Below are 72,089 nucleotides of genomic sequence, written 5' to 3' on the forward strand. Positions count from 1 at the left end.
ACTTTGCATACACACATTCGTGGTAGCTGTTGTAGGAGATATAATTCCTCATGTGTAATTTTTTATCCGTTTACAATTAACATTTAATTTCGTACAATTAACTTGGGACGAAACTCGAGTTTCTTTGAAATTAGCTATTTTTTTCTGCTTTTGATTTGTCTGTATTCCCCCATTTTGTGGTCAAATATAATGATGGAGATGTGTTTCTGGAGAAGGCACTTTTTTAGGAGCTGCAGTAATAAGTACACGGTCATGGAATTGCTTTTAGTTATTAGTCTATATGACCGGTAATTCCTAAAAAATTAACTAAACGACTTTTGAAAAGCTAACAGGTTGTTGTGTTATAAACTTGTTTTTCCCTGCATAACCAGGGGTTGCAACGGTGTTGCTAGTTTTATTCATTTTCTAACCAAATGTCATATTTGACATTACCAGTTACCTGAGTTACTGGGGGGTAGTCATATTTGCGATACACTTCTGGAATGCAAGTGTCTAGTCGTGTTGTTGGTTCTACTATATCAGCCATTCAGGGCTGATAGCGTTCCACAAATTTGCTCTGACGAAACCAGTCATTTTGTATAATAACTTGTAGCCCGTGGTTTCTGGGACGACGCTATAATTAAGATCCTCATATAAATGGACGACGAGAAAATCGATGCTCAGCTTAAAGAACTGATACCACTTAACTGGCACCGGTACTATTAAAAGATTCATATCCGATTTGGAAGAAATGAAATCCACTATAAATCTAGGAAGTTTTTTTGTGGTGAAAATCTAGGTTGACCGGCGCACAGAGGAGTATTTGACCGAAAAAGCTGGCCGAAAGAAAAAATTTCAAAAACCGTTATTAAGGTTGAACAGAGAAAGTGCAAAAATTGAAAACGAAGAAAGCAGTTTTTCTCTGCACCGTGTGTTAGATCTTCATAAAAATCAATCAGCTTATGTAGAATATTGTTACAGTACTGCTGATTGATTTTTATGAAGATCTAACACATGGTGTGAAGAAAAACTGCTTTTACTATATCATAATATTCCCTAGTAATTTCTATATTAAGTGTCAACCATGTTGCGTGTATTTATTAAAGTTTGGCAATACTGTTAACTGTCAATAGTAGGGGTTTTTAATACTGTTTGGCTTGTTTGAAGTAGCGCGTGGAAACAAAATATTCCAAACATTAATGCTTGCTTTTAATAAACCAAGGTCAGGGTAATATTTTGGTATTGTTCGAACCATATACCCTAAAAAATAGTTTTATAGAACTTCAATAAATAGAAGAAAAAATCCGCGATTTTCTTACTTTTCAAAATTGAAAAAGTTCATGTTCCCAATCCGTCCCAGTGAAAACTCCTATACCTTGATTGAGTTTAATCCAAATACTACCAGATCGGTGAAAAAAATTTGCGCATGATTGCGCCATTTGGAATTTGAATAATTAGATATTTTTTCTCGTTTTACTACAATGTCCGTGTGAAGTCTAAACTTTTACAAGGATATAGTCCCTAGATATAGCCTCAAAATCGGCCGCTGATAAAATTGGATGCTGATAAAATCGGTTCTTCACTGTACTCCTATGTGCGACGTATACCTCCTACCTGTCCCTTCACGTACAAAACATAATGCGATAGTATCACTACACACATTCCATCTTTGCCTGTCCATAGACTCCAATACCATTACCTGACCCACAAACAATCGCCAAATTTGTGGCTGCTATTCAGTTATATTGACGGCAAAAGTATCTCAAAATTAACAGCCAGCACCATCATTGAGGAAATCCACACTCGTGACCCGCATAGGTATGAAGCAAGGATGGAATCAGATGTTCGCGAACATGAACATAGCAGTAACTACGATGATCACACGGAAGTGTACTAGATGGAAAAGAACGACCACCAAGACGCTGCTGGTTAGGAAAAATATTTCCCAAACCTAGTAAAAACTGTATCGATTTTATTGGCTATTTTTGGTAAATTTAAGACTGAGAGAAACGAAAGCAATGAAACTGGAAGACAGATAGGTATTCCAGAGCGACTCAGTTACAAACTTAGAATGGAAAACTAGAACTAGGCAGACTCATATGGACATGGTCGAAAGGAAATGTGAAGAGTCCTTTGCCTTCTGCTTAGTAGGAGTTGGGCGTTGCACCTAGAATCAGGAATCAGAATATATTGGCTTAAATGGCACGTTCCCCGTATGTAGTCGGGGATTTCTGCTAGCACCAAGCCATGACGTATGCATTCAATCGACACCAAGCTATCGGTGCTGTGCCGATACTATTGTGATTGAACTACTTTTTGATTTTTTCATTTTACACACACGGATGACTGGTAGCAATTAATGACAGCTCAGCTAGCAGAAATTGATTTTTTTTAGTTATTTTTTGACCAACTAATTCATCGGTGTGTGCAGAATGAAAAAATCAAAAAGTAGTTCAATCACAATAGGATCGGCACGGCATCGATAGCTTGGTGTCGATTGAATGCATACGTCACGTCTTGGTGCTATCAGAAGGAGAAAAGAATGATCACATGGTCGTTCTAGGCGAGGATTTGTGAAGTTTCTTTTGTCGGCTATCAAAGACCATGCGGTAGACTTGGTCGCTCGCATGGCATCGGTTGGACAACTATTAACGTTTTACCATTTTTAAGTGTGTGTAAGTAAATGTAAGTAGGGGTTTGCCCACTACTCGGGTTCTTGTTTGCCCAGCGTACCCTTCTTTCAGGGCGGCCTAGGTGCCTCTACCGGAATTTCGGATTTTCGTATGTAAACAAAACAAAAAAGGGAAAACAAACTAAATTTTACCGTGTTTGTTCACTCCGATCTCCTCTGTTCTGCACACTTCGATGATGCTGCTGGTGGCGGATATGACGAGCAGTTTCTTCCAACCGGCCGGGACAACAACGGTCGAGTTTTCGCAATTTACGTTGGCTGCTCCGGCAGTGGTCTTTGGCTCTCAGCTAAGGAGGTGAGCTTGGCTTCTTTGTTGGAACCTCCCTAGCGACGGTGGTGATAAATCACCGGATCGTCTACTCGCCGTAAGCGATCCCGGAAGTCACCGCAGTGATCTTCCCAGGGGGAACCTTTGTCCGCCCTGCTTCGTTCTCCTTGGCGATTAACTGTGGAGGAGAGCTTGGCTCGTTCGACAGATCCTCCACAATGAGAACGGTCGGTGTTCGGTTCCTTGTTAATTAGCCGGGGTAGCGAAAGAACTCCTTTGCAAATAGCTCACCCCTTTCGGCGAACCGACACTACACTATACACTGTGTCCGAACCACGAGCCAGCACTTTTCGACAGGGATTTAATCTGTCCCACGCGCGCACTTCAGTTTCAGGCCAAACGTGGCGGGAAACTGTCTCGAAAAACAGCACTGTTTACGGACGTCTGCAATACGCCGTGGTTCGTCACTTTCTGATTAAGACTCGATTGCCGCCTTCCTCACTCGACCATAACAAACCGCCTTGTCGTATAGCTGTCAACGATGAGCAGCATAACCAGTGCACCCGTATTTTCGCAAGAGGAGAGCGGTAACCTACCTAAGCCCTATGTTATTAATACACAAACATAAAACAAAACTTTCTGCACCTATCTATACGCACAAAACCGTTCACAAACGCGAAGCTATACAAAAATTTACAAACTGAATATGAACGGTATCGAACAGCGGTGAACAAAACATTAAGTAAACAAATACACTCTACGGAGTGTATACGCAAAAAAGGGTATATTTCCATCCAGTGCTAAATTTTCACCCTGACGGGTTACAACTGATCCCTAAAACTTAATTGGCTGCAATGGAATGGACGTCGAGTACAATAAAAAACTTTAAGTACCTTTGTAATTATAAAGTACGTGACAGGTTGATTGTCATTTGAGTATTGTGAAATTCGTATTTTTAATACGCAAAATATTTTAAGAATCCGTTTCATTTATTTTTTTGAAACTCTAATGATGCCATCATTTTGACGAGAAGAGCAAGTAAAATTTTGCAATTGTTTTATCATAAGAATTTTTCAAAAATTGTGATGTGTGACCTTTTTAACCCAGTGCCAATCACATTTCTGTCAAAGTAAATATTCCGTCTTGTTTTTGACGTATAAAAATGAATTGAATATTAAAAATCTAAAATCGCACGTTTGTTTATATTTTAGCATTTATTGACAAACATTTTTATTAATACTGATATACGGCTTTGAACTACGTCATGGCTCAATATAAATCGTCATGGCTCAATATAAATCGAAATTGTTTCAAACTTCAATAAGTGTCATATTACTATATCAACAGTCGTAAGTTTTTGTTTTTTATATTTAAAATGAAAAAATGCGAACGTTTTTCAATCCCTCTGTAAAAACTTTAAATATGTTAGGTACAAGCACGACGAAAATAAATACATTATGAATTCGATTAAGTACAGCAGCAATATTAATAAATAATTTCAATAACTTCTTTAATTACATTGAAAATGCTTAGGTATTCTCAATACTCAGCTAGTCTTGACATCTCTGACGACGTTGTCTTTTCTCCTTCTCGATTTTGTTGTCATTTGCAAAGAACAATCCTCTTACACAATAATTTCAAGAAAAGGTCCATGATAGTGCGATGCCGATGAGGTTCAGATATTTGTTGAAAGTCGTAAAGCTCTTACATAATTTTAATTATGTTATCATTTGTTTGAGCTGTGTAAAAAAATTGTTAATAACTGTCGAACGGAATAATAAAATGCACACTTTGCTTTGACATATTCGTTTTTGTGTACATCTCAATAATAATTTTTAAATAACGATACTACCCATTTCAAGAAAAAAGAAAATCGAAAGGTTTGGTGCACGATACGAGACAATTACCGATTTAAGGTGACTAATTTCTTTTCAATTTGCGCGTCCTGTTTCAGGGTTTGACTATCACGGCATATCTGCCGCTTTATCCAATTCTCATTTCAGTAAAGCTCTAATCGACGTTCCGCAAAAGTCGACGGAGATCTATGATATTTCAAGTAAGCACACTAAGATATATCTCACCCTCCCCTTACGCCAAAAAATTATTTTAAACGTAAAAATGGTTCAATACAACCACATTTGGATATGCTATGAGACAATTTTGCTACAGTTTCAAAAACTGTATTTCAATTTTTTTTATTTACTTCAGACATAAAGCAACCATTTTGATACATGACACAAACTACCATTCAATACACAAACTACAATTACAGCCTTAAATTATGAAATAAACGAAACTAAGCAGATGAATAAAGTTAAGTCGTTGCAGAAAATTGTGAAATAAATTGTGTACTGTATTTCTGCCGGAATGCGAACCATTGATTCGCTGTAGTCACTGACAAAACCACCACCGCTACTTTCCGGTTGATCATGATCCACTACAGAGGAAAAAGGAGTTAGATAACGCCATTTCACTCGAACATGGGTAGCAAATGTCAGAAAACAGGATAATTCATGAATTTTGAAATGACGTTGCATATATGTGGGTAAGCGTTTCACCAGATTGAGAAAGCACTAACTTAACTGCGCATTTTAGAAATATCAGAAACGTAGTTCGATAAGGAAAGCAATGACTTCATACAATGGGTTTTACCAGGGAAGATTCGACGATTGTAAGGTAACAAGAGAACGAAATAGGTGATCTCAGTGCGGGACCGAGTTATATTATCTTACATATATATTTCGCCAACGAAAATCAATTTTTACTGTATTATATTGGTTCGCAAGAATAGTGACGCATGAATAAAAAAATAGATGGACAAAGCTTAATATTTGAGCTAGTACAAAGATGATAACTTCAAATCACTGAACGGTTTTTTTTTCAATCCGTCGGATTTGTTTAAATTTTAATTGATTGAGGCGGCTTAAAAAATGTACATAAACTACACAGAAAAAAATATTTTGTAATAATAAATTGACATGCACATATTTGTGGAGCATGAATATAAATGTAAAATTAAGTTCCAGCACAAATACACACAACTTGCTTTTTTCAGCGATACTTATTATAATTTTTCACGTTGATTGGAAATTACAGTTTCATTAAACGGCAAACCAATGCGCTTGGATGTATTTTTAATCCAATATTGCTGTAAAATAAAGGACATGTAATGTCTCACGAACGAAAGTGTAAAATCGTATGCTTTCTGATGCTCCCATTGGGTGCATCGACTTAATTTTCAATCAAATTTTTGATTCAAGCTTTGTATGTTTACATTCGTATTGATTTACATGTCGTTTAATTTTCATTATTTTTTGGTGTGTAGTCTAAAAACAATGAGGTCACATGAAAGCTAGAAATAAATTTCTAATCTAACGGCACTGAACGCAAAGGGGCTTTAAATTTACAAGTGTCTATTAAAACCAATTACGCATCACGAAAACGCATTTCCAATTCCCGTTCTATTTTACTGCGCATTAGCTTGTTTGATAAGCCAAACTGAAGTGATGAGTCCGCTGAAGTTTTGAGGCAACGATGATTACGATGTTTAATCTACCTATACTTATTAATATTTATATTCGGATACATCTATAATATTTTTTCATCCTCAGTGCTATTTGATCGAAGATTGTACTTAATTGTACAATCGGTTTGAGTGCGTCGTATTGCAAATACCTACCTTGGATGTAAATGAAGTAAATAATGTAAGGACCTTAAAACACATCTGTTATTCATAATTTTAGTCACCACTATACTTAATTCATTTATTGGCGTATTTTATGTACTGAAGTGCACTTAAAGTACATATTTGTAGTACTTCCAGTACTTTGCTCATTATAAATATGAAAAAACTTTACTGAAAATCTCTTCTGAAATTAAAATGCTGTAGTTGTGAAGTATATTTTAGATAATGATTATTGTGCTTATTGGTACTTAGTGGTGTTTACAGTGATAAGTAACTTAAAGTCATTCATACGAGCGGCGTATTTGTAAAATGCTTCATGAACTGCGCTATGTTGCTTCAGAAACTGATTTGATTAAAACGAGGTATCTCCGAATATGATTATTTTTGGAATGCATATGAATACACGTGCCGAACGCTCATGCGTGTATAGCGAACCATACACGAGCAGAAATATTGTATATAAACCAATTATTGATCAATATATTGATCGTGCAAAGCCATTTCGAAAATATTGAACCTGTAGAATTCAAATGGGATTAGCGGATTTATGCTTCCTGGTCAATATTTTTATTGACAATATTCTGGGTTCGTGTAGGGTCCACTTATGACCACTAACGACAAAAATAGATTAAGAAAGCTGTGTTACAGATATAACTCAAATTTTGCTCTCTTATCTTACGTACACGCAGACAAATTAAGCATATTTAAACCAAAAATATGTGTTATTGAATCCAATCATTTATTGTGTATTACTTCAACCAACAAACTTAGTGTACTAAAATCATTTTTTCTACTAGAATAACAATAATTTTTTTCTTTCTATAAAATCAGTTTTAATTTCAATAATCTTATTCTAATTTCAATAAAATAATTATTAGGGGAAGGGAACAATAAATCTTTTCATAGAAACAATAGATAAATTTTATTGAATTAAATAAATAAATTTAATGTCTCCCGACCAATAATTTTATTTATTGAATTTAATCGATATTTTTATTGAACCTACAAATGTTTTTTTCTGCGTGTATCACTGTAGTGACGAGTCCAGTAAGCGTGGGCGTCCGTCCAAAGATTAGATTACAATTAAGATAATTTTCACGAAACGCCTTTCACATTGTTTTTACTACAAATTGAAGATAGCAAAGACTAAAATGAATCATACTTTACGGTTGTGTGTTTTGAAGACTTTCAAAGAAAACCAATGTACTACAATCCGCAGCGGAACTTGACCTTCTAATATTATAACCCTACTTACATTAAAATGCTTTCCTGATAAAGACTTGAATATATGCCTAATGGCTTATGAAACCAGAGCCACCGGAACTTCGCAAACTTGAAAATAAAAAGAAAATTAAGTGTCATGATGAAACTACGAAGAACCACCATTACTGAAATATTATTGTTATCTTTGTTTCAAACTACCAAAAACCCAGCTCATTACACAAAATTTTCAACTCCAACAGATGGCAGCACCTGATTGCAAAAATGAAAATTATATCACAATACTTCCCCCAGTGACGAGCTAATCAGCAAACATGTATTGGTAGCCGGACGAACATTCCCGTAGTTGCACAAATTCTTCCGCACACAGAGGCCCACACACTGGCAAAGAATGCAGTTGGAACCCGACGCAATTACCGCTGCAGCTACGGCAAAACATACGAAAATCGATTATGTTCTCGTTAGCACTCACACGCACACTAGCCTCGAGCGGCCAGAGCAACGATAGACGGCAAATAAAAATGCAAAACATCTGATCGGTTGAGTATGTGTTGGTGCGAGGGGATGGTGGTGTTTATATTTCGATTTTTTGTTTTTTCCTCTATATTTTGTCGCTATGCTGTGTATATCTCAGCTAGCATCGGGTTATTTTTTATTGCTGGCATTCGTTTTGTTTTCGGTGTATTTTTATTTTGGCAGGTTTTTTGTTAGATCTTCGCCAGCAGTTTTTTTTTTCTCCTTGATGAATGAATTTAATTCTTTTCGCCGGATCTGTGTAGCCAACTTGTACGTTCTCTTTTGCGCTGGCTTTCGGTAGGATTAGTGATTTGGTACCGACATGTCTCAACAGGCGCGGTGATTTATCGCTCACGTAGCTCGTTTGTGACAATTTGTTTATGATTTACGGTCGAAGATTCCGAGTAGTGTTGTTTGTATTGGAAGTTTTGGATTTGAATTTTGAAAAAGAAACTGCGATTTGCAGATCATAGTTTGTATCTCGGCAAAATTGCGTAGTTCGGTAAAGTTATTTACTTGGTGTAACCATTGTTGCTGCCTTGAAATATCTTTTTTCATTTGTTGAGTGGGAGTGTACATGCGGGGGTGTGATAAACGAGATATTTTTTCTACTTCCACGAATTTATAGTTTTTTAACTGATCTACTAACGAAAGCCCAGATAGGGGAGAATAGGTACAGACGGACGCCATAAGGTTCAATTACAAATTCTAATCGTCGATTATTGGAAAAAACATGTGATTAGAGTGTATAAGCCAACTGTAAAACTTCATTTTGAGTGTAAATCCGAATAAACCGTTACTTGTTAATGACCGTTGATGGTAGTAAACAGAGGACGCAGATTTTCTTTCGTTAACTGCTGTGAACTGTTTTCGGTCAGTCGCGGTTTGTCCGGAATTTTTCTTCAAAGTTAATTTTGAAAAGTGGCTTATACACCCTAATCGTATGTTCGTCGAAATTAATTATCAGTGACCATATCAGGCGAGTGAAAATCCAAGGCAGTCGGAAGAGACTTGCGATCAACTGACAGCTATTCAGTAGAGATGGTCGGGTTTAAATTTTTTAAAACCCAAACCCGACCCGAACCCGAGAAAATTGAAAAACCCGAACCCGACCCGAGCCCGGAATATTAAAATTTTAAAAACCCGAGCCTGAACATATAAAAATTGCAAAACCCGAACCCGAAAATAAAAATTTTGTAAAAACCGAGACCGACCCGAACCCGATATTTTTAAAATTTAAAAACCCGAACCCGACCCGAACCAGAAAATTTATAATTCGAGAAACCCGATCTGAACCGGACTTGTTAATACGAAGAATCAATCGTCGATATCTTCATCGGAAAGTACACTCAAAAAAAAGTAAACGTTATGCCTATTGATTTTACACATAGATTTTTGCAATTTACGGAGGCATATAGACACTATTTGCTGGCACATAAACCTAATGTGTGTATTTACAAGAAATATTAATCTTACATTCACATTTCATAACTATTAGGCACATAAAACCCCATTCTATAACAATATGCACATATAACTTATGTGTGTGCATACATAGTTTATACAGTTGACACATAGAAGATATGTGTGCGCGTGATAACAATAGTATTTCTTCTTCATATGAATTTTAAGCGGTTTGAAGCAAATAGAATTAACGTTTGTATTTTTTTCAGTGTAGGATAAATCGGCTAACGACTAAGGGTGCTTACAGAGTGGCAGCGAGAAGCTGAGCAGGCGCTTGTACTGACAGTATGATGCGAGATGCGAGAAACCTGCTCGCAGCATATCAAATGGAGCATGTCAGAGTAAAAGCAGGCAGTCGGCGCCGATCCGCTCCGCTTTCACTCTGACATCCTTCCTTTGGTTTGCAGTAAGCAGGTTTCTCGCATCTCGCACTCTAATGTCAGTTCCAGCCCCAGCTCAGCTTCTCGCCGCCACTCTGTAAGCACCCTAAGGCCGCTTACAGAGTGGCAGCGAGAAGCTGAGCTGGGGCTGGAACTGACATTAGAGTGCGAGATGCGAGAAACCTGCTTACTGCAAACCAAAGGAAGGATGTCAGAGTGAAAGCGGAGCGGATCGGCGCCGACTGCCTGCTTTTACTCTGACAGGCTCCATTTGATATGCTGCGAGCAGGTATCTCGCATCATACTGTCAGTACAAGCACCTGCTCAGCTTCTCGCGGCCACTCTGTAAGCACCCTAACGCATGGGGAAACAAGATGCATGATGATCACAGATTCAAATAACCTTGCCCGTTGCACTTAACCAAAATTTCTAGTTTTTTTTTATCGAAAACCATTCCCACAGGAGTAGTTTTGTATAATTTATTACATGTATTAAATTAAGCACTGTCAAAGTCGTAATCGACAGTTAACATGACGTCACCCGCGTTACTGGTTTGTACGGTCAAGCTTAAACTTGTGTCGAAGGGTGTTAATCAAGATTCTCTGTCGCGTTCTTGATGTCACATCATTAGCTAGTACAGTATGCGTGCCAATAGAGATGCCTCGACATCTCCAATGGAGTTCTCGAAACGACTCCAAACGACAAATCCGCTTATGGCTTGAACAGAGCACACAATATTTTTAAGATAAATTCTTTAAAATAGTGGAAATTCTTGTATTTTCATGAAGGAATTCGAATCATGCAACGGCCTAGCCCGAGGACAATCTGACAGAAAGTGCTTGTTTCATCTATGAACCACTGATTTGATAGTGGCGCTAGCATACCATTACCATATGAGTACCATCGTTGATAGATTGTCTCTACTTCCCCTAGATTCTTCTTGCTTGAACCAATATATTTTCCGAAAAAAATTCTTTGACTTGGTTTATTGATGATTATCATGAAACGTAAATCGCATAAAGATTTTAGACGCGAAACACTTATTGTTGAATGCTCTCAACTGAGTACTCGTTTAAAAAAGAAAATTATAAAATTATTCGGACAGTTTGCTAATCTGAAGAGAAGAAATTTTATACATGAATAAAAAATACAATAGTTGAGAATCAAGAAATATAACGAATTCTAGCGATTTAGTTTAATACGGTTATATGTGTCATCCATTCGTATCACGTGCTTAATTCGTATCACGAAGTAATAAAGTTAATACTACAAAAAGAGACTGTGTGTTGTGTGTAGGCCCAAACAGCGTCAAAAAATGGTTGGGTGTGATCTGTTCAAAAGCCCGAACCCGACCCCAATTCGAAAATTCCAAATTCGAAAAACCCGAACCCGAAAGTTTAAAATTTCAAAAACCCGGACCCGACCCGAACTCGAAAAATTGAAATTTGAAAACCCGGAACCCGACCCGAACCCGAGAAGTTTAAATTTACAAAACCCGAACCCAACCCGAAAACCGTCGGGTTCGGGTGGGGTCCGGGTTTCGGGTCCAAAAACCCGAACCCGACCATCTCTACTATTCAGCACGAAGTGCTTACCGTAAGTTTCAGTTTACATTAAGAAACACCACCTGAAACACGATATCGTATTATGACCCGAATTGAGCGTGAAACTGTTGCTGAAGGAGTTAAATCATTTGAAGATCCTAGCCCGAATAGAATTTTACAATAGCATTTACTCTACAAACCATAAAACAATAAATATTATAGTTATTACTGTTTCAACATTGTTCGTCGCTGTGTTCTCGCAGTAGATTTACAATAAAATTCCATGTAACAATCAATTTTACTGTTCAGCAAAAAACTGACACAGTAAATTCACATTAAATTTTACTGTTTTCGAGAAAAAAATGCATGGAGAAAAATCGATTTTTTTTAATGTTAAGATACATAACCACCTCCCTTTTTCACTGTAAAAGTCGTTTTTACATTGCAATTTACCGCGTAAACACGTTAAAGTTTATTGTTTTTTCATTGTCACATAACATAAGAACTTACTGTAAATTATTGTAAAATTACTGTACTGCCACAGTGAAAATCATGGTTTTGTTACAGTACATTTCTATTCGGGAGTCGCCTCCAAGAACGCTCGAATGAAAATTTCTCGGTGAAGCTGAAGCGAAGAATTATTCGAACAATGTTATGAAAATAAGCTGATCTATTAAGCGACCAGAAAATTGAAGAACGTTTGTCTTTTTCAAGGCTATCTCGAGAAAATGACAAGCCCATAATCCCCTTGTTCTCATAGTGTTTGACATTGGTATATGAAATGGGTTCAAACAATGAAAATACCACCTCCACGAGCATATGAACGCCTCGTTGTATCTTTTTTCCACTTCCATGTAAGAAAAGCAAGTTGATAAGAAAAATAACGAGATACTATTAAAAGATTGAAAATAGTTATCGGATGGATCAATTGGGAAATTCGAGTGTACTAGGTTGAGGGTATTTCACCACCTGCGAGCTAAATGGCTCAATGAAAAAGGAGGAGCTCAGTTTAGGGAGAAATTCCGCTTCCGGGGAACTCTCAGTCGGATTAAAGTGAGTTTACCGCTGGGGACTATCCGAGTAGCTCGTGACAAAGCTGGGAACCAAATGGCTCACGGAAATCGGAGCTAAATAGCTTGTGGTATCAGGAGCTAAATGGATCACATGTGAAAGCTATATAGCTCACGAAAACGGGAGCTAAATGGTTCACAGAAGCCAGAACTAAATGGCTTGCGGTAGCTTTCCACTGGGTAACATCCGAGTGGAGTTCGGGACTAAATGGCTCAAGTACGCAGAGGATCTATATAGCATAAAAGATGGAGAGAATGACGGAAAGGAATATCGGGAACTAAACGGATGAAAGCTTGAGCCATATCGTGGATCAAGCGAGACTCCGAGTTAACTGCAGAAAATTCGTGAGCAACATGCTTCGTGATCGCCAAAATCAACCGCGTTTTAATCTGCACTGTGCAGTTGTTACGCACCTTAAAGGTGGATAGAGAATCAGTTTAGCCTGATGCTGGGACAGTTAACCGACCAGTTGATCGGCCGAAAGCCAGTGGTTATTGGTAGTGATTTCAATGCCTGGGCTGTGGAATGGAATAGTAGAGTAACCAACATAAGAAGATGTATCCTGCAGGAAGCTCTAGCGAAATTAGACGTACTATTGAGCAATAAAGGTTCGGTTAGCACCAATGTCACATTCTAGAGTCTTTCACTGACGGCGAACATGGACTGGAGCGAGTGCGAGAAGTATACCCATAGCGACTGCTAGCCGATTTTCTACCACAACGGGCAACGAAACCCTGCTGTAGCACGAGAAATGTCGACAAGCGAGCGAAAGTGGAAGACGAAAACCCTCAACAAAAATCTCTTCGTTGAGGCACTTTGGCCCAGACAGCGAGACCGAAAACTTTGATGCGGGTGATCTAACAAGAAGGATGATGACGATTTGTGACACCACAATGCCGTCAGAACTGGAGTTATGCAGTAGATGGCGTCCAGCTTACTGGTGGAACGAGACGTTCAGTATGCTACGCGTTACTTGTCTCAGAACCAGAAGGGCTCAGAGAGCAGGACCGGAGCATAAGAGAGGAGCGCATAGCTGCGTTTCGTGAAGCTCCAATCCCTGAAGGGACGTGTTTAGAGTTGTGATGGCGAAGATGAAGGGCCCGTCGCGGCCAGTTGAAATGTGCCCTGGTAAGTTAAAGATATTCGTTGAGGGTCTCTTCCCGAAGCACGATGAAACTACCTGTCTAGCGCACTGTACGGCGAAGAAGAAGGAGCAAACACGGACGATTGAAAAGTAACTAACGACGAGCTAATAGAAGCGACGATGCGTCAAAAATCAAAGAAAGCCCCCGGTTCGGATGGAATACAAAACGTACCGCTGAAAGCTGCGCCTGGTGTATCCGAAAATGTTTAGGATGGTGCTGTAGAAGTGTATAGATTATGGCAACATCTTCGAAATGCGGAAGGTACAGATGCTGATATTGTTGCCGCAAGGTACACCCTCTTGTGTTAGTTACTCTACTACCCCAGTCTGCAGCTCAGGTGCTGAAGTCAACACAAATGACTATCGGCTTCCGACCGATCAACTGATCGGTTAAATGCTCGAGCATTAGGCTGAACTTCTCTACTATCCACCTTGGATGTACGTAACAGCTGCACACGAAGATGCCGTTAATTTTGGCGATCACGAAGCCCTTGTTTGAGCGTTCTACCATTTCAAGAATGGGGAATCTGCCCATAACTTGTAAGACAGCCGTTCTTGATCTATGCGCCACCCAGTTATCGTTATCAGGGGTGGCTTGATACGATTCTGCAATCAAAGCGACATCACACATTGTTTCTGTCGTAGACTGCCACAACAGTTGCTGTGCGGTGTCACAGTGATTCAGATTTATCTGGGTTATCTCCAATACCGTTGGCCTGTAGTCGCCTTCTTGTAGGCAGGGCATTTAAAGCCACCCGTCTGATGATCGTTTCAGTTCGCTGGGGTGCAAAATAGCACTTCGGCACTTCTCCTTGTATTTCCATCTATCCGGGCCTTTGCAAGCCCCAAATGTCCAAACCCCAAACACTTGAAGCATTTCTTCGCTTGTTTATTCACTCGTGGGGCCACTCTCAATGGGCATCTCGACCATCCAAACGTAACTTTGCCTACCTCCAGCGCCTTATCGGCAGGGGTGGCCGGTGAACGAATCATCGTTGCCTGAGTTCCTCCGTATCCCTTCTTTAACCGGATCGTCATGTGCACCTCGCCCAGATTACACTGCTGCTTCAGGGCACCTCTCAGCTCGTCTTCCGTCGTGATTTCATCAAGCTCCTTGCACACAATCACCATAGCCGGGTTTAAGGCTTTAACTTCAGCTTTTTCATTGATTTGGTAATAGTCTCCTGTAAGGTCGAGATACTAGCTGTGGAATCCTTCTTCAACTCGAAGAGTTTGAAGAAGTTTCGCCTTTTTGGGTACGCCTGATTCTTACCACGTTTCCCTCAAATTCCCTGGGTCCTCTGACCTTCTTGAGCAGTGCTGCATACGTCGCCGCGTCATTGGCTTTGGCGAGCCCGGCTTCTCCCTTTGGCGGCTTCCGACGAGCCAGAGCTTTTCTTTTACTCTTCTGCTTCACTATTCGCTCTTCCTTCTGCTTTTGCTGTTTTCCGTGTTTCTCCTTCCGAGCTACAACGGTACTCCAGGTTTCTCCCTATTGGGTGAAACAACAGTGTCCTCGATCGTCTACCTCTTGGGTCCGTCTTGGTCTTCCGTCTCCAGTCTTGTGGAATTCTTCCTGTCACTACTTTTGGCTTCTGTGGGGTGTAACTCATTCCGCTCTGCTCTGGCTGCTGTGGCTGCTGCTTTGTTCCTCCTATTTCTCTTGCTGAATAACTTCAGCTGCTGCTGCCTCTGGCGAACATATTCGCCGCGCCTGTTCCGTATGTACGTCTCTATGTTTTTCTTCGTTTTATTGGGTCCTCAACTGCATGTATGTGTGTATGTATGGGAGTGTGTATTATTTAAACTCACACAAGTTTCTCATAGATGGCTGAACCGATTTACACAAATTTAGCTTCAAATGAAAGGTATAACACTCCCATAAACTGCAATTAAATTTTAGTTGATCCGACTTCCGGTTCCGAAGTTGCGGTTGAAGAGTTCGATCACACTGTAAATTTCCATATAAACTGGTAACACCATGACGGCGGAATGATGTAATACATATTAAAATGGGTGCACACACTCAATTCAGTTCGGTAATTTCCGCACAGCTGAACAGCCGGTAAAAATTTTCAAATGATAGCTCAGCAAAATGGCGTTAATTTACTGAATTTCAGCAATATATTTACCGAGTTTATTCAAAACAAACGTCACTTCTACTGAGATCTCGGTAAAAGCTTTGTTAGCTGAGTGCTCGGCTGTGCAAAACTCGGTAAAAGTAGCGAAAAAAGCTGGGATTCGGTAGGACAAGATTGAGTGTGCAACATTACTGGGATTTGCGGGTATAGATCACTAATGACCAATCCAAGCAGCTTTGACCACATTGGCCACCTAGGACAATTCTTGATGCCCCGGGGAACTCGCCATGTTCCTAAATTAATGTGCCAGCGAATTCTTGACCGATTTTGACAAACTTGATTTCAAATGAAAGATATGATACTTCCATTTACCTCCAATGCTTTTTCATTCGGTTCGGACTTTTGGTTCCGGAGTTACAGATTGGTTAGAACGGTCACACTGGAATTTTCCATATAAACCGTAACAGAGGATAAAAGTGTATTTCAATGGTCGCTAAATTACTTCGATTCGCAGATATAGATTTCTCTTTAATCAATTAGATGGCAAATCAGAATTGAATTTTTTTTATAGTGTATGGCATATTATTCTTATAGTGCTACAATTCTATCTCAATTTTATTTGCAATCCAATTTAAAATATTATTTAAACTCCCTAACACAAGTTTACTGTGATCTAAAACCAGTGCTTCATTGAGCAACCACCGTTCGCTTCCAAGCCTGATACCACACACAGTTAAGTACCATTCGGCTAAACGAATACCTACCGAAACATCAAGTATTTAAACTATGAACAAAAACCATGAACGAGCTCGAGAATTTGTGAGAAATTTCCAGATCATCCATCCATTCCTATATTCGAACATTGTGTACACAAATGCAAAACATCAGAATAATTAAACGAACATCATCAGTAGCGGAACGGCATACACATACAGTATCGTAGGAGGAACGGGTCCCTGTCTGAGGATCAAACTGCCAGCCCAGATTTCGTGGAACGGTATGTGCACGGGTGTGTGCAATAAAGTCCTATTTTTAGGCTTGATCCAATCCAACCGATGCATCGGAAGGTAAGGTCCCCCCACCCCTCGATGTTCCGATGAACTAACAAGCCGATATCGTGTTTTGATGGAGAGCCCTCTCGGCTTATCTCGAAGGTGTATGTCTGTCTTTTTTCGGTGCACCTAAATCACCCCATCCGTAACGTTGATTGCATCCGAGCGGAGAAATTCGAGGCAGGCTCAAAATCGATTATTGTGTACACATACAGGCCTAATCTAGTTTCTGCAGCATATCGTGTTGGACCCGAGCTAATGTGCTGCCTATCGAATCTGTGCGGAACGGGGGTTGTAGGCTGAGAGGTAGGTAGGTAGGCTTTCCTGATCCAATCCCACTTCCAGTGTAAAGTGCATTCCTGATGCACCTCTCGAGAATGAATGGATGCAACGTGATCCGAAACTTGCTGGGCTATTGTGTGGTTGCTACCGACAGCAGCGGCAATATTTTCAGTTTCGATCCACAGAGGGTAGTTGCGATGTACGGATTATTTCGCCGTGGATCAAATCCCTGCTGTTTTAAACCTGGTTTTTGAAACAAATAGTGCATTTTTTCTACGACAAAATGTTTGGTATATTAGAGAGGTAGAACATAATCCTCTAATTTAGCTGCATACCAACATTATTTGTCTCTTCCGTACGAATCGCACCATGGCAGCTCACTTTGAACACTCAGCATAAAAGCAATCGCTACTGTTAGTGCAATATTCATGGATTCTCCGGATGTTGGTTGGAACGTTCGAATTCCTTGTCTGTAGGGATGTACGTATGTATGTATGTATGTGTGTTCAGGACCTGTATCAAACAACATTCCAACCTACGTTGATTTCCGTTTGACAGGTTCTAATATTAGGAAAGAGACTAGGTGTACGGTGAAATCACATCGAATTAGGTAAACTGATTCTCCATAACTGCGCTTAGGAGAAAATGAAATATAAACTGAACTTTAAAAACTACGGAATAGTAGTAATTTGCATCTAAATTTGTAACGAAGCACTTCTGGAGCAGCTCGCGGTTTGCGTTGAATTTTCATCACACAATTCTTTTTCCATGTCTTTTTTCGCAAAACACAATAAATTCTTGTTAAAAGATTTATCATTTTTTCATTATTTATAAATGAGTTTCGGAATTTGCATATCGAGTTCGTCTCATCAGAATTCGACGCTAACTTAGTGACAGGACTAAGCTAGCGGCGGACTAATGTAAGCTTCACGAAGCTATGTGATGAGAGTTCGCATGGGAAGATGCTACGCTGCTCTTATCAGTTCCAGCTTCACCGTTCGTTTGCGGCTCGCGCATCTAAGCACCGACTGTGAACCAACGATTAGCAACTGTAGCGCGAGTTACAACGCGAAGTAGTATTCATCATTTGCGAAGGTCTAGAAAGTAATCAAAACATTCTAAGACAAGCTCAGACCAAGAAGTATAGAAAATCTTAATGATTAAATGCCGAAACAAATAAAATTTGTATTTGTATGTATGTATTTGTAAAATGATGGGAATCAGATTGAATATTAAATGTAGTGCTAATTATTACCGAATAATAACTTGAATAAAGCATTTTTGGGGGAAACTATTTTTTTCTTGATGATCGTATAAGTGCAGGAACAACTTCTTTCACTTAAACTGCCATAACGAACTAGTAAACAGCACCATGGTTCCAAATTTCGAAAAACATCGCTGATCAAGCTTCAAAATAAACACCGAAAATTTGGAAACTTGAGTTGTAGGAAGAATTGGGATAAAACGATAAACATATATCAAATTTTATTTGGATCAGTGTTTTGGTTCCGGAGCTATGGTTTGAAATCGCAATCACTCCTAAAATTCCCTGGCTGAAAACTGGATTGTTGGTTTAAAACTTCGATGTTGCTTTTTATTTAATGGAATTTCACGTGGAGTTTTACGTTGAATTTCATGTGAAATTTTATTTTGAACATCACGTACAAATTGACGTGGAATTTTGCGCGCAATTTTATCCGGCATTAGGCGAGGATTTTCACATGCAATCTCACGTGAAATTTCACGAGAAATTGTACGCGGAATTTCAGGTGTAATTTCATGCGGAATTACATGTGGAATTTCACGTTAATCTTAGGTGCAATTTCACATGGATTTCTATTGGAATTTTGTGTGAACTTTCACGCGGAATTTCACGAGGAATTTCGCATGGGATTTCGCGCGGAATTTCAAGTGGAATTTCGTGCGGTGTTTCACTTGAAATTCAACGCTGAAATTCAGGTGTAATTTCACGCGGAATTGCACTTGGAATTTCACTTGAAATTTCACGTGAATTCTACGAGGCAATTCAAATGAACTTGTCGTGGTATTTCACGTGAAATTTTTTGTGGTGTGTCACAAGAAATTTCACGTGGAATTTTGCTTTGAATTTCATGGGGATTTTCACCTGTAGTTTTACTTAGAATTTCTCGTAAAATTTCATGGTAAATTCTACTTGGAAGTTCACGTGGTATTTCAGACAAAATTTCACATGGAATTTCATGTAGAATTTCATGTGTAATTTCAGGCCGAATATAAAGTCGATTTTCACGTGGAACTTCACGTGAAATCCAGCGGAATGCCGCTTGGAATTTCACGTGAAATTCCAAGCAACATTCCGTGAAATTTCACGCTGAAATTCCACGCAAAATTCCATGGGAAATTTCATTTAAAGTTCCATGTGAACTTTCACGTGAAATTCCGCGTGAATTTCAACGTAAAATTTCACGCAAAACTTCGCTAAAAATTCCCTTGAGATTCCGCTGTAATTCCACGTGAAATTCGAGGTGATATTCCACGTGAATTTCCGCGTGAATTGCTATTTGAAATTCCAAGTTAAATTTCACGTGAAATGCGCATGGAATATTTAACGTGAAATTTCACGTGAACTCCACGTGAAATTTTGCGAGATGTTTTGCGTAAAATTTCGTGCAATGTTCCGCGGGAAATACTACGTAAAATTCCACGTGCAATTTTGTTTGAAATTGAGCTCAAAAATTAAAGTGAGACTTAACGTGAAACATTACGTGAAATTACATTGAAATTCCACGTGAATGAACATGTGAAATTCCACGTGAAAATCTAAGTAAAATTTCACGTAAAATTTCATGTGAAATAGCGCGCAGAATTTTGCAGAAATTTCTCGTGAAAATACACGTGAAATTTAACTGAACTTCCGCGGGAAATTCCATGTGAAATTGCAACGTGAAGCTCCGCGTGAAAGTCCACATTCTACATAAAGTTTTGCATGAATTTCCACTGGATTTCCACTTGAAATTTCTTATGAAATTCCTAGTGAAATTGCAACTGAAATTTCGCGTTAAACTCCGATCGAAATTCCACGCGAAATTTCCAGTGATATTTCACGCGAATTTCCCCGTGATTTGTGTGAACTTTCACGCGGAATTTCACGAGGAATTTCGCATGGGATTTCGCGCGGAATTTCAAGTGGAATTTCGTGCGGTGTTTCACTTGAAATTCAACGCTGAAATTCAGGTGTAATTTCACGCGGAATTGCACTTGGAATTTCACTTGAAATTTCACGTGAATTCTACGAGGCAATTCAAATGAACTTGTCGTGGTATTTCACGTGAAATTTTTTGTGGTGTGTCACAAGAAATTTCACGTGGAATTTTGCTTTGAATTTCATGGGGATTTTCACCTGTAGTTTTACTTAGAATTTCTCGTAAAATTTCATGGTAAATTCTACTTGGAAGTTCACGTGGTATTTCAGACAAAATTTCACATGGAATTTCATGTAGAATTTCATGCGTAATTTCAGGCCGAATATAAAGTCGATTTTCACGTGGAACTTCACGTGAAATCCAGCGGAATGCCGCTTGGAATTTCACGTGAAATTCCAAGCAACATTCCGTGAAATTTCACGCTGAAATTCCACGCAAAATTCCATGGGAAATTTCATTTAAAGTTCCATGTGAACTTTCACGTGAAATTCCGCGTGAATTTCAACGTAAAATTTCACGCAAAACTTCGCTAAAAATTCCCTTGAGATTCCGCTGTAATTCCACGTGAAATTCGAGGTGATATTCCACGTGAATTTCCGCGTGAATTGCTATTTGAAATTCCAAGTTAAATTTCACGTGAAATGCGCATGGAATATTTAACGTGAAATTTCACGTGAACTCCACGTGAAATTTTGCGAGATGTTTTGCGTAAAATTTCGTGCAATGTTCCGCGGGAAATACTACGTAAAATTCCACGTGCAATTTTGTTTGAAATTGAGCTCAAAAATTAAAGTGAGACTTAACGTGAAACATTACGTGAAATTACATTGAAATTCCACGTGAATGAACATGTGAAATTCCACGTGAAAATCTAAGTAAAATTTCATGTGAAATAGCGCGCAGAATTTTGCTGAAATTTCTCGTGAAAATACACGTGAAATTTAACTGAAATTCCGCGGGAAATTCCATGTGAAATTGCAACGTGAAGCTCCGCGTGAAAGTCCACATTCTACATAAAGTTTTGCATGAATTTCCACTGGATTTCCACTTGAAATTTCTTATGAAATTCCTAGTGAAATTGCAACTGAAATTTCGCGTTAAATTCCGATCGAAATTCCACGCGAAATTTCCAGTGATATTTCACGCGAATTTCCCCGTGACATTCCACGCGAAATGCTGCGTGAAATCTCACGTGAAATTTCGCGTGAAATTTCATGTGAAATTCCACATCAAATTCCATTAAAAAATTTTGTGTGAAATAACACGTGAAGTTTCAAGTGAAGTTTACCGTTAAATTTCCCGAGAAATGCCACGCCAAATTCCAAGTAAAACTACAGCTTAAATACCCCATGAAATTCAAAGCTAAATTCCAAAAGAAATTCCACGTGAAATTGCAGGTGGAATTCCAAGTGGAATTCCGCGTGAAATTACATGTGAACTTAAGTGTTGAATTCCACGTGAAATACCGCATTAAATCCTACGTGAAACTCCGCGCGAAATTCTTCGTGGAATTCCACGAGAAGCAAGAAATTCCACGCGCAATTTCTCGTGAATCTACACGTGAAATTCCACTAGCGATTCCGCGTGGAATTCCTGGAGGAAGATCCACGTATAATCCCGAATGAAATTCCACGTGAAATTCCACGTAAAATTCTACGTCACTTTTAACGGTCAATTCCATCCGCATTTAGCGTGAAATTCCACATAAAACTTTAACCCTTAAAGGCGCAAAGCAATTTTTTTCAAATTTTCTGAAAATTGTCTAACAGTTTTAATACGTTACTATGATAATTTTGAGATGGTTTTCGCAATGTTGTTTTGAAACAACATTGCGCATTTAAGGGTTAAGTAAAGTTCCGCACAAAATTCTACGTTAAACTCCACGAGAAATCTCTCGCGTAATTTCAAGTGAAATTCTGCGTGAAATAACACGTGCATTTCCGCCTTAAGTTCCACGTGAAATTTTATGTGAATTTCCACGTGATATCCCATGCGAAATAACACGTGAAATTCTAAGTGAAATCCCACTGGAAATTCTAGGAAAGCATCCATTTTATATTCCACGTGACATTCCACGTGAAATTCCGCATGAAATCTCAAATTATATTCCATATGAAATTTCACACCAAATCCAAGTGAAAATACGCGTGAATTTCCGTTGAATTTCATGCGTAATTTCACGTGAAATTTCACTTGGAATTTCAAGTAGAAATTCACGTGGAATTTCATGTGGAATATGACGTCGATTTTACGCGGAATTTCACGTGGAATTTCAGCGCAATTTTAAGCGAAGCTTTAAACGAAATTTCACCTTAAAATTCATGCGCAAGTTAACGTCGAGCTTTAAATGGAATTTCACATGGAATATTGCGTGGAATTTCATGAGAAATTTCACGACATGTCGCTCGGGATTTCACGAGAAATTCTGCTCGTAATTTCACGTGAGATTCGATTAAAAATTTCACGTATACATCTCAATGGGATTTCACGCAGAATCTCATACAGAATTTTACGTGTTATTTACGTGAATACGATATTTTACTTAGAGTTTCAAGTAAAATTTCACGCGTGATTTCACTTGGAATGTGACATGGAATTTCACGTGAAATTTCGGTTGGCATTTCACGCGGAATCGCATCTGAAATTCTGCGTGAAATTTCATGTGTAATTTCGCTCCAAATTTCCCGTGGAACTCGACGCGGGATTTCATGCGGATATTCAGCGGAATATCAATGGTATATCGCAGGAAGTTTTGCGATAAATTTCACGTTGAATTCCACCCACTCTTTCACGTAGAATTTAACGCGGAATTTCGCTCGGAGTTTCCTGTAAAGTTTCACGTCGAAATTCCAGTAGAATTTCAAGCAGAATTTCACACGGAATTTTACATGTTATTTACGTGAATACTTTTATTTGCAATTTCACATGAAATTTCACGAAGAATTTCACACGGGCTTTCGCGTGGAATTCCAAGCGAAATTTCACGAGGAATTGTACATGGAATTTCACGCGGGATTTTACGTGGAACAGCGCGCGGAATTTTACGTGGATTTTCTTAAGAAATACTGCGAGAAATATTTGTAGAATTCCACGCGGAATTTTACCTGGAATTCGAATTTCATGTGCAGTTATGCATCGAATTTCACGTGGAAGGCCACGTGAAAATTCGTTTGAAATACCTCGTGAAATTCCGCTTAAAAATCCGCATGAAATTCCCGGTGAAATTCCACGTGAAATTCCATGCGAAAAACCTACGCGAAATCCCACGTGAATTCCGCATGAAATTCCATGTGAAATTCTACGGGAAATTCAAGTTTACAAAATTGGCTCCCTTTAAAACTACCAACCACAATTGCGGTGTCTTACTTTCTACAGCTGTTCAAATAAAAAATTGGACAAAAATATTACAAGAAGTAGCGATGACCGGTAAAACATATCTACAAATGCTTTTACTGCCTACAATTTCAAGCCACTCCCATGTAGACAGGAAATCTCACACACCTGGCAAAAATCGTGTAAATTTACGTCCCCTGACTCTGAAATATACGAGTTTTATGTTTAATAAATATTACGTGATGTTGGATTTTGTAAATCGTGTGATTTGACTCCACGAGTGGCGTTTCTTTTAAATGTTGAGAAGTGCAATTTTATGGCACTGTGCGTGGAAAGTACATCTTTTATGTACAATTCTCGACAAGCATATGATTACGGCTTAAAAACCAACTGTCAAAATTCTCTTTGAAAGAAAATTCCGGACAAACCGTTACTCGCCAATCACAGATGTTGGTAGTAAACAAAAGAGAAAAGTTTTCTCTTTCATTAATTGCTATGAACTGTGTTTAGCCAGTAACGGTTTGTCGTGAATTAAATGGAACGCGGTTATGCCTCTTTTTTCGTGAATTACGTTTTGTTAAATAGTGTGAAATTTTGAATTACGTCAACGATGAAATTCGTATTTGTTGGAGTGCATAGAACATGGAACTAACTTGCGATTATGAGATGCATAATACTCTTACACAATTCTCGACAAACATGTCAAATGGTCCTAAGTGCTAATGAGAGCCTCTCATTGTTTATTTTCTCTTTCGATTATTACGGCGTCATCTTAGAACTTTTTAATATTGTTTCAGGATATATCGAAAAACTCTGATTTCGACTAGCTTATTCTGTTAAGAGTTGAGTAACAAACGTATAAAGAAAAAAAGAGAAAGTAAACAAAGAGAAACCGTCATTTGCACTTTGGACCATATGACATGTTTGGCTAGAATTTGTGTCTAGCAAGATGCACATGAAAGAAGCATCACAAATGTGTGTCGTCCACAATTTTTCAACCAGTTCAGCCGAGTTTTACATTACGATATTTGATTGCATTTGTCAAAACATGTCAAATTACATTATCAGATTAAAAGTTCGTCGCCAAGTTGTTTACGTCAAATTTGATTTTCATTGTTTCTAAGTGTAAGATTAGTAGGATCATTTTTTTCCTCTTATGCATTATTTTGCGTGTGTTTCATCTCCACTCGAGCTCGAACTCTAACGTGCCCGAATATTTCCTCTGTTTCAGTTTCAGATGCTATTGATGATGATGATCGCCACGACAATGATGTTGCATCTTTCCCAAGCCGTCTGGTCTGAAGTAGCTCTCGAGAATTTGTTTCGTGACAGTTTTGTCACTTTCCTGTGGGAATTCGAATACCTTACATGTTTGAGAGCATATCGTGACGGTTGGAATGGGTGATACTCTTCCTTCAGGAGCAGTATACCTATATAGGGTGATGAGCCCATTATCGCTATGTTTCTATTATCACGCTACCCATTTGAAGCCGGTTGTTAGAGCAGTGTCTGCCATCTTTGTTTAACGCATTGAGTCAAATGGTAGCGCAACAATAGGGGCACTCGATTCGTGTTTTCGTTGTGCTCAAACACGAGAATTTCACTGTTTTCAGCGCATGTATGTTATTATCTTGGTACTTAATAACGAAGCAAAGTTGTTGATGCCAATTTGTACGCATTCCATTGTTTGTAGGCCGAGTAATTAATAAATCAGTGAGGCGCCCTCCTTAGTATGTTGCAAATAGGCACTTCACCCTATACTGGACAATAAGGATAAGGAATCCGTCTCAATTTTGTGTTTGTTTGTGCGAGACCATAGTACCTAGCCTACATACAACAAGGTGTAAATATTTGTTTCGAAAAGACGACGAGAATGATCCGGGTGGGATGACTAGCGGGTTGTGAAATACACTGGACTGAAATTAGTTGGTAAACACAGAGCAGCAAACAACAGTAATCGATGGAGACGATTCGATGAACTATGTGATACTTGAGATTATAGCTAGTGTAAGTGTGCAGAGTGGATGCAGCTCTGGCGAGCCATGACGCAAATATAAGCTGAGGGTCTGGTGGTGGGTTCAGACTCAGATTGAGAACAATAAATTCAAACTGGAACGTGACGCTTGCCATCAACTCCACAATGATTTGTAGAGTAATTAGTTCGCCAGATTCGGGCGTGATTGTGTTGATCTTCGGTATACGCGAACAGCATGCAACGTGCATCAGACTGCCAAAATGTGGAACGGTGAACAATTTTCTGTTCGAGAGTATGCTATGCGGCTTCAAACGTCTCAAACTGCCTATGTTTATTGCGGTAAACTGCTGACTTGTATTCTTATCAACCGATCAGGGGTGGATCCAGGGGAGGGGTTCTGGGGGTCCAGACCACCTCCAAATTCTTCAAGTTATTGAGGAATTTCAAATGGATATCGTTCTATAAAACTGTAACTAATAAATCAATACATTCTTTTTATTTTTCAAACTGGGTTTTTTACTAATTTTCATCAAATTCATAAACTCACCCGAAACTTTTTTCCGGATCCGCCCCTGCAAATGGCGATTTTAAAGACATGACGTATAGTTAAATAATCTTCCGCCCTCAATATACGTTATTATACATACCCCATGATAACATATATTATTGAGAACTCAATCGTATTCAGCGCAAAACTACTTTCATTACGATTCCTTCAAGCAATAAAATTGCGCAATTAATTACAAATATGATGCAATTGGGCCACATGAACTACATCGTAGATTATCCGATTACGATGGGGCCCTTCCTTGCAGCTAGTAACATGAATGTATGAATGAGTATGGACACGTAACATATCAAATGATAGATAGTTTTATTTTTCAACTTCTCAGGAAAATTCACGTCGCATTATCTGCTCCTCCGTTACGTCTCCCTATCGCCCGAGTAGCTAACTTTTTCGTAGTAGTCACCGGTGTCCAATGTGCGATCTGCGGTGATGGGTGGAGGACGTGTCGCCAAGAACGGTGGCGAGGCGAGGACGATAAAGACGACACCACCCGAACCCGATAGAGGAGCCGCTAGCTGAGTGAGTAAGCGAAGCGTCGTATTTTTTTTCCGCAAACTTCAGCGTTTTATTATCGTATTGGAAATTTATTATTAAGGTCAAGCTGTGTGAATTTTTTTTTGCGTTGAAACACGTTGTCGTGCACTTCATCAATATAGTATTGCGAAATAATTGCAATACCAATTGTCCTGTCCTGTCAGGGACTGTCTCAATCTCGGGTAGTATAATTAATATGCAACCGAAATATATAAAATATGTACGTCGCTTCAAAGTGAATAGATTTCTTGTGCAGCTGGCATGATCCTGCAGGTTTACACGCTGAGGTCGGATTTCTAGTAAACAAAATATAGCTGATAGTAAAAACGACGAGGCACGATGTGTTTGTGTTTTTGTAACAACACAGAGCCGATCGAATTTACAATCTTCGAGCAGCGTTGCCATGTATTTTAAATTAAAATCTGGAACCATCAAAAAAATTGCCTGAAAAACTTACTTGGGCTCGATTACTTAGGGGCCATTCATACACCACGTGGACATTTTTGGGGAAAGTAGAGGGTACGAAAATATCCATGCTTGTCCATAGAGAGGGGGTGGGGGCATAGAAATTGTCAACGTTGACTCCTACTTAATTTTTTCCTTTTTAAATTTATTAAGATAGTGAAATAGATTGGTATCATCTTGGCATAGGCGTTTGATTTTTGTTTCAAATGTTTCCAAGAATGTGACACTTCAAGAGCTCATTACAGCATAATTTTTGCATGCATGTAAAATGGTATCATCAGCAACTGTCATCACAAAATTAGTAGAAGTTAACACCGAGCAAATTTTTACTCCCCGAAACACATTCAATTTTATGTATCATTGTCAAAAAAATCCAAATTTTTGGTTTTGAAATCATGTTGACATTATATGGGACAATTGAAGACTTCATAGTTTACTTGATTTTTTTGTTATTATGAGTGCAAAAAAGATAATTTTTAAAAGATTGAAACTTTGTTAAAAAATAAAAAACTTCACAAAAATATAAGAAAACTTCTAGAGATTCGTGCACGATTTTCAAGTTTCATTAAGATGTTTGTTGAATCCGAGAAACAGTTGTCTCACCTGTGACATCAAAATAACAAGAACCAGTTAAATCCTCATTTGCGAAAGCGAAACTCAACTTTTAATTTTATGCCTCTGAAATTACGAGATACAACTTTTCCGGTATCTGGTGATTTCAAAGTGCTTTTTAGGAATTTAAGAACTCATCAGATTGCGATTCCAAAGGTGTGTATGAAATATCAAGGGCTTAGTGTCCTTTAGGAGGTTAATAAAACTTTTTTTTGCTCCAGACAAATCCAACCTAGAGGCCGCGTGGCGTTCGGCGGTAGAAACCAAGAATTGCCGCATACTACTATATTGTTCAGAGAGACGAGTTGATTCAATGGAAACACTCTTTGTTAGCTGGTTGTATGACAGATGGGTCTGCGAAAATGGTTTTGTTGATTACTGGTACATACTACAAACGTTCCACAGCTAAATATCAATTACTCCATTCTTTAATGACTTCATTGCATTAAATTTCCGTTTTGACGATACAGCCTTCTTTTCGCGGGTAATGAAGCCCGCATGATAGTATCGGCTAATGGGAAGGTATCTCCGATAAGCGACATCCCATCAGGCTCAATGGAGGTCGATCTGAAAATTTCTCCGATGGTAAAAGCAATGCCGATGAATCTCCTTTACGATACAAATTATAGCCATCTAATACAACCGGCCTTTGGATAGTCTACTTTTGGATCAAAGATAAACCATTTAACATCATCGAGATATTTAACTAAACAACACTCAGCCTTGTACGAAGAAGTATCTTGTATACGTACCCGCCCGGGAAGTATAGATTGATGGTGTAATCTCCAACAGGGGCTTAATTGCGAAGTATGGGGTTGGCTTCAGTCAGTGAAAATTCTGGAACCCTTTGCTGTAGTCATTGAAAATTCTGTTTTGCAAGCAATCGAGGAGTATAGGACTTATTGAACGTCGGATCGCCCGATTTTTCCGTATATATATATATATAGGGGAACCCGGGGCTATTCGGACCTACTTAAGCAAATCGTCTTTTTAGGTGGGTAGAATTTACCGGTCAAAGGTCCTAGTTGTTAGTTTGAAACCTCAGCTAAATTTTGATGCCATAAAAGGTTCATTTTCACCACTCAATGGCAGCTCTAGGCGACGATTTGCAAACCTCTACGTTTTTCCATCCTTTTACAATGTAGGGGAAATTCGGACCTGCCTACGAGGAAATTCAAACCGTGATTTTTCTTTAATTTTTTTGCAATGGAATTATGTTTACCTATAAAATATTTATATGAGAGTCTCCTTAAGAAGCGAAAAAAAAAATCCTTTACGAAAACTTAATCTGGTATGTCACAACTGTCGATTGGTGACCCATGTATTTTCTTTGCTGTGGCGTGTACAATGGTGTGCGCAGCCGCAAGCCGCTGAACGGTGGTTGACGGAAAAGGGGGTCCGAATAGCCCCGTACGCTCATTTCGCACAAATGTAGTGAGCCTCTCGAAAATATTTGTGTTTTCACCCAAACAAAAATCATTCCATAAAACAGGAGCCTCAAGCTTTCCAAAACACTTATCTTTTTCCTTTTTTATTAACGACTTATAGTGAGTCAATCTTTTTCCTTTTTTATATTGTAACGACATATAATTAGCAAGGGACTGGAAGGTGAAGTATTTTTCAAATATTAAGAGCCATAGTACTCAAGGGAGAGCAAGGATTTGAAGTAAGAAAGTTTAGAAAAGCGTGGAGTAGGGTCAATGAACAAGCTTAGAGTTTCCCGGTTACTTAGCTTTTTGTCTTCTGCAGCGCAGTAGTCAGGATCTTTTGGCATTAAATGCGAATCACCTGAGTCTGCGGCATGTCCGGACAAGCGTAAAGTCAATTTAATGACCTATGCTGTCGGAGCCGACAGCACAGCATTAATTTCATTACAATATTGTTAGCAAATTCCCACCCCGCTTGAAAAGCTTCAAACATGGAAGTAGAATTTAACATAGCAATCATTATAGGTAACATAGAGTCGTGCAAGTATTTTAATTTTTCTTCTGTTACGCTACCTAGATCCATTGGACTAAAGGAAGCGTTGGGTGCAAACGAGTTTGTAGGCGTGGTAACGGTAGCCGTTATTTTGGCCTTGTTACCTGTCACTGAAGCATAAGATGACACACCAATGTAGGATGGTGTGACAGAGCTAGAAGAAGTTGTTATTCTATTTTGAATCGGAATAACACGTTTGGACGTGTTTTCTAGAAGCAAACCTGAAGAAGTAGGTACATTTTTTATTTGTTGTTTTTGTTGTCTAGAACGAGAATTTATAATTTTTTTCTCGAACAGGACAACCCCATAAATTCGATTTATGATTTTCGCTACAATTAGCGCATTTGAAACTTTTTATGTTTTTTTTTCACCGGACAAGTATCTTTCGTGTGCGATTTGTCCAAAGCCTTGGCATCTACGACACTGGGCCAGATTTTGAATTCTGCCCCCACACAGATAAAAAGATTTATGTAAAATTATGCTAACTATACTGAACATAAAGGGAACGCGACCAATAGCGTAAAATTATGCGAGTGGTTAATTTTACATTGCCCACAAATCGTACTATAAATAACTTACGTATGTATTGGTGACGATACCGACACCAAAAAAAAATCCGTTAAATAATACCAAGACTTGAACCGACAATCATTGGCTCACCAGAGACACCCCCTTATGGACTAGGCTAAAGCGACACATAACAACGTGACTGCAAAGTGGCGTACATAAGCTTCGCTTGAGCGTGGACGATCCAAGCGCATTGAGTTGCGGATCGTGCATGTATGTGTATGACGCAGTTGGTTTTTCTCTTTGCTCAACACCGTTTCGTATAAAATCGTGTAAAAATAAGATATTTTACCTGAAAGTTGAATGAATAGCGGGCAGGTCTCGAGCAGAATAATATAAATTTCCATAGGAACATACAGATTTGCATGGGTCAGGGGTCATTTTATGTGCATGATATATAGCGTAAATTTATACGTGAAACATAATTACACGAATAGTTTTTTTGCGATATCAGGAAATACGCTGAAGTTAATTTTCATATGTTTTGCTGTGCATGTCGTCTATAATGTTCCCACTTTCCCACTCCTGGATAATTCCAGAGCGTACTGGAATGTCATCGCCGGTAGCCTTTCTCTTCATAAGAATAACTTGTGAAGGAGAAAAGCCTAGTAAATTTTTCAATTCGTTGGATATTTCATCCAAACTTTGACCTTGAGGTAGCCCTTTCAAGACAGCCTTGAATGGTCTATCTGTCATGAAATCATATGAATAAAATTTATATAACTTCTCCGTAAGATACTGGAGTAGTCGTTTGTGGCCAATCAATTCCTCCGCTGTAATTCGACATTATCCTCTTCGGCCAATCTGAAAAGAGACTTTTACATCCGGAAGGAACGTCGAAAGCTCAGTTCGAAAGGCTTTGAAGTCGGAGATCGTCACTGTTATAGGTGGAGGTGATTGCGTTTTCTTGTCATTGGCATTATGCGCAATGCGAGGAAATTTAGAAATTTCATCAGCTTCACATTCGGATAAAACATCGAATGAGTTGTTGCAGTCAATTGAAATTTCGGGTGGAGAAGATACCCTTTTCCGTTTAGCTTTAATTTTTGGCACACGGCCTTTCTGGGAGGACCCAGTCATGTTGGAAGAATTAAATATTTCTTTAGGCTGAATTGTTCTTGAAAAATGTTTTAGTCTTGAAAAAGACTGATTGAGTAGAAAAAGTAGGTAGTCTTGAGAAAGACTGTTGCTGTTGAAAAACTCTAGGTAAACCAGGAGCTATCAAGATTTGTGACCGGTTCGAATGAAGGCTCAAGCCGCGGTTACGCTAATTACAGCACCCACACCGCAAAATCTGCGGTGCGGTGAGACTCTGTTTCCCGAACATGCGGTGCGGGAAATGCGCTCTTACCGCGCGGTATTACCACAACCGCGCTTCAAAAAATAATCGATAAAATCTGCATTAAAAAGTTGATCAAAACAAGGACTTGTACCATTTGAGAAGCACGCATATAATATTTCCTTAGCGAATGCTGGCTACGGTATTGTTAACCCATTCATGCCCATGTTGTTTGTGGACAACAACGTTTTTAAACAGCTATAACTTTTGATTGAGGTGAGATTTACTCACAAAAACAAGTAAGGTTCATTAATGTGATTATTGCCTTTAATTTGAGTATTAACAGTTACAAGGATCAGCTCTAGAACTGAAGTTATTGCAGTTAGTCTGATTGGATTCCGATGGAGCAGTGCTGCCAGGGACATTTTACGTTGACGACGGAAAATGATTTTTTCATATATCTTCGTTATGGTACAATATTATTGAAAACTGATAAAACTTATCAATTTAGACTGTTTTTGGAACGTTTTCCTTGTAATTGGACTATTGTAATTATTCTAGGAGAATTGTAGTGAGCAATAGAAGGTAAAAATTGACCAGCTTCTAGCACTGTCATGGGAGCACCTATCTTCATGAAAATAGGCTTTTCGTGTTTCTTGACCCAACCGTTTTCAAGGAAAAATAGTTCTGCAACCCTACATGCACTAGAAAAAAGTTGGGCATGAAAGGGTTAAGAACGTTCGAGTTTTACTTTTCACCCTACAATAGAGCACCCCAAATCATTGTATTGCTATAATTTCCATTGACTTACTAATGATTTCAGAAGAAATCCGAATACAATTTGCGTTCGACCTGTCGCCACTTTTTACATTTTGGTTGTTCTCACTTGATAAACAGATTTATATTGAGAAAAAAAATCCAGTTGCGTCCAAACTAATTTGACACTATTATTTTTACGACATACTTGGACACTGTTTATTTTATACTTCTAAGTGAAACAAACGAACTATATTACGAACACATAACATGCATAATCCTAATAGAGACAAAATCATTAGACCATTTAAAATCAATTAAATGGTAGGACTACTCCTACCATGGGGTCGAATAGGTATGGGGGTCAATTGGTATAGGGCAATATCTTTGCTATGTTATTGCAGAGGGCGCTCGTGTTGCGTTATTTAGATACATGGCTCATGGTAATAGATCATGTGGACTCTACCCACTATAGTCACACTATTCATCATTGCCTATGCAGTAGTCATCGTTATGATTCTTTGCGCAATTGTCATACCGTGCCTTATTCCTACAATTCACTATGAACTCATACAAACAGGTGGCCAAAAATGTTTCGTCTTTTATTCTTTCGCAAAAGGCTTGTTTATATATTTAGTGATGTATGACACTCATGAAGGGCGTAGACGGGTTTATAAACTTAACATAACTAATAAAAACCTGTGTTTAAGACTGTTAAACAGAGCTGAAATGTTCAGGTACAGAGTTTTTTTGACATTAAAAATGTCTTACTCCACTATCTGGGCCTAGGTGTCATTCTGAAATCTGAAATAATTCCTGTGTAACGAAATTATGTAAGGTTTGCATGCTTATAAATCCGCTATCACATGATGGATTTAAATCATTTATTCACTAGCCGATTGAGAAACGCCTAACTTGGATATTGGTAATAATCAAATTTATGTGCTATAAAAAGTCTATTGAAAATCGGTAGAATCGAAAATTGAAAAATTCCATCAACGTGGCAGCTATTTCAGGCAGAGCCGTCAATAGGAAGCACCTAAGTGGCTCAATCAAACACAAAAAGTTATAAAAAAATTTGTCGCGCGCCTGTTTGAATTAGTTTTCGCTCTTATGTCAAACGAGTAAAATCATGGCTATAGCTTCTGGACGCTACAATAAGCGGTAGACGCTAGGGATTTTCGGCAGCAGTGGCATCGCACACTGTTAAACCGTGCACGGTGTCACAATAGTTTGTAGGTACGCACGGTAATGAGTCTATTATCACTAAAGCATCTGACTATATGATTCTGTAGGTATTTCTAAAGAACGGGTGGACTCAACTGGATTTGCACCCACAGAAAGGCGGAGGTTTGTTGGAGATTTGGCTGATAGAGGAGACTGAGTTATGTTAGAGCAGTTTAAGTTTTTATTTGTTTCTTTTCAAAAGTTGCGAGATAATCCATAGCGATTGTTGGTAGTTAACCAAAAATTAATCCCATCTGACCAAAAAGAAAGCACTGATTAGTTTTATCACAGGTTTGCCTTATTATTTTATATCGATCGTATTTCTTAGAACATGTTCAGCAACGTTGTATTTTATATTGAAGTTTCAAAGTGGATTTGGAATGGAAACAACCACATTCCCAACAGAGTTCTTGATTTCATTATTTTGAACACTTTTGCCTCGAACTTAATAACGCTGCCGTTCTCTTGGTTGCTTTTTTTTTTAAATAAGTTTGGTGCTGTTTCAAATATATAAAGAGTATTCAGCACATACACTCAGATTCGATAGATTGGGGAAAATAATTTCGAGTCACCTAAAGGCTCGTCTGGGAGTAATTTAGTTCTAGATTCTTAATTTTGATTGACGTACTATAATGTGAAACTGAAAATTTTAAAACTAGAACTTCTCTCCCACCAACAGTTCTTCTTTGTTGTTTAAAATCTATGCTTAAAATCATTCCATGTCTCGAACGTTACTGGACTGAAAATTATATTTCCCCAGTTTATCCAGTCTGAATATCTGCCCTGCTCCATGTATTTAAAACACAGTGCGTTTTCAATTAAACAATAAAAAGAGCGGTGGTGTATACTAGTTTAAATTAATAAACAAAACTGTTTTAATTTATCAAACAAGCCGCTATGCTAGAAATGTAATTGTTTTTATTCTAGTTCATCATTAAAATGCCTATATACAATAAAACGCTACAGAACATCTACTAAGTTCATTGTTTCAGTTTCAAAATGGAACCGGTTCAATGACACTATAATTTATTAAATAATTTTATTTGGTTAGCCATTACTCGTTTGAGAGATACTTAACCTGAAGATTGTTTACCTATGTGCATTAGTCCATTATTGAAAATTTAATTGGAAAATAAAATTTCGAATTTCACGAAAGAGCTAAATATTTCCTTTGGCGAGCGTAGCCTTCCTCATCACAGTCCTCAATATGGAGCTACTTGTTTTTAATATATATTTTGGACAGACCAGCCTATTTTTGATAATTTGATAAGCTAAACAATGCCAATCAGCTGGTGAGATAATTGAGTAATTGAAATAATAGATTAGTTTAAAAGTATAGCAGAGTGCATGGTGTTGTACTTGGTTTTGGAATTTTGTTACTGTATAGCAAATTGTAACATATGGGAGCAAGAGATTAAGCTAGAACGTGAGTAGATAGTTGTGATAGATTAAACTTCATTCGCAAATTATAGTGCACGCTCTTGGAAACTTTACATTTTTATACTATGTTCACACTACAGAGTTAAAACATGTTATAATAATTAGCAATAAGAAAAATGTCATCAAGATAGCGTTAAAACACGTTTTAACTCGTAGTGTGAACGTAGTATTAATGTCACCGTGGTTGTGTCCTGTAATTTTTTGTAGTTGATAAATGCCATCTGCATCCCATTTTATTTTATTAATAAAACCTTTCAGAAGATAGTAATAATTGATGCATCCGAAATAACAACTTCGGAAATATGGTCGATATTTTCCACACATCTTTTTATATTTTTCGTTATTGCAAATGAGGATTAATTTTCATTTAGTTTTATTTGTAAATGTGTTTTTTATCGTATGTTATTTAAATGTTCGTTGATTGTATGGCATTGTAAAAGAACACATTTCCGTCGTGTGACGCTAATCGAGCCGACGCTTCTCTCAACTAAGCAAACTAATTGTTTTGTTTGTATTGGCTAACTAGCGAACTAATCCATAAGGCATTTAATGTGCGTGGTGAATACGCATGGTCTTGTTTGAGTGGGATGATGACTGTTGAGTCAACTGAGAATTGAAAATTGAGTGTGTAGAGACAAACCTATCTAAAGGTCGATTCCTTGTTCCACTAGGAGTATCTGCTCCAAATTTAAGCTAAATTAGACAAGTTCTGCTACCGGTCCAACGTGCTTGAAGTTTGTGTGGATTTTTTCGTAAATTTACATGTACTTCCCAATTATTAGTATTATACTTTTGGAAATGCGCCTATATTTTCGTGCTTTACAGTGGTTTAACCCTTGACTGAAAATCTAGATAACTTTTAGATTTTTTGTTGAAATCGACCAATTGACAAAATAGTCATCATTTTATTATTTTTTCGTGGAACCACTTTCTGTGCAAAGTTTAAACTAACGTGTTCTGCTCATATTTTTTGCAAACGCGGTCGATTACCTTTATTTGAACAGATTCATGATATTATGACTAGATAAATTAGCCACCCAAATTCTGTAAGCTGCAGCCCACACAAATATGAAATGATTTATCGATCTTTATTCTCAGCGTATATGTAATTGAAATCTGAGGGTCCCATTAAAATTAAATGTAAAAAAATCCAATCCGGTCAATAATTCAACAAAGCGCTTTCTGTGCTAAGTATACATTAGTACCCACTTCAAACAGCGCGGAAAAAGTATAAGGAATAGTTCTCGACAGTCTTTGGTCAGCTGGAACTGACATGCCTCTCTCTGTAATTCAAACAGACCTACCTCGAAGTAGACAGAGAAAAATTACAACACCGAGCCACAAAGCATTGTCACGAAGTGTCGCGGCACTTTTGAAACACATTCCCATTTTTAAAATAATTATTGTAATTTATTTCACTTACGTAACCAACAAGCTTGTGATCTGGTGTATAAGAATTTATCCACCTGCTGTTCTGCAAGCGGGCTCTATCATTTATTGCTTTCCGATTCGGTGCCCGCAAATCCGACTGGTCAAAGGTACCGCGTATGTATGTCTTCGTAGACATTTTAGTGCCAAAAGTGATAAGCAACCCCGCCGCGCAGCTACTTCGCTCGAGGGCCCGTCGTTCTAGTGGGGATTCTGCTGTAAACTTTATTACTCATCTGCTTTCCTCCTTCATATACTACCCCTTAATCGCATATTTGTCCCATTTTCTAAGCGATTTCCTATCTTTATGGGACTGATTTGCGATCATATGCAGTATACCACTCGGCTAACTGATTAACGAGACGAGGGACGAGGTGTGACGAGGCGTAAACCAGCGGAACCGCATTTTGTTCTGGGAAATCGCGGCCGCGGTTTCGATTGGCGAAACGAACTCGTGAACTTGGTAGACAATCAGGTTCCACTCCGTTTCTCGCCTGAGGCCTACGTTACGCAGCGATGCTTCGTTTTCGAGAATTAAATGAATATACAAAGCTCTGGCTGGAAGTGCCGTTTTTGGTACTAAAATCTAAAAAAAACATGTATAGTAAATGAACTTCCAATTCAAAGGGGTAATGTCTTATGTAAACTGACCAACTATGACCAAAAAAGTCCGAACACCATTTAGCAACGAAGCGCAATTATTTACCGCAGATACACACTCCGCTATGTGTACGGACCCATCAACATTATTCGTTTCTAGATTAATCATTCCGAATGTCTTAGAATCATTAGTATGGTATGTCACGCTCTTTCTTTTAATTCGTCGAACTTCATTCATTTTTTTCGCCGAACAGCATTGACTATTTATTTTACGCTAACAGTTAGTATGAGCTTTCGTGTCATCGAATAAATCAAAAGTATCGAGTAATATACCCATCACGCACGTCGTTTTCGGTTGATCAGTTTACTACACCGCTGACTCTGGCCTGTGCCGTTGACATTTCTGCGGTTAAATTATATTCAAATGAGCATCTACCAAGCGGTATGATGTTTTATAAGATCGGGTCGGGTTTCAAACTACCCCTCGCAATACCTAACCCATGTACCCACATAAATAGGCATCCGTAAGTACACGTAAAAAGTGCATCTGCCCATTTACTGCAAGATTCAGCGGTGATCAGCCGGCCGGTATTTAGTAAGTCATCAAATCACGTCAAATGCGCTCTCGTTGGATCTTATTTGTTCGGTCAAAGCGATAAGGCAGTAGCGGCGAATTCCTTCTTAATTGCGTTATTTTCCTGGTTTGCCAAACCTACCGATGAGCTTGATCGGTCCCCATGTTAATCAGAATAAATTTTTTTTTGTTGAAATTGAAGCCCAACACTGTTCGGTTCAAGTGGGAATCGAACCCGTCACTTAAACGACCTAAAACACTATGTAGTACTCTGCGCACCCCAAATGAATGACGTGGTATTACGGTAAACTGTTAGATTATTTTCTCGGAACATTTTCGCGTGATAAGATGCAAATGATAATTGGTCGATCTGCTACTCTGTTGCTCCGGTTCGGAAATTCACCCGGAATGATGATTGATGAGATTTGATGGGTCACCGAGTTCACAAGTGCAAGTGAAGGTACATGCATTATAAGCTAGATCGGTGTTTCGTTTACCTCACAGCTAATAACAGCTGATCACACCGGTTAGATCATGCCTGTGGAATGTGTAGGTTTTAGCACGATCTTGACGGGGAAGCGTAGAACAGTCTTACGTCGATTGGATTTGAATAAATTGAAATGTTAGCACTGTTTCCGCCCCTCCAGTATCTTTGAAGCGCTGTTGGGTGTTTGCATTCAGTTGTTATAAATGAATGAATTTTAACGTATAGCGGTTATTTATTTATGGAAATTTTTACTTGAGCCTCGATTTCAGGCTCTTATCTTTTTGTAGTTAACTGAGGGGAGAAGACCAAAAACATCACACTATTTAGAAGATCTACTATTTTCTTCGAAAGTATTATGTGCTCGATTTAGTTGTATTTTTTTTATTTCAATTATAGAGGTTTTAACCTTATGGTCATTCGCCTCTTCGAGTTAGAAAAATCTCTTATGAAAAATTTCTAACTCTATGTGCGGGGTCGGGACTTGAACCCAGGTGCGCTGCGTACAAGGCAATCGATTTTCCAACTACGCTACTCCCACCTCCGTATTTAGTTGTACATACCCATGAACCTTTTGGATTTGAATCAAACTGGGCTAATGGCTTGTGGAAGATGACCTAAAGATCCTTCTGAGCATGAGCGTGAGCATGATGACCGTACAATTCGTAGTTGCTACTCTGTGATTGATCAGAACAAGCGAAATTGCACAGAGAATCAACGAATGGGGCCTGGAAGTAGCTATGCATTCTCAATGTGCACGTTTCGAGAGTTCTATGCTTTCAAATGCCAATAACGGCGACGGCCACGTCCTTACAGTCATCGGGGAAGGAAAGGAATGTTAGTGTAACAAATGTCGTTATGGAGACCGTGTATACCTCTGCATCTCCACATTTGCCACGGGATTGAGTTTTTGTTAGTAGAATGGGGTAAAGAGCTACACAAATCTGGATTCACCTTGATGAGTGATACGATGTATGCAACTCTCAGTAGTGTTATCATGTGTTTACTGTTCTGGGCAGCCGGCTTCCGAGAATTTATGATAGATTTGGCGTTTACTGCATTTATTTTGAAATGCTCGGTGTGTAAAAAAAGCAACTTCAGCTCCGGACAGCCGACAGTCGGGAGTGTTGCTTATGTTTAATTGAATCAAACGGCAGGTGAACGATTTTATTATTCCTTGCGAAACAAAAACAATAGAATATAATGAAAAGCGATTACTTTTAGTGTCTCGAAGATTTGTCGATATATCTATGCAATTAAAGGTTTCGTAATGCACGCATTATTTATCGTGTATAAATTGTGGTATTATTATTAATGATATTGGCTTCATTCTTCGCGTGCCATTAATTCTTATGTTCTATCTAACTCTCATTTTAAGCGGTAAAAAAATAAATTTCACCGAAAGACCTGAAATGACTAACTTTGTATATCTGATATGCAACCGATAACATGTGCGCAGTGTTTTTACGCTAATTACTAGACCAAGATTGAAAACAATAAGAACAAAAGTAAAACTAATATTGTAATATTGTGCATTTACTGCTCCGAAACATATGCAAGTACTCAATACAATAAGACTAATTAATATAATTTATTGATGATTTAATGTAGTAAAAGTAATCCAATGAATATGGTAATAAAACATACTTCGTGCTGATATCATTGCCGAAAATTGTAAGTGCTTTTGAAATTTTCTTGCTAATTGTCATTTCTCATCCCTCATATATAATTTAAAAGTCAAAATTCACTCAGACACGACCATGCGTATTCCCCACGCGCATTGAATACCCAGTGAATTAGTTTCCTAGTTGGTTAAATAAATACTAAACAAGCAAAGAAATTAGGCTGCTGCTTAGTCTAAGGAAATGTCAGCTCGATTGGCATCAACCGGTGGATAGGTAAGAGAACTACGATGTCATCAAAACAACATTTAAAATTACATGCGACAAAATAGCTACAATTCAGATTATAACGAAATGAGACAGCAATAAAATTAGCTCGAAAAAGATTAGTTGCATAACCGAGGTGGTTCATGATGAATCACTTATACAATAAATGATAAGGGACGCGGGCGAAAACCCCCACCTTTACGCCTGCAAGTGATCCCCAATATATTTAATGATAAATTCCGAGTGACAAAATATTCTACATTGGCGGATCAAATTTCGCACAGTGGTGCAAAATGGAAATTTAGCAGGAATTTTGAAATTTTACTAAAACTAAACAACTCAGCTTCATGAAGTCTGTGAAGAAATTTTCGTAGTTTGTGAGCCCCATCTTTTTGTTAAAACAACAGTCAGGGTGGTTCTAGTTTTACCAAGATCAAAACTTTTTAATTATTCCAGCCTACCAAACGACCTCCAGCGAAGTTGTAGAACGACACATTTTGGAAAAGATTGCTGTAAGCTTTAGCTGTCATACTTTTCATTTTACAACAAATTTAAAATCGAAGGTTAGGGTGTTTCTTAGAAAAAAATCCAAATAACTTTTGCTATGTTGATTTAAAACAGAAGTAGTCTTCAGACAACTTTAAGATTGTTTTAAGGTGAATCATTTGTTTCATGACACAACATATGTTAATACTTTTCCTGGAATGGCCACTAAAGTGAAAGGAAAAAAATGACCCCTATCGGCCCACCCCTGAGTCGATTTCTAGTCCCACCAGGAGTACTTGCTCCAAATCTGAAGCAAATCGGACAAGTCTAGCTACCGGACCAACGTGCCTGAAGTTTGTATGAGATTTTTCGACAATTTATATGGAGAAAAGTCACTAGCTCACATTTTCACCGCTAGGTGGCACTGTTCGCATCGTATTATCACTGTAAGTGAAAATAAGAAAGATAATTTATTTGTCTACAACTTTGTTAAAGACTGCTAGTGAATCCGGCTTTGTTAAAAAAAGTTATTAAACTTTTAGCGAAGTGATGTCTGTTTTCCATAGGGCCTAGCAGTGCATAGTTATGCATCAGTACTCGATTCGCACGAACTAAACATTTTTGTGAAATAACCTTAGATTTAGCTCAATAGTACGTTCAGAAGAATTGTAGTAAATAATAGGAGTCATGTTTTGGTTAGAAAATTTTATTTCCACGTTGTACCGCATAGAGGGCGCCAACATTAACTTTTCAACGGAGAGAGATAGAAATTAGGTGTCTTCCAAAAAGTTGTAGAACAGGCATTTTGCAATAATTCTCCTGAACATTTTGATATTCTATCTCTCTTCTATGAAAAGTTAGTGTTGGCGCCCTCTATACAGTCACAGTTGGAACTAAAATGTTCCAACCAAAACATAACTCGTATTATGTGGTATAGTTATTCTGAACATACTATTGAGCTAAACCTAATGGTTATTTCACAAAAATGTATAGTTCGTGGGAATCGAGTACTGATACACAACCATGCACTGCTGGGCCCCATGCAAAACTGACTCAGACAGCACTTCGTTAAAATTTTAATAACTTATTTTAAGAAAGCCGGATGGACTAGCAGTCTTCGACAAAGTTGTTGACAATCAAATTATCTTTCTTAGTTTCACCTACAGTGATAAAACGATGCATACAGTGCCACCTGGCGGCAAAAATGCGAGTTAGTGGGTGTTCTCCATGTAAATTGTCGAAAAATCTCATACAAACTTGGTGACCTAAACCAGTGATTCTCAACCAGGGGTCTGCGGACAACTAGGGGGCCGCGTAGTCTTTGGGGTCCGCGAAAAAAAAAATATTTTCCGAGCGCAGATTGAAATTTCGAATTTTGTTTCCGAACAAACTGAAAATAACATATTGATAGCATACAAAATCGATGTTTATCCGTGGGGATCCGCAGCAACCCAGGGCGATTTCTAAGAAGTCCGTGGTACGACAAAGATTGAGAATCGCTGATCTAAACTACAAAGCATGCTATTTCTTATGGCAGCAGCGGTATTTAATGTTAAGTGCCCTAATCGAAGATAATTCTATTTGAAATAGTTAGAAAGAGTTTAGTAGTTGGTGGTTTAAAGCATGTGCGTTATGCGCCCTGAAATTATTTTCAAGTTGTCCAAAGGGTACTTTAGTGTAGAATAAAAACTACAAATGTTATAGAAATAAAACCGTTCACCCTAAAACTTACATTACATTACATTTCTCGTGCAATGGGAAATATAAAAGCTAGAGCTTGCATGTCTTCAGCAAATTTGTCTAAAGTATGTTGCTCTACAACTTCATCGAAGACAGTAAAGCTCTATCTCGAACCGTTAGAAGGTTCAATTTAAAATATTGCTAAAATTAGAACCACCCTAGCATCTGTTTAAACAAAAAAGGGCACGAAGATCCGTTCGAAAATATTTAAAATAGTGACCGACCATCTTAGATTCCTATGAAACTTTACACGTTTAACCGGCATGTAAGACTAAAAATTTTCGACGATCAGTAAGATTATTGTGACTAAGGAGTAATTTTTTAAAGGGCGTAAACATTTCTACATGCATCATTTTACAAATTTTTTTGTTCTATTATTGTATTTTATACAGCAAAACTTTCTGAGAACGAGTTTCAGGGAATAAAGATTTATGTGCGAAAAAAATATACACTGAAAAACAACTTAAATTGCAACAGAATCCATTTTTTCTAATTTTTTATACTTTGTCAATAAAAACCTAAAATAGAAACATTTTGAATGTGATTGTATGATGGAGAACTTATCAGTAAAAAAGTTTTTCTAACAATAACTTTATACATGTTCTTAAATTTCATACTAATCGACATACAAAACTGTAATTTTATTATTTGAATAATATAATTCTAAGTATCATTTTAAATCGAAATGCATTTAATAAAAATCTTCCAAAATGCGATAGTTTCCGAGATATTTAGAATTTTGCTCTAACAAAAACAGTTAATTCGTGTGATTATGCCCTTTTTTAATTTATTCGTAAAAGAAACTTTTTCAGCATATTTGGATCATGGAGAAGCTTTCAATAAAAAAGTTTTCCTAACAACAACTTTTGACATATTTTTATACTTCATACTATTTGCAGTCAAAAATACAATTTTCTTTTTGAGTATGATATGACGCTATTTTATATCAAGATGCTCATAACAAAAATTTTCTGAAATGTAGTAGTTCTCCAGATATTTTAAATTTTGTTTTAACAACACAATTCTTTTGTTTATTACGATTTTTTCAGAAGTTATTCGCGTTTCTCTATCAACAACAATAAGTTTATTAGAAGGCCCATAACATTGTCCTGTTTTTGTTATGAGCATTTTGATTTAAAATAGCGTTTAGAATCATATTCAAAAATAAAATGGTATTTTTGACTGTAAATAGTACGAATTATAAAAATATGTTAAAAATTGTTGTTATGAAAACATTTTTATTGAAAATCTCTCCATGACCCAAATATACTGAAAAAGTTTCTTTTACATCATAAACATTTCATTTTTGACATTTTATGATGGGGTAACGCGAATAACTTTTAAAAAGGGCATAATCACACGAATTAACTGTTTTTGTTGGAACAAAATTCCAAATATCTCAAAGACTATCGCATTTTGGAACATTTTCGTTAAATGCATTTTGATTTAAAATGATACATATTCTGTAAAAAAAATTACAGTTTTGCATGTCAATTAGTATGAAATTTAAAAACATGTATTAAGTTTTTGTTAGAAAAACTTTTTTATCGATAAGTTCTCCATCATACAATCACATTCAAAATGTTTCTTTTCTATTTGTTTTTGTTGACAAAAAAATATAAAAAAATAGAAAAAATGGAATTATTTTGCAAATTAAATTTTTAACACAAATTTTTGTAATTGTGAAAAATGGCACAAAATTTTTTTTCGTACATTTTTTCGCACATAAATATTTATTCCCTGAAAGTCGTTCTCAGAAAGTAGCAATCGAGCAAAAAAATTTTGAAATTAAGGCACGTAGAAATGTTTACGCCCTTTTGAAAAATTGCTCTTGCATCAAAACATTGCAATTGTCAGCGAAAATCATGGAGATTCATAAACCGAACACAACTTTAAAGTTTCGTTCGAATCGACGATGGTCATATTTTGTGGTCGACCGGTTTCTCATGAAATCCCTCTAAAGTTAAAATGCACCATGTCACCGCTTCACTTAAGCTCAATGATCTTGCTTCAGTATACGTCGCAGAATTAGCTGCTATTCAGTATACCCTTGGGTTCATCCACACACTTTGCTAATAGTTCACTACTTTATCCTTTCGAACAGTCTTAGCTCTATCGAGGCTCTTTGTGCGGTGAAGTTCAAATAGCAATTCCCGCATTGTTTGGTGAAGATACTGGAGACCCCGCGTAAATTTTCTGAAAAATCTCATCAGATAACCTTTTTTTTGGGTCCCTTCCTATTGCTCCACGCCGGGCAATGAAAAGGTCGACTCTTTAGAAAAGGTGAACGCATTAGAATGTGACATTTAAGAAAGGCAAATTTTCTTAAATGCGTTTTTAGAATCTATCGTCAGGAGAGACTCAACAGCTGGCAAACCTCATGGAGCAATGGGGAACTTGGACGACAGCTACATTCTATTATACCTTAGTCCCGAAGCTTCGACGAAACCTTGCTTTAGCGGGATGGCTGTGGGTCCAATTGTGTAATTGTGTAATTTCCCGACTTTTGCAACGTATTGGGCTTGCAGAGAGCAATCTATGCGCTTGTGACGAGGGTTATCACGACATCGAGCACGTTGTCTGGGTATGTTTCAGGTATTCTGACACCAGGCCACAGTTAAAGGACACCCTCCGGGCCCGAGGTAGACCACCCAATGTTCCAGTTCGGGATATCCTGACAAGTCGCGATCTTCCCTATATGTCCCTCATCTACCTTTCCATTAAAACGATAAATATTCTAATCTAGCCCCTCTCTTCTTTTTATCGTTCTCAGAAGTACCCTACGCTGCCTTTATGGAGCCGATCTGATGGCGTGACCGCTTTTGCCCTAACCACTACGCCTTCACTATTTGAATTCAAAATGAGCGCGACCTAATGTTCTGACGACGTTTGGATGATTCTCTGCGGGTCCGAAGAGTAGCGTCCGTCGACCCGCTTCATGATGTCAAGGTAACCCGAGGCTGGAATTAGTCACTAGTCACCCTCTGTCGTTACTGTCCGCCTTATCTCCCCTGTCCCTGATACGATTGCTACCATCGGTACGTGAGTTAATATCTTGCCAAACATAAGCCTCCGTTACAAACCTCAAACTTGATTGTTTTTACCTAGTTGGTATCTATATCAAGAGCCGTAGCGTGCGGTTGGGTAGGTTGGCCCTCGCCAAGGGCGCCAACCTCAGGGGGCGCTCAAATCTTGATCTGCTTTTTAAAATAGGTGAGATTAAGTAATGAAATTAGGAGTATCATTTAGGTACTCACAAAATTATTGTTCGAAAGTCGAGCTGAAAAAGAAAGCCAAAGCAGATAGCAAAAAGTCGCATAACTGAGACTCTATCAAAGGCGTTAGAAAACTACGCTACGATGCTGTTAGTCCAGAATAAACAACAAACAAGACAAAGACTTCAAGTTTCTAGAGAAATAGCGAAAAATATTGCAAACATTTTTGCTTGTTTTCTCAGTTTCGTAGGAACAAGGGGAACGGAAATGTGGTCATGGCCAATAAAGCAGGCGTTTTTTAAAGCTGTAGTAAAGATCGTAGAGTAGACTAGATCAATTACCATCGAGAAGATAACCCTATGCCGTACCATGAAAATTGATGTATCTTCGATGCCGGAAGGAGTTCCGTTATATCATAAAGTTTGCGGTTCTCAACCTAGGTCTACCCAATCCTGCACTAAGTTGAATCTCTGGAAACTCTTTGTTTCTTCTGAATTGACTAGATGCTGTTTGCTTCGGATTTGTGGCAGAGCTTTTTCTTGCTGGTATAATTAACGGCCTTTCAAAAGAGAAAAAAAGATATTGTTATGAAGACTCATTTGCTTGTAATTAGTGCAATACTGCATTCATGACGTGCGGCACAAACAACCGATCATACAGACGATCCTTGTCGAAGAGTACGCAAAGCAGTCTCGCCAAAAGGTCACCCGACACTAGTTTGAAGTTCCGGTGCGATTGTCATTCAAAATCTTCGCTCACAGGAGTAAGAGGTTATTGAAACAGACAATCCCGTCCTTCAGTAGATCCAAGCATGCCAAGTTCGAATCGATAACTACACCATCGATCTCAACTTTGTGAGCGGGCATGTAAACGCGATAGTCTTCATGAAAGTCTTGTCGCCAGTAACGTCATTTGTTTGCTTTAGACAAAATATCATAATCCTGAGGTTATCTAGGGGAACTTTCAGATATCTTGGCCCAGCTGAATAATTAATGCGAAAGCAGATCAAATACGGTTGAATCCAGTTCAATATGTGTGATTTTAAATGGAAGCTCGGATCTTTGGTGACGAATCTTGTTCGACATTCAATTTAGAATCATTTGGGTCAGTACACTTACTGTACGATAGAGTGCCAATATTTGTGGTTTTCCTGAAATTTCAACTCGAACACACCTCAAAAGTATTGGTACCTCAAAAAAAATCCCCATGCAAAATTTGAGCACAATCAAAAAACAATGCCACGAAGCGTCCTGATCTGGTGTAATGTTGAAAAAATGTCTTTTTGTGGTACAAGGACTATTTTTGAATTGAGAAGGGACTTGAGTTTGGAAATGCAGTTTTTTTGTCCAAATATTTTAGAAATCAATGAAATCTCGAAATCTGGTGTCATTTCGAAAAGAAACAAGTTTTTTGATTTTTATTTGAAAATCTCAGTTTAAAAATTAAAAGTACCATATAGGCATCTTTTGCAAAACAATTGTTACGAGAAGATACAAGATCCGTTGTTTCATGCAGTTCTAAGACATTTGGCATAGAAACTAAATTAAAAGCAGCCTTTTCAAACCCCAGTATTAACTCAAATCCAGAATTTCGCAAGTTTCATAAAGGCTATCTTAAAACAAAATTGAGGGTGGCAGTAGACCTCGTCGCTTCATTACAGTCATATACAGTCATATACAGTCGTCTGAATAGATGCTCCCTCCGTCGTCTTCAAACACCTAGCGTCAACTGATTTCCTACATATACAGTAAAAAAATGTGGCTGGAATTTGCATGACATGAAAAACAGTCAAACATGAATTAAGTAGGGAGTAGATGGGCCGTTTCCATGTACACAAACTATGATTTGATTGTCGAACTGAAAAAGAAAGCCAAAGTGAACATCAAAGGGACGCAAAACTGAGACTTCGCCAAGGGCGTCCGCAAGAAAACCACGCTACGGCTCTGTCTATATCTTGGTAAAAACCTGAACTAGTAGTCTTTAAAGGTATATCTTTTGTTGACTTCTCCTTCCACTTTCTATTAAAAGAAATCAATTGTTCCACTTCTTGTAAATAGAACAATATTGCCGGTTTTAACATAGCTGTAAAAAAATTCCTGTTATATCTAGCATGAAAAATTATTTTAAAAATTATAATTTGCTAGTTCTAAGATATTTAAAATGTAACAAAAGAAATTGCGCAGCCAAGCTAACGCAAATGTTCCTATCAAATAAACAAACAGATAAAAAAACAAAAAGGCTTAAAAAATAGAAAATTGCATTTGTATAAGTGCAACAAAAACTCAAATCAAGTTCCCCAATTTTCACCACACCATTTAAACCAATGCGATGATCAAAGATGGCACACGGCTTCAAATGCATTCAAGGCTAAGTCGTGTAGTAAGAAGAAAAAACTATCCCAAACAAATTTTTGCCTTAAGATATATTTGATTCAGGGGCAGATCCAGAATAAAAATTTCGGGAGGAGTCTGAAATTTCGATTTTTAAATTAGCATTCCTCAATAGACCTTTCTCGTCAAAAAATTTATATGATAGGATGCTTCCTTTTTTATCTCCAATTCGTTACTGCCTATTGCCGCGATGATTTGGTACCTCTAACTATTGAAAAAATCAAAAATAGTGCAAGTTGCTCATTTAACCCCATATTCTGAATACCTATCTTGCCTTGTTTCCTCGTATTTTTACATCATTTGGATGAATTTTCTGTGGGGAATACTAAAAGGATGCCAGATCTGCATATATATTAGTAAATCTGCAGATTTTGCATTTTCACTGCAGATCTTTTGCAAATTACAAATATTTAGCAGAACAAAACCTATGGCAGCCAATTTATACACCAGCCTTCAACATTTTTGATCATTTAAAATATATTCATACTACATTTCTATGTCAAATTTATTGAAGATTTTTGTAGCAATCAGCAGACTTTTATATTTTTACTGCAGGCTATTGTTTAAAAAGACCTGGCATCACTAATGCTGAATGATTCATTCATATACCTGTCAAAAATATAGAGCATTGTATGAAAATGTATAACCTCACTTTTTTGACAGTTCAGTGTGCTTGTTAATCTAAGACTTGTTTACATGGACTTTTAAAATTTACATTAGGGGCCGTTCATAAACCACGTAGACTCATAGGGGGGACGGGGGGGTCTGGCAAAAGTCTACGTTTGTCTACGAGGGGGGAGGGGGGGTCTTTGAAAAAGTCTACGTAGACTTTTATTTTTTGTTATTCTCGTATTACTAATTATGAATGGGATTTAAAGAGAGTTGTATTCAAAATATCGGTCTATTCAGTATATATGCAGAAACTTCAAAGCTAGTACGCTATTGACCTAACTACTCATTAAGCGACCACTCAACCCAGAACCCACGATTTTTTTGAACAACCTCACACGTTGTTGTTTCTTGCATATATTTTGATATAGTTTTGATATAGGAATAATGCAAAATGACAGTTCCAAAGACGATCGCCCAAAATTCCTCCCGACGGAAGATTTTGACTGTGAAATCATCTGAGACACCCCTAGTTAGCAGACATGCATGGACCATTAACCTTCCGGCAGTCGCGCTAGTGCACTGAGTGCACGCTGCTCTGAAAGTTCAGTGGGCCATAAGCGCGACTTCCGGAGGGTTAAATGCATGAACCATAAAAAGTTAAAAAATGGTCAAAGTTAAGCATTGTAGCATCAAAACACCCGATTTTTAACAATAAGTGGATTATTTTTTTTATTTTTTATTTATTAATTTCGGTGGTTAAAGTAGTAGTGTAGTTAAACTTCTACAACAAAGTGTTTACTCGAGTTAATCAGTTTCTCTTGCAATCATTTACACTGATTTCAAAATCTTTAAACACCCGTTGAATTTTACGTCTTGACCCTATGCAACTCCGTGCAAACCGGCTCTACTATATTTATCTTCGAAAATATTCGGAGTTAATCTTTGATACTTTGCGATAATACTCTAAGGTGATACGGCTATGAATTACATAAGAAATATAAATATTTTTGGGAAGATTTCAATAGCTTCGTTTCCTTAATCAAATAAGGCAATTTAGATTATCTTGTCTTAGAAATATTGAAATTTGTTCACGAAAAGTGAAATTTGTGTGCATGTTTGGTTTATTATTTTAGTCTAGATAATAGTACACATTGACAGTATTAATTTGTAATTGTTTCTTATAATTTAACAATTTTGAATGCACCAGTAAGGCTCAAAAAGTGTTTAGCAATTTTGCATTGTTGGTGTAGGTCGCACTTCGGCCAAAATTTAAGCTAGTTATATCTTTTTACATGTATTTGAGTGACTAACCTTGAAAAGAAGTATTCCGCTACACAAACGTTGGAAAGCACCTTGAATCGGTATTAATTGATTTGATCAATTATAGACAAAAACCAATGTGAAAAACCTTTCTTTAATATTCAAAAAGCTTGAAATAAATCTGAACGCTAATTTGTAATTGAACATTATATTGTGCTTCTTGCTAAATTCACATTTCCTGCGAATAAAAAAAATTAAAAGTCTACGTAGAATTTTGACGGGGGGGGGGGGGGGTTGGTAAAAGTCTACTAAGGCCTACTAGGGGGGAGGGGGGTGGGTTAAAAATTCTCAGATTTCGGTCTACGTGGTTTATGAACGGTCCATTACTTGAATACTTTTGATGCTCTTTGAAAGAATATCAAATCAAGAGGGATGAGGATTGGAACAATGGGAACCTGGTTCATACATTGACCAATCGGAGCTAGATGTAAAACCCGGTGGCATATGATGAATCGCAAGATCAAGCATTGGGCTATAAAACGATTGGTCATAGATGCGACGTTTTTTCTCATCTGATAGCACTTGACATGCTTCGGAAATCTGTCTTAATGCTCTCTACTTAGCGCAGGATACGCGAAACCGCTCCTAGCTTTTGAAAGAAAATTCCTAACTGCTGCTACTCTATCAGTCTCTCTCTCTCTCTCTCTTTCTCTCTCTCTCTCTCGACTGAAGATTACAATGTCGGTCGATTAAATTATGCTATGAAAATTGTACTTCCTGGAATTTCATCTAACGAGATCAATTCATTGTGAGGAATTTCGCTGCGTTCCAGTATGGCTTGCCTCTGGATCACTTACACTCTGATTTAATAGGCCCTACATGCCCACATATCATCAAATGTTGTTCCTTAGACATATCTTAATAGGTTTTAACAGGTGAACATAGCTCTAATCGCAAAAGAAAAATTGTTATCTGAATTTTTATATTGAAAAGAATTTCAGAACCAAGAAAAAATACTACTAATTTTTCTTAATTTTGATATACTTTTCTATATAAAAATCCAGTTGACAAATTTTCTGTTGCGATTAGAGCTATGTTCACCTGTTAAAACATGTTAAGATATGTCTAAGGAACAACATGTGATGATATGTGGGCATGTAGGGCCTATTAAATCAGAGTGTAAGTGATCTTACTATGGAAACATAGCAAAAACACGATTTTTGATTGGAGACACCTCTAAATCATGTCCAAATTGAGTCATTTTTGGCGAAACTTCTTAAATTCTCACGTAGAACCAAAATCAGGACTGACCCATATATATTTCAAAACTTTTTCGAAATGTGGAGAGGTCTAATGTACATGGCCAGATAGATAGTTTTTAACTGGGACGGGACGTGTGGATACGAAAAAACCCAATGTCAATTGCAGCCAGGGGGAGCTGTCAAAAGCAGCCAAAGGGAACCGTCAAATGCAGTCAGGGGGAACTGTCAAATGTAGCCAGTCCATTTAAAATATGTGAGGAAGAAAGAGTGGCTATGCAAGACAAGAGATAAAATGAACAGAAAAAAAAGAAAAAGAAAACATCTATCCACATGTTCTGTCCCAGGATTTTAATAGAGAACATGAAAATTCGATTTGTTTGCATTGGGCAGTAGGCCTTTTTCAAATATTTGGCTAGAAATTCCTTACTTCTTCAATGAATCATGTACAAGAAAAGTAAAAATGTTAAATTTAACGGAACAATGTATGATGCCGACATCAAATAAAACATTACAGCTGAGCGACCTTGTTTGGAAATTGTAATTGTAAACAATCTCTCTGAACTGTCAAAAAAGTGAGGTTAAACATCATCATGCAATGTTCTCCACCGTGAGGTTCACTTTAGTTTGTTTACATAACCAATGAACTTTGTACCGCGACTCACCACTTTGTTTGCCGCGTTGCCAGGAACTCAAGCAAAAATATACAAAACAGTGTTGCCCAAACACACATTTTGAGTCCCACCATTCTTGCAAAAGTGAAAAACATACTCAACATTCTTGCATTTTTCAAATTTAAAAAAAATATTAAAAAATCACGATAGCTCTAAAAAGTCTCATTTCAACGAAAATATTCTTAAAAATGTCGGACGATAAAGGTTAGGTCGGACGATAAAGGTCTATTCGTTACGCGCAATAACCTTGTCTAATGAATATAAGTTTTGTTGGTCAAATTTGGTTTGAATTGACTTTGAGTTTGAAATTAATATAAACTTGAAACTTAAAAACAATTTTCGGAGGGGGACCGGACCCCCAGGATCCTCCGCCTGCATCCGCCACTGACTTGAGAGAATCTTTCATTACTTGTTTTATTTTCAAATAAATATTCGATAGCTGCAAACTAGATTCATAAATATCATATTCACCCAATTTACGTTTTGAAATCACATACAGAAAGATTACTTTTCGTAAACTTATGTCCATATTTTTTATCGTCAATCAACACGAAGTTCATTCTAACTGCATATAAGCCCCTAGAGTAACTGTTTCACTAAAAACCCAATCGAAAGTCTCAACATAGCTCACGTGCCTCAGCTTCGCAAAAGTGTTAATAATTCGCCAAGTCGCACTAATTGAAAGCGACAAAATTACGCTGGAAATAATGCTAGCCTCAGCAACTGAATTGCAGACGGCAAATTTAGAAAAAAATAAAAGAAAAAAAGGATGCAGCCAACTAGAACCGTTGCGTTGAAGTGGGGGAGGTGGAGAAAGCGGGAATTCCCCAATCTATGCTGGTGGAGTGAGAAATCGTTTCCGATGTTGTTAGCCGATTCGTCGCTTTGAGAGTCTGTTCCTGGAAATGTTTAATTGTCGGCTTCGTTTTATGTGAAGTCGCGGTTTTTTCTACTCTACTGGCTGCAGTCGAATTGCTCTGAACTGTTCACCGAGCGAGAGAACGGACGGGTCGTCTCTGAATGACGACGACGAGTGATGTTCTGGGAATTGCGTGGCTATCACGCGGGAGAGAAAAAAAAACACAGTGCATAAATACGCTTCGCCAGAAGTGCATGAAACGAGCGCTCGCTTTGATGATCAAAATGAACTGTGACTGCTGCTTTTTTCCCTACAAACGGGGAGGATAAATTAAAAATTAAGGTAAATGCTTTGAAGAGATATTGGAGGCTAGTCACTGGAAATATAACCTGCCATGCTCGGTTCGTGCGTGCACTGCGATTTGGGGGTGCGCGACGTTAGCCTTAAAGGGTGCTACGGTCGAAATTTAATCAACAAATTTGTTGCATTTAACCCTCAATAAGGCAAGCTAAAATTGTGACTTTAAGAAGCATCGCTCTTCAGACCCAATGAAATCAGAAGCCTCTTTTTTGTCGTTTTACCAATGAGAGAATCGAAAGCCCGAAAACACTCGATCATTTGTATTTCAAATTACAAAAGCATTGAAACTAGGTAACTGTAAATAGCCGGGCCTATGATTTCCTTTTCGATATGGGGGTGAACTTTGCAAATTCTACAAAAATTATATGTAACCAAAAGTGGTCCAATTTTAAACGCATATAATTCAGCCATCTCACGATAAATTTTTAAATTGCGCATATCGTCCCGAAATACATCTAAGAATAGATTCCAATAGATAAACCCGAATATTTTTGATATCAGGCCATCGAAAATTTAAATAATGTGCAACCTAGTCAAAATATCGCGCATTTACACACAGAAGATAGCGCTTCCCAAGTCCGGCACGACAGATTTGTGTACCTAGCGCGCTACACTTCTATGAATGACGTCATCATCGACTATTTAAAGAACGGATTTGGCCGGACAAGCTCAGTTGCCTGTTGAACGGCAGGCGGAGCACATCACTGCGCTGTGTGTTTTCACGGCCAGTATAGCTGAGTTAGAAGTCCGTTGCACTGGCTGTGGTTATACGCTACCCAGCGCCGTCCAACACGCAACTGAACTTGTCCGTTCAAACACTATGCACACTTTTATGTACAATATCAAACACAATTATTCGTACACAAAAGCGCTTGTACATTCGAGCTCCATTTGCAAACACGATCAACATAGTGTCCTGGTACCAGTTGTCTCTTTCGCTCTACCCATCATCATCAGAGTTCACTCATTTTGCTTTGTGCGCTTGGGTTCAATGTTTGAGGCGAATGTGTAATCTAATTTGTCAGCAGGGTTACCATATTTACAGATTTTTCTGTAATGTCGCATATTTTTTTACAATTTATGATCACAGATGTTTTTTCACAGAAGGCAGATTTTTGGCATTTTGACGTTCGATCAATTCATTGATTCATTTCCACTTCACGTGATTCATTTCCACTCAGCCTATCCAATTTTGATTATGCTAATAGGTACATACTACAAAGCCCATTCATGAATGAATACACTGCCACTCGAAAAATCGTTCCAAAAACTCATCTATGTTCATATATTAAATAGTATATTTATAGTTTCGATATATGATTAAGACCACTGCATTCGCTACATTTGTATGCGTTCTTTAGGAAAGTTACAATGATGGCAAAATATAATTAGAAAGCTTGGTCTATGCATGAAATGTGATTATATTATTTAAAACCACATTTTTCTTCACCGGTTCGGGTTTTTACCACACACAATCGAAAAGTTTTTACAATTTTTAAAAGCTGATCTTGTGCTATAAAGATTTAGTTCCAGATATTTGTTCAGTCAATGTTTTCTTCTTTCTTCAGATCTTCCCACATAAGTTTAATTGGATTCGATCACCTACTACAAATGAAATGACCTGATAACCAAGAGGGTTTGATTCAATGTATAGAATTCGATGTTGATTGGCTGCGCTTAAACTATACATAAGAAATATATTTGATTTATTATTACACTAAAAAATAAAAATTTTACATTTAGTAGTATCCTACGTCTACAGTTCGTGCAACCCAATAGGGCTGCCCTTTGTAGTTTTTGAAACTCAGTTGGTATAAAATACTGAAAAAATAATCCGCTCAACATCCGGTTTACCAAATCTAAATTCCCAGATCTTTGGTTTAACTCCTGCCGTCAGATTATGTATAGCTACTAGGGTGGGGCATTGTTATATGGAAAAACGTAATCATAACCTATTCAACCGAGCACAGCACTTTTTTGGTTCAATTTGGGGTCCCAAACAACTGTGCAAAATTTGAGGTCGATTGGATTTGACCCGGTGTAGCTCATTGCGTTTAAAAATTGCATGGAATTTAGTATGGGAAAACCTACTTTTTTGCATTTTCAATTTTACAGACTACAATTCTTCCTGCAGTATACCAACAATTAGATAGAAGTGTAGTCCAGGATATGCTGAATAACTTTGCCCAAGGATTCATGGTGCTAGGATGTCTCTACAACAAGTTATAGCTGTTCAAAGTTCGATAGATCGAATTAATCGCCAAAAATTATTTTTTTTTTGCCAACACTGCCGCCACTACGCCCTATTGCTAAACTATCTATGTCCATGAAATTGAGCTAAGGCTTATGATTAATTAATCCAAACATACCAATGTGGTAAATCTAATGAATATGATGTTACTTTGGTATGCTATATGAAATGTCATTGGTACACCCGCAGTGTTGGCAAAAAAAAAGATTTTTGGCAATCAATTCGATCTATCCAACTTTGAACAGATATAACTTATTGTAGAGACATTCTAGCACTATGTATCCTTCGGCAAAGTTGTTCAGCATATCCTGGACTATACTTCTATCTAATTGTTGGTATACTACGAGAAGAATTGTAGTCTGTAAAATAGGAAATGCAAAAAAGTAGGTTTTCCCATACTAATTTCTATACAAATTTCAAACGCAATGCGCTACGCCGGGTCAAATCCAATCGACCCTAAATTTTGCACAGTTGTTTGGGACCCCAAATGGAACCAAAAAAGTGCCGTGCTGAAAAAACGATCATTTTGCCTCACCCTAATAGCTACCTCGTCCACTTTGTTCGCCGCAGTACGCCAGTTCGCCTTAAGGGGTTACACATGTTGAGGTCGACCAAACAATCGAAATTTTTTTATTTCCCTTTCGTAAAGTTCAGGTTCTTATGAATGTTATCTCAAATTTTTATAGGGATCGGAGAAGTAGACGTAAAGTTATAGTGTTTTTCATTTTGCTCCCTACGGAGGCGTGAATTATACTTGACACTTTAAACGCGATTATTTCGAAATCATGTTTTCCCAAAAATGTCTTTGCGGTGACGGCGATTGCAGAAATTTTTTTCAACCGATCTCAATTTTTTTAGCTAATTCGTAATTTAACCGCCATGTCCTTGAACGATTCCATTTTTTTTCGTCAAAATTTTCATATAATTTTTTCCCTTTTTATTTCGACTAATATGTAGTCACATTTTCTTATTTACATTTTTTTTGTATGAGTCTTCGGTAACAAATAGTGTTCGTCATCTGGGAAGAGGCGGGCTGTATTCCCTAATAAATCGTTTGCTCAGTAAACCGGTCTGCATTTATTATTTCCCGGAAAAATACTCCGTCCGTCGCTTTCAAACACCGAAATTATAGTCACATCTGCAGTGAACTTATATTGAAAATTTCACAAAACTTTTGTATACTGTTAGTATCCTATATTGGTTGCTTTACCCGAAACTGGCTGGAAAAATTCAGTTTTCCGCATAGCTTCAGTTTCTACATTTTTTAAATAATTGTAATTTTCTACTTCTAAATTAAAAAAAAAGTTGATTCAAATTTCTCCGACCAATGTGTTAATTGTATAAAGCCGATTTGCCATCAAGTTATAGTGGATAATGCAGCTAGCGATTCAACACAAAAAAATTAAAAACGCAGTATCAAACTGCGTCAACAGAGTCCATCGGCCCAGAAAGAATTGTAGTTATTTTACCTTAATTTTTTCATTTTCGTTCAGAGAGCCATGGACCGGGAGGGACTGCATACGTAAAAGTGCAGAAGGCTCCAATTCGTAACGAACGGCAAAATACGGCAAAAGAGAAAGTTACGGACCCGGAAACTGTTCACCCAGATTCTGACGAAGCCTCATTTTCTCATTATGGATGATGAGACTTACGTCAAGGCAGACTTCCGACAGCTTTCGAGGCAACTGTTATTCACCACCCAGCATAAGTTTGATGTTCCGGAGGAAGTAAGGAAGAAGAAATTTTCAAAGTTTTCCAATAAATACATGATTCGGCAAGCGATCTGTTCAAGTGGCATACGGAGTGCGGCGTTCGTGACTATCGGGACTGTAAACGGGGAGATCTAACTCAAGGAGTGTCTACAGAAGCGTCTGCTTCCTCTGTTGATGCAACACGAGGGCCATATGATCTTCTGGTCGGATCTAGCTTCGTACCACTCTTTAAATGTTGTCCTAAAGTGGTACAAACCCAATGGGACCCCACTTTCGTACACAAGCACATGTACTACCTCAACGCACCGGAACTAAGGCCAATCGAAAAATAATGAGCAATTATGAGAAATGAAGAAAAGTGGGTCTCCGTACAGAAGAAGCTGCAGCCAGATGTTTTTCAGGGTGGAGTTAAGAGTAACGTGCGAGCGTACGGTTATGGTATTGAAGTTGGATGAAATAAATATGCCAAAAGCTTACTAATGGGTTATATTTTATTGTTTGAAAGTTTGAAAAGGATCGGCCCATTAGGTAATTTTCTACCGTTTTTTCCGTGATTCAATTTGATGTGGGACACCCTTTTTAGATTCGGCTTTTGAAGCTTTTTAAACCTTACTATAAAAAACTGGTAACTTTCCAACTAATAACCAATTATTAATGGTGTCTCAGATGATAATTGACGACTGCAGGAAAATCTTTCGCGAAGAGAAATTTACAACCGTCGTTTTGTATTTTTCCTGGAAATATACGCAGGAAACAGCAACGTGTCGTGTTGTTGTACCTTAACAGTGTACTAGCTTCGAAATGTCCGCATAAATACATCTAGCTGAATCGACTAATATGTTGAACAGAATTCGATTTATAATTAGTAAAACGAGAAGGACAAAAAAAATCAAAGTCTACGTAGCCTTTTGCTCGCAGACCAACGTAGACTTTTGCTAGATCTTCCCGTCCTCACCCTTATGAGTTAATGTGGTTTATGAACGACCCTTAAAAAGTATAAACTGCAATTTTCCGAGTACGACTTCATAAGTTATAGCATTTATTACATTTTCTGTAACATTTTCTCATATGTAGTGCCAAAGGGCAAAAACTTTAATCGAAGTGGGCGAGGATCAAAAATTGCTTAAATTGTGTAAAATTTGGCAGCTGGGCCTAGACAATTTAAGGACATTATACATGCGAGCCACAACATAGCTCCTACGCCACACACACCCCTCTCCAGTGCCTAACCATGTATCTGACATGAGCAAATATAAAAATACGTTTTTCAACACACTAACCTTGCTGGTGTGCCACGAAACTGCTACTTAAGAAAGCTAGAATATTTTCCTATACAATCAATCCGAGTTTTTGTCGGAATGCCATCTGTAGCTCCTATTTTGTGCGAAAATATCACCCCTCTTCACTTGGGGTTTCTTTTCGAAACACTCTTCTTATCACACCACTGCAAAAACACTCGCGAAACTTTAATCGTTTACTAACAAAACTTCAAATTTTCTGCCAATGTGCAGATGACCAAAGCAAAATGTTCGGAAACTCTCATTTGTGCGTTTGAATTTTCACTTCAGATTTCAGTTTTTCCTAATGTAAACAAGCGAGTCGGTGCCTAGCAACGTGGCTTCCACATATCTTCACCTTAAAAAGAATATTTTGTGCAATGTTTTATTATAATATGCATCTACTAAAACTATCAGCAAAAGACGTGCACTATTTTGTTTGAACCGTTAACCGCTAACAGATTAAAATATTTCACTAAACGTCCAGAAAAAAAATACAACCAGCAATTTTAGACATTCAAATAATTCCATGGCAAACTATGTATGTGCATAGCTGCAACCATTATCTGTATACACTAACTATTGAACCCGCTGCTGTCCATGGCGCCTACCCCGAGACCATATCGGCACCGATAATGACTTCTGCTGCTACAGCAACGGCAGCAGCAGCATGTTATGCACGATGATGATAATGTCGATAGTAATGGGGCACGTCTCCATCGAAATGTGTCGTGATTCATTTTCTTCTGCTGAATAGTGCATTAGACGTCGTAGCATATTTAGTGCCATTCGCATTTGCATGTTCGCAGCAGAGCGATTGTATACACATCGCATGTAGGACAGACCGAAAATCCATCTCTCCGCTCTGCCGTTCTCTGCTTCGGACGGCAAATTACTGCGAAATTGTACCCAGTTGAATGACCACCACCACCACCATCACCATCGCAAGCACGATCACCATCACCGCCTCTGCCTGTCGCCTGTCATTTGTAAAGCAACATGCGGTATGGTGCAAAATTGGAACTAGAACATTATACGCGGCGAATGCAGCACTGTCTGCCTTTTGAAGAGGGCTACCAGCAGCACGAATACTATCGAGGAGAAAGTCAGCAGAGCCAAAGCAGCAGAAAAAATCGACTTTTTCGCTGAATCTCGCACCCCTCGGAGCGTCTGCTGCTTTGGGTCTGACCTCACAATCTCCAGCAAACAAAACCGAGTGGTAAATGACCGGTTTTAATGTCGATTCAAATCAAGTCCCCTTTTGGAAAGGGCGGGGGGAGAGAAGAAGAACGCACTCGAACTCGAATGGCAACTTGATTTCGTAATTGAGCATGAGCACTGCCCAAGCAGAGCCAGGTCGGTTTAATTTTGCAATTGAGCAAGCAGCAAGTCAGCTGGAGAATTTGCACTGCAGTACGGAAGAAGTCGAGCTTGTCCAACTCCCTTTCAGCCGAGAAAACATCGACTTGATTAAGTACACAAATATGTAGAGTCCAAGCGTCGTCGTCGCGACGTCCACCTTCCTGTTGTTGGAGACGAAGCCAGAGCCATTGCAGAGACACATGTGGCGATAGGTTTAAATATTGATATTGAAATAGAGAAACAGCGTTCGGTACTGGACTGAGGGAAATACCTTAGGTAAAAGGTCCAGGCACCGGTCCAGGGATGGCCACCTGAATAAACAGTGCCGCTCGCAGCAGTAGATATGAATGAGTCGAACCGGTGATGTTTGTACAATCATTTTCCGCGACTGACACATGTAACGGCGGCGGCGACGGCGATGGCTCGTCTGGAATGCATGATGACATTGAAGGAGTTCAGTGTTCCATTACGTTCCGGGGTGGAAGCGCTTTGCGAATGAGTACTGTTTACGCGAGGAAGTACATTAATAAACTTGTGATCGATGGTTTAAAACGAAATATTCTTGGTTTTGGTGAGACAAGGGAAGACAAGGGAACGTGAATTAGACTCGAGCACCTCTGATTCCAGCAGACTGTGCACAATTTTTACCTTTTACGGATGCAGAAAATGTTTGTAGTATATCACTAGTTGTTTATTGTTTATTTGTCTATTTGTTTATATGGAACAGGGAAAAGCCTCCTGGAGCTAAGATTCTTGCAACCTTCAAATCTCGCTCTTCAGACGGCATAAAACCTCCTCATCTTTTGTATCAACAGATTACATTTCCAAACGATACATTTCATTGACTAATACTACATAATTTACATTAACAGTACATAATTTATATCTAAAGACTAGTACTAGAGCTTTAATTATCGAGACAGGGATCGTTTAACAGCACTACGTGCAGGTAGAAATCGAAAACATTGGAGCAACGATTGAATAGACGGCACATTCTAATAAATGGCTGATTATAGCCGTAATTGGTTCTGGCGCGAGGGATTCTTAAAAATGAAATGGTTCCACAAGTTGCTTCAGGGAGAGTGAAGGCCTTTGAAATGACATATTCCATATGATCCTCAAAATTTAGTTTGGGATCTAGAATAACTCCTAAGTCCTTTACAGAAGATTCGCACAAGAACCTTTTTCGAAATATTGTGGTCGTATGTAATTGTCGAGCGTTTGCGGGTGAAGGAAATAACAGAACACTTTGAAGCGTTTAAAACCATTCTATTCACTGTACACCAGTTAGTAAATATATCTAACTGTAATTGTAAGAATTCAGCGTCTTCAGGATTTTTGATTAGATGGTATAACTTGAAGTCGTCGGCGAATGATAGACACTTAACGAAAGGTTCAACTCGTTGAAGTAGAGTAGAAATATAAATGACCCACGATGACTGCCTTGAGGGACGCCAGAGCTGACAACAAAATAAGCAATGGTGCAGTCTCCATTTTGTACAGCCATTTTGCGACCGGTAAGGTATGACTGAAGCCAATATAATAAAGATCCACTGAATCCAAGTCTGTCCAACTTGGTAGCAGTTATTCTATGGAAGATTTTGACAAAAGCTGCGTAGAAATCGGTGTATATAGCGCCAACCTGTTGACGATCTTCTAATGATCGGATAATGAATGATGTGTAGGATGTTGAGTCTCGAATATGTAATTAGAGATACACAGTTTTTATACAGCACACAATGAGGCAATCCCGCGATAATTACAAATAACGAATTTGAGACTAATAGCTGATTTTGATTTAGTTTTGGTTTGTTTTCGAACCGGTGTAACTTTACTATCAGTAAAAATTGTAATTAAACTACCATTTATTCTAATAGAACTGGATTTCACCTACAAAACGAATTCCAATTTTTTTTTTGATTTCTCAAAGGCCCCTCCTCTCATATTGTGGCAAATGTCAAAATAAGCTCAAATGCCAAATTTCACATCATTTGGACAATTGTAGACTCCCGCCCACTTCGCTTGAAATTTTTGAAATTGGCGCTATGGGAAAATATGGAGGAAAAATATATTAAATGCTACAACTTTTGAAGTAGCCATTAGAAAATTACAACTTTTACCCCTTTTTAAAGGAAATAATCTTAGTATTTGAATGAAGATATTCCTGTTTCTAGAAAAATACGGGAAAGTGGGATACTGGTTCATTTTGGCCCAAAATCCCCTATTTTCAATAACTTTTCTGCTCCGTGATACACCTTTTTTACATTTGTCCAAATACGAGAAGATGGTGTTATAGAGCTTTTTGTCATTCACATTAAATTTTATCATTTCCTCGTGCATATCTCTATTATTCTTCTCTCAATTTTCATAAATTGTACCTTGTTGAACGTGGAAAATCCTTAGAAATAAAATAAAAATAGATTCGTTAGCAGCAAAATTCTAATTTTATCATATAATCGCACATATTAACTTCATTTAACAACAAAATTCTTATTTAATTTACTACTTTTAGTGTAAAACACGCTAAGGGATCACATGAGAAAAGTTTAATTCCTGCAAAAATAGGGGAAGTTGAGGTATTAGGACATTTAATAAAAAATGTGATTGGCAGTGTTAATGTCAAAAAAATTTGTTGATTCTGAATGATAAAATATGAATGACCAAATGCCCTATAAACCCAGCTTCTCGTATTTGGACAAATGTACAAAGGATTCTGAGATTTTTTGCATTAGAAAAACTGCAAAATAAGTATGATTTTTTTCACCAAGAAGCAGAAAAATTATTAAAAACCTGTTTTAATCCACCTAGTGGTGCAATTGTGCCTTTCTCATTTCTCTAAACTATGGCACGGAGGCTTTTTATGTTCAACATAATTGTGGAAATGTCCATTACATTCTTAGTACACTTTGCACTTATACACAATGGCATGCCAGCCACGAACTTGATGAGCTACGTGTCGACGGTGAAACACTTGAAACAAAAAAATATCATACTCCATTAGCCTAATCAGCATTAGATCAATGTTATCTGCTTGCTAACTCATTTTGTCATGCGGGGATGGGTATGTGAGGAGGGCGAAAGTCCCATGAATGAACGACTCCCCAGCTTAAATTTGTATGCTTTGTAATATAGTGGTGGTTTAAAGATGATGGGGTTGAAAGGGAGGGGTATGAGGTGGTGCTCTGAGGGGTGATTTAAGGAGATTTTTAAAGGAGGGGAGTGAACAGTAGAGGGGGGGGGTAACCCCTCTCCGTAAACCATCAACTACGCCCCTGTTAAAATCCAGAAACCTTATGCCAGGTAAAAATAAAATTTGGCCGGGATTAGGTTGACGTTTTTCAGAGTGATTGCATAACCTTTCTATATGAGAAAGGCAAAAATGTGCAAAATCCAAAAACGTGAATCTTCGTCAAATTTTTTTCGTGTTTGCATCAAATCTCGACGTTTTATGCACCTTGAATATATTTAGCATCAAAAATAAAAATTCTATTTTTAATTTTTCCTATAGTTTTTATGCGAAATTTCTGTGTGGCCGCACTCTGAAACCCGTAATTCCGGAACCAGAATTCCGATCGATCCAAAATTCAATAGCAGCCGATGGGAAGGTTGCACCTTTCATTTGAGACTAAGTTTGGGCAAATCGGTCCAGCCATCTCTGAGAAAAATGAGTGACATTATTTGACACATACGCACATACATACACACACACATACACACACATACACACACATACACACACACATACATACACACATACACACACACATACAGACTTTTTCCGATCTCGACGAACTGAGTCGAATGGGATATGACACTCGGCCCTCCGGGCCGGGATTAGGTTGACGTTTTTCAGAGTGATTGCATAACCTTTCTATATGAGAAAGGCAAAAAGGGGATTTTGGGGACAAAATGTCGCAATACCCTACTTTTCCGTATTTCTCTAGAAACAGGAATACCACCATTTAAACACTAAAGTTATTTCCTTTAAAAAGAGTTATAAATTGTAATTTTCTAATTGCCACTTTAAAAGTTATAGCATTTCATAAATTTTTCCATATTTTCCCATAGTACCAATTTCGAAAATTTCAAGCGAAGTGGGCGGGAGTCTAGAATTGTCCAAATGATGTGAAATTTGGCATCTGAGCTTACTTTGACATTTGTCACAATATGAGAGGGCCTTTGAGAATCCAACAAAAAATGTTTGCGATGCCCTAATAAGCACCCATTTAGAAGTTATACACTGTTGAAAGCTTTATGTCTGGCTCTCCTGAAGCCACGTGAATGTCTCACTGAACGAGTAGGCGCTGGTGTTCAAAGACGGTTTCGCTTGATTTTCTGAGTGGCGCGCACTCTGTGTACTAGTGCGTCTTTCGGAAGGTTAACATCGATTATTGAATGATTTTCTAACGTAGTGATGTACAGTTTCATCTCGGTTCGGTTTATTACAATTATATGTATAATATACACATTTATCATATAATTGATGCATTAAGGGGTTACACTACTGTATGACACGAAAAAATAGGCATATTGCAGGAATTTTTCTATACGTAATAAAGAGGTGAATCGAGATCCTGTCAAATAAGAGTTATAATACTAGTTGTGAAGAACAAATAATAATTTTTTCAAGTGATTTTGTCACAAGATGGCGGCCGTGCAGCCTTTTCCCGTAGACACCTCTTTTTGGAAGGAGTCCATGGCCGCATTTAGCAAATTTGCACATTTAGCAATTATTGTTGCCTGTGGTTTTTTGGTATATTCTTTTCAAAATCCTAAAGCGCATTTTAGATCAATAAAAAAAACTCGATTTTTTTGAAATTCTATTGTGGTTCCCTTAACCAGCTGGATATTTTCAAATGTTTCATACTGTGGTGAATGCAGCAATTTTATTCATCACCATTTTTGTTATGAAGCTAACATTCATACGATAATCCGCACCGAGATGAAATTGTACATCACCCGTTAGAAAATCATTCAATAGAGTGCGCGTCACTCAGAAAATCAGGCGAAAGCATCTCTGAACACCATCGTCTACTGGTTCAGTGAGACTTGCACGCGACTTCAGGAGGGCCAGACATAGAGCTTTCAACAGTGTATAACTTCTGAACGGGTGCTTATGGACACTTCTATCAGAATAATCGACAGGCCAAAATTAAATTAAAATCAGCTATTTGTCTTTACACAGCATTCACAGTTATTTTGTCTATTTGAAAATGTTGTTTGTTTTGTAATGATAAAAATACGTTCGAACATTGTTAACGCGAAAAATCAGAAACAAAAAAGTGATAAGTAAAAATAAGAATTGAAGCTTCATCATAGAAAACATCCCATAACTCGAATAATGTTAGTGACAGCAACAACATGTCTTCTGAAAAATTTATAAAATTACTCTCCTCTACAACTTCGTCGAACTCGGCCAAGCGATTTCGATTCAAAAGTTAATTTTCTGTAGCCTACTATGATCAAAATAATATTGCCAAAAGATGGAGCTTTTTACACACACGAACATTGTAGAATATATGAAATCACTTATGTGGACAATTTTGACTCCAATAAATTAAGTACCTCAAAACGCTGTTTTGAGCCACTGTGCATTCGACTCAGTTCGTCGAGTTCGGCAAATGTCTGTGTACGTATATGTGTGTACGTATATGACCAACAAATGCACTTCGATTACTCGGAGATAGCCGAACCGATATTACCAAACTTAGTCTCAAATCATTTAATTCCGACCTCCGGATCCGGTGTTACGGGTTGAAGAGTGTTACGCATGAAATTCCCATATAAATCGGTATCAGCCTTCTATCTAAAAGATGCAAAATTTCATAACATGCATTTAAAATTGCTTGGATTTATAATTTCAGCTCACTGATATCCGATCAAACTCACATTGATCACCTTTCAACTTCGGCAGAGATGGAGACTTCGGGAAAGTGGCTAAGTTCCTAAAATAACTTCACATCTGCTACTTAGAAATGTCTGACTCGATTTTCTCAAATTTAGACTCAAATGAAAGCTACAGTATCTCTATTGAGTTCTATTAAATTCCATTAGAATCGGAGTTCTGGTCACTGTGTTACGGGTTGAAGTATACGGTCACATGTGAAAGCGGTATAAACAATACATCTAAGTGATGCAAAACCAATTGAGTTCTTAATCACTAAGTCAAAATCACAATCTCTTTGACCACATTGAGAACCGTTGAGGATCCGAGGAAATTGGCTAGTTCCGAAATTAGATTCTCATCTGTTTCTCATACATAGCTCGATTCTCACAATCTTATTCTCAAATGAAGGGTATAGTACTCACATGGTCGACAATGACTGGGCAGTGCGTAAGCCTCTCGTACCTGAAGGCATAAAATAGACCCCACTTGCGGTCCTTAGCTTCCTGCCCAGTAACTCCTAGCCCTGGCCTCCTCGTGGCGTCGACTGGAATACGAGTAACCTTAGTGAAGATCGGGTAACCAACCCCGGTGGGAACTTTGGTCGTATGCTGGCAGGGAAGGGGGGGTTACCCTTCTTCGGAAGGTGTAAACCTGTCCTGGTGCCCAGGTGGGACCTTAAGCAGTCCTGGCACGATGGCCCACCGGCGAGACAGGTGGTTGGCGTAGGCCCTATAAGCCACCCCTTAAAAACCCACATAACGAACAATACAGAAGAGAATACGACCCAGAACAATCGGCAACGACCCAGGCGACGAATAAAGGATCACGATTGGAAATTCGGAACATGGAACTGCAGATCGCTCGGCTTCGCAGGATGTGACAGGATAATCTACGACGAGCTACACCCCCGCAACTTCGATATCGTGGCGCTGCAGGAACTTTGCTGGACGGGACAGAAGGTGTGGAAAAGCGGGCATCGAGCGGCTACCTTCTACCAGAGCTGTGGTACAACCAACGAGCTGGGAACCGGCTTCATAGTGCTGGGCAAGATGCGCCAACGTGTGATCGGGTGGCAGCCGATCAACGCAAGGATGTGCAAGTTGAGGATCAAAGGCTGTTTCTTCAACTACAGCATCATCAACGTGCACTGCCCACACGAAGGGAGACCCGACGACGAGAAAGAAGCGTTCTACATGCAGCTGGAGCAGACATACGACGGTTGCCCTCTGCGAAACGTGAAAATTGTCATCGGCGACATGAACGCACAGGTAGGAAGGGAGGCAATGTACAGACCGGTGATCGGGCCTAACAGCCTGCATTCCGTATCAAATGACAACGGCCAACGATGTCTGAACTTCGCAGCCTCCCGTGGAATGGTAGTCCGAAGCACCTTCTTCCCTCGCAAAGATATCCACAAAGTCACCTGGAGATCACCGGACCAAGTAACAAAAAATCAAATCGACCACGTTCTAATCGACGGTAGATTCTTCTCGGACATCACAAACGTCCGCACTTATCGCAGTGCGAATATAGATTCGGACCACCACCTGGTTGCAGTATGCTTGCGCTCAAAACTTTCGACAGTGCATAGCTCTCGTCGAAGCCGAACGCCGCGGCTAAACATCGAGCGGCTACAAGATGGCAGAGTGGCTCAAGAATACGCGCAGCAGTTGGAAGTGGCACTACCAACGGAAGAGCAGCTAGGCGCAGTTGCCCTTGAAGATGGCTGGAGAGATATCCGATCCGCCATAGGTAGCACCGCAGCCACTGCACTAGGTACGGTGGGCCCGGAGCGAAGAAGCGACTGGTACGACGGCGAATGCGAGCATTTAGTCGAAGAGAAGAATGCAGCATGGGCGAGAATGCTGCAACACCGCACGAGGGCGAACGAGGCGCGATATAAACAGGCACGGAACAGGCAGAACTCGGTTTTCCGGACCAAAAAGCGCCAGCAGGAAGACCGAGATCGCGAAGCGATGGAGCAGCTGTACCGCGCTAAAGACACACGGAAATTCTACGAGAAGTTGAACCGCTCGCGCAGGGGCCACGTACCACAGGCCGACATGTGCAGAGATACAAACGGGAATCTTCTCACGGACCAGTGTGACGTGATCCAGAGGTGGCGGCAGCACTACGAAGAACACCTGAACGGCGATGCAGCAGACGACGAGGATGGCACGGTAACGCACCTGGGAGCACGCGCGGAAGACATTACACTACCGGCTCCGGATCACCAAGAAATCCAGGAGGAGATTAGCCGGCTCAAAAATAATAAAGCCGCTGGGGTTGACCAAATACCAAGCGAGCTACTAAAACACGGTGGCGAGCCACTGGCTAAAGCGCTGCACTGGGTGATTACCAAGATTTGGGAGGAGGAGATTTTACCGGAGGAGTGGATGGAAGGTGTCGTGTGTCCTATCTACAAAAAGGGCGACAAGCTGGATTGCTGTAATCACCGAGCAATCACCCTGCTGAACGCCGCCTACAAGGTACTCTCCCAAATACTATGCCGTCGACTATCACCAATTGCAAGAGAGTTCGTGGAGCAGTACCAGGCGGGTTTCATGAGCGAACGATCTACCACGGACCAGGTGTTCGCTCTTCGTCAAGTACTGCAGAAATGCCGCGAGTACAATGTGCCCACACATCATTTGTTCATCGACTTCAAAGCCGCATACGACACTATCGATCGAGATCAGCTATGGCAGATTATGCACGAGTACGGATTCCCGGACAAACTGACGCGATTAGTGAAGGCGACGATGGATCGGGTGATGTGCGTAGTACGTGTCTCAGGGACGCTCTCGAGTCCCTTCGAATCACGCAGAGGGTTACGGCAAGGTGATGGTCTCTCGTGTCTGTTATTCAACATCGCGCTGGAAGGTGTAATAAGAAGAGCAGGGATCGACACGAGTGGTACGATTTTCACAAAGTCCGTTCAGCTACTTGGCTTCGCCGATGACGTTGATATTATTGCACGAAACTTTGAGAAGATGGAGGAAGTCTACATCAGACTGAAAAGAGAAGCCAAGCGCGTCGGACTTGCCATCAACACGTCGAAGACAAAGTACATGATAGGAAGAGGTTCACGAGAAGAGAATGAGAACCGCCCGCTTCGAGTTTGCATCGGTGGCGACGAAATCGAGGTGGTTGAAGAGTTCGTGTACTTGGGCTCACTGGTGACTGCCGACAATGATACCAGCAGAGAGATTCGTAGACGCATCGTGGCAGGAAATCGTGCTTACTTTGGCCTCCGCAAGACACTTCGGTCGAACAGAATTCGCCGTCGTACGAAGTTGACCATCTACAAGACGCTGATTAGACCGGTAGTTCTCTACGGGCACGAGACCTGGACCATGCTCGTGGAGGACCAACGCGCACTTGGTGTCTTCGAACGGAAAGTGCTGCGTACCATCTACGGTGGAGTGCAAATGGAAGACGGCACATGGAGACGGCGAATGAACCATGAGCTGCATCAGCTGTTTGGGGAGCCGCCCATCTGTCATACCGCGAAAATCGGACGACTACGGTGGGCCGGGCACGTAGCCAGAATGTCGGACAATAGCCCGGTGAAAACGGTTCTCAATTGCAATCCGACCGGTACAAGAAGACGTGGCGCGCAGCGAGCACGATGGATCGACCAGGTGGAAGACGATTTGCGGACCCTTCGCAGACTGCGTGGCTGGCGACGCGCGGCCATGGACCGAGTGGAATGGAGGAATCTTTTGTATACGGCACAGGCCACTTCGGCCTTAATCTGTTAATAAATAAATAAAGTACTCACATTGATTACTACCGAATTTCTTTTGAACAATGCATTGGCTTCGGAGTTATGAGTAAAAGAATCCGATCACATATAAACTGAAATGAAAAATTCTCAAAAGCGGGAGTAAGGGAAAATTTCAAAATCGAATTTGTATTTTGGATGCCAAATGATTTTAAAATGCATGAAACATTGAGATTTGATGTAATCTCGAAAAAAATGGCTTTTTTGACTTTGGAACATTTTTGCCATTCTCATATAGAAAGGTTATGCAATCGCTCTAAAAATCGTCAACCTAATTCCGGCTTTTTTGGCTTGTATGAGCTTAGGTAGGAGTATGCAGTAAGGGGTTGCTACTTTAAAATTATAACTAGTTTTAAAATTTCTTAACGGATCTTCCTCCTTGATTCGCCGCTGGTTTCAAGCGATGTTTCAGTGTCGACACTTAGTATCCCAAAATCGGGGCCGTCGATCCATTTTATGTACTATGTGCAAATCGTACTGAATATGTAATATACATTTCCACCATTGTAGCCATGGAATCATAGTTTGGACAAGTGAGAAAGGCACAATTGCACAACTAGGTGGATTAAAACAGGTTTTTAAGGGCATAATTCAAATGTTTTTGCATAATTTGACAATAGGAACTATTTCCGGTTATTTTCGTTTTTCAAAGAAATGGTTGATTTTGTGCATTGCATTACTTCACCAAAATTATCCGTGTGATGGAATTGTATCGTAAAATCGCCAAAAATAAGTCAATAGTTGGTTTGGTTAGAGTTTAGATAACTTTTTGTCATGAATTTTTATTGAATTCAAACTTTTAATGCGATAACAACAACGACGCCCGTGAATGCCCGCAATCACACTATACTCATTCGAAAGCTTTTAATTTTCTCTTTAGATGAGTAAATACTAGTTTTGCGAAAACTTGCGATAAGCAGACAAAATTGAAAAAAAAAATGAATGGAGACGCATGGTTAAAGCTCATATTGAATTTGAATAATCACTTTATAGCTAGAATAATGACACGAATACATGCACAACTTTCAAATAGCATTGAGAGCATGATCTACAAGGGTTTTACTAGTGATCAAGAGTATGGGGCCGAGTGGAAAGTATGTTTTTAGATGGTATTAAGAATAATATTACGGTCGACGGCGACGAGGTGGTTGACGAGTTCATCTATCTAGGCCAGGCATTGCATTTATCGCTCATATGAGTAAATGCGTCCAGATAATTTGCTACTGCGACATGAAAAACTCACATTTTCATACGAAAAGTTATTGGCACTCACGCAACTTCTCCGGATAAATACAACAGCCGGAGAATGAGCGAATGAGTTTATCACGGTATCGTTTTGGCGCTCACTGCCTTGCTGTCACTATTCCAAAACACGAAAGAACAAGTCTATCGTACTTCTTTGCCGCCTTTCTTTGAAATTGAATGTATATTTTGACGCTTTTATTGATTTCCCCGAAATTAAAATATTATCACCTTCTACGGTGAGAAGGAAAAAATCAAATAAATTTTATCCGGAAAATTATTTCTCACGCCATTTGTGGAGACGGAGAATTTCGCCACTCATCTTATCTCGGAAAAGTTGGACATCGGATAAGCTTCTTCTCGCGTGAGTGAGAGAGAATTACAACGCCTGATCTAGGCTCATTGGTGACTGCGGACAATAACACCAGCCGGGAGTTCAGAAGGCGTATTATCTCTGGAAGTCGTGCTTGCTATGGGCTCCACAAAACTTTGAGATCCAGGAAGCTTCACCACCGCACGAAACGCGCCATGTGGTTCTCTACGGGCACAAAACGTGGACAATGCTCGAGGAGGATCTGCAAGCATTCGAAGTCTTCGAAAGAAGGGTGCTGAGCAGGGATTGTAATTCTCTCTCACTCACGCGAGAAGTAGCTTATCCGATGTCCAACTTTTCCGAGATAAGATGAGTCGCAAAATTCTCCGTCTCCACAAATAGCGTGAGAATGATTTTCCGAATAAAATTTATTTGACTTTTTCCTTCTCACCGGAAAATGTGATAAAATTTTAATTTCGTGAAAATTAATAAAAACTTCAAAAAATACACTCAATTACAAAGAAAAGCGGCAAAGGAGTATGATAGACTTGTTTTATCGTGTTTTGGAATAACGACAGCAAAGCAGGGAACGCAAAAACGATATCGTGATAAACTAATTCACTCATTCTCCGGCTGTTTTATTTATCCGGAGAAATAACACGTTGTATTTATCCGGAGAAGTTGTGTGAGTGCCAATAACTTTTCGTGTGAAAATGTGAGTTTTTATTGTCGCAGTAGCAAACTATCCGGGCGCATTTACTCATATGAGCGATAAATGCAATGCCTGGTGCTGAGAACGATCTTCGGTGGTGTGCAGGAGGATGGCGTGTGGAGGAGACGGATAAACCACGAACTTGCGCGACTCTATGGGGAGCCAAGTATCCGGAAAGTAGCTCAAGCTGGAAGGGTACGGTGAGCGGGGCATGTTGTGAGGATGCCGGATAACAACCCCACCAAGTTGGTTTTCACCTCTAACCCGGCAGGTACAAGACGGAGAGGAGCGCAGCGTTCCCGGTGGCTGGAGCAAGTGAAGCAGAACCCGGCGAGTATTGGGCACCTGAGAGGTTGGAGACAAGCAACAACTGGCCGAGTGACGTGGCGGAATATTGTGGAACAGATTAAATCATGTTA

Source organism: Topomyia yanbarensis, chromosome 3 (assembly GCF_030247195.1).
Source record: "Topomyia yanbarensis strain Yona2022 chromosome 3, ASM3024719v1, whole genome shotgun sequence".
NCBI lineage: Eukaryota > Metazoa > Arthropoda > Insecta > Diptera > Culicidae > Topomyia > Topomyia yanbarensis.